Source organism: Triticum urartu, chromosome 7A (genome assembly GCF_056163025.1).
Source record: "Triticum urartu cultivar PI428250 chromosome 7A, HENAU_Tu73, whole genome shotgun sequence".
Taxonomy (NCBI): Eukaryota; Viridiplantae; Streptophyta; class Magnoliopsida; order Poales; family Poaceae; genus Triticum; species Triticum urartu.
The window spans coordinates 629,808,460-629,867,186 of record NC_141879.1 but is presented as its reverse complement, the minus strand read 5'-3'; the positions used below and the strand labels follow the sequence as shown (position 1 = coordinate 629,867,186).

At 43.8% G+C, this 58,727-nt stretch overlaps 1 protein-coding gene, 2 long non-coding RNA genes and 1 pseudogene across 4 annotated transcripts; 1 reads left to right on the top strand and 3 right to left on the bottom strand.

Moving 5' to 3' along the window:
* Positions 1-215: 215 nt before the first annotated feature.
* LOC125549158 (uncharacterized) lies at positions 216-56,034 on the bottom strand. 2 transcript variants are annotated; one of them, XR_015610034.1, is made up of 2 exons: positions 55,897-56,034; positions 216-745 (listed from the first exon to the last, which is right to left on the bottom strand). It is a non-coding gene; the product is annotated as an uncharacterized LOC125549158 (long non-coding RNA). The 2 variants fall into 2 exon arrangements; XR_015610035.1 differs by having other exon boundaries at positions 216-740.
* Positions 14,061-18,886, top strand: LOC125518111 (putative cysteine-rich receptor-like protein kinase 20). The gene is made up of 8 exons (XM_048683048.2): positions 14,061-14,748; positions 15,096-15,151; positions 15,876-15,961; positions 16,964-17,145; positions 17,258-17,459; positions 17,657-17,894; positions 18,012-18,165; positions 18,307-18,886. Exons 1-8 carry the CDS (start codon positions 14,302-14,304, stop codon positions 18,643-18,645), a joined length of 1,704 nt encoding a protein of 567 aa, XP_048539005.1. The 5' UTR covers positions 14,061-14,301; the 3' UTR covers positions 18,646-18,886.
* On the bottom strand, positions 19,618-22,106 carry LOC147960798 (putative disease resistance protein RGA1; annotated as a pseudogene).
* Positions 56,035-57,643: 1,609 nt separating the features above from the next.
* On the bottom strand, positions 57,644-58,442 carry LOC147960797 (uncharacterized). The gene is made up of 2 exons (XR_015611510.1): positions 58,071-58,442; positions 57,644-58,003 (listed from the first exon to the last, which is right to left on the bottom strand). It is a non-coding gene; the product is annotated as an uncharacterized LOC147960797 (long non-coding RNA).
* Between the last annotated feature and the right edge of the window lie 285 nt (positions 58,443-58,727).

Here is a 58,727-nt window from a genome sequence, read left to right as displayed (position 1 = left end):
CTGATCCATGGATGTGTTGAGAGAGACACGACATCGACATACGTGGGCCAATCAAGCAGGACAATATACATAACCATGACGAGTTCAGCTCCAATGTCGACCAGAGTTCGAATCATTCTAGACCCAGAGGTTTGATATAATGGAGAACATTCAGTAGTAGCATATATAGAATGAAAATGTAAGCAAGGATTATGGGCTTTTTACGACACAGGTAGTGCACATATTCGAGATATTAAGACCAGTTTTGAATAGTGAAGTAAATAAACATGTTTCTGTGGTACCAACTACCAGACTGATTTTCCATCAGCTACATATTGTAATTCAAACGTGCGATGTTTCGTGTCTTGTTGTTCCTATTTTCTGCAGCATCCAGAGATAGGGATCTCGGAATCTTTGCAAGCTTGATCTTCAGGTCTCTGAGATCATACATGGCAAACCAAAGGTGATACTTAGCCGCCATGTTCAACTTCAACTTGACAAGCAGCAACTTCAACTCATTTTTTTATTATTTTTGCGCATAATCAGACTAGACTTCAACTTGACAAGCTCAGAGTTAAGATCTGTAGCTGCACACACTACAAACAAACACATCAGGATCTCGAAATAAACGCTGTTCTGGATTGAAAAAAGGCCTTGATGCACCTGAAGATCTCCATGCTCAGGTGGTGTACAATATAACAACTCTGAACTGAAGGTGGTCCTCTTTGTGTGTGCGTGTGTGTGCCACAGAACTCTGAACTCTGAACTGAAGCAGAGAGACGTAAGCAACGACACATAGATTTCTACTAGTACAAATGCCCGTGCGTTGCAACGGGCAAGAAAATCGGAAAACTTGCTCCGTGTGCATTACAATCCAATTCTGATAAGCATCGGTGATAAAGCTACACTGTTTTCGCTTGGAAGAGTAGTGGTGCATGGACATGGAATAGCGTGTCAATCGGTTTTATTTTTTACTTTTCGAAAAACATGAATATTTCTTCAATGTTTTTAATAAAATTGAACATTTTTTATTTTTTATTAGAATTAGAACATGTTTAAAAGACGAACATTTTTGAACACATGTTTTAAAAAATATGACTTTTTTTATTTCGTGAACAATTTTCAATGTATTGTTTTTAATGGAACTTCTTTTGTGAAAGTTTGAGCATTTTTTAAAAGCGTGAACATATTTAAAAATATAAATAATTTCTTAAAGCAAGAACAATTTGAAACACTCTTTATCTTAAAGTGTGAACCCCACGTCCCAATATGGGGAGTCCTCGGCGTAGTCTGGGTGGCCGCGCAGTTCGGGATCTAGGGCAGCTCTACTGAGGAGGATCTGCTCCATACACACGCGGGCTGACCGTGGCACCAACGACACTGGCACCCTTTTTAGGGTTGAGGTGTCGGCCATGCGGCATGTTGACATTCAGTTACGACGCCGAGATGCAGTTCTAACAGTGGTAGACAAACTGGTGGACCGGGAGGTAGTGTCGTAGGTGCGGGCACTTAGGTTGGCGTGCCCCAGCATCGACAACGCAATGGTGAAGTTCGCCGGACGCCGCCTCGCAGTCATGCTTGCCATGGCCGGGCTTTCCGCTACATCTAAAAATACCAATGGGTGGCCAGGGATTGCTGGCTGTCGGGCGAGTGGGGCACGTAAAGACGAAAGCATGGGGGAGAAGAAGTGAAATGCATCCCCCCTCCCCCCCCCCCCCCCCGCCGCTGCAATCGGATAAAATAGGACCTCACGCAGACGCTGACGTGCGGGCCCAGGCGCACGCGTGTCCATTTAATATGGTAGGCAACAGTAGGTGGACGTCAAGAGCGAACCGGCGCCAAACAGCTAGCGGCCGCTTGGGCGTCCGCCTTGTGTTTGCGTGGACGCACATCTATTATAAATTTAGGTCAGAAATACCTCCAGACGGTTGACAAGCACACCCAATTTGCGAATACGTCGGCCCAAATTTAGGCCAGAAATGCGTATAGACAGATGACATGCGTACGCTTTTGTTCCTTTTCAAACGGACATGCGTAAACCAAATACGTCGGCACGTTGGAGTTGGCCTTAGCCTGCATAAACTGCGCTGCATAAACTGCGGACGCCAGTGGGCAAATGAAATATATTTATTTGCCTAGAAAAGTACGAAATATATTTATGGGACTTCAGCCCACATATCCCACGAGCAGCCCGCATATTAACAGAGGCAGGAGTGTGAATCTTTCCAAAAAAAGGCCGGTTTCGCCAGACACGGCGATTTGGTGCCCGAGCCCAGCTGATCCCGAAATCATTGGCGTCCGTTGCTGGCTCGAGATCCGCGATTTTCGGTCTGACACGTCTGACGCCGAGCGGCGAAAAAGGAGCATGCGATGGAATACGGTAGGAAACAGTATCTCTGGCGTGGGCCCTGAACGTAGGGAGGAGACTGCGTTCGCGCACGAGAACTCTGGTCCGTGGACCAGATCGTTAGAAGCGCACCTGAGTCAGGGATCAGATCGTCGGAACCCTCGTCGTCCCTTCCACCCAAAAACACGTTGTCCCTATTCTGAGCAGGTCCTTGCGGCGGCACTCGTTCTGCACCCGCGGTGACTGCAAAAATGGGGGATTCCGGGCTAGAGTTGCTCCACGCCGTTGACCGGTTAGTTCCCGGCCATTGTTGTCTTCTTTCAGGTTCCATTACGAGAGGAGTTTGCTGAGAAACTTGAGCAACCATATCCGGTTTCTCTAGTCTTGTTGCCCAACAACGGAGTTACGGAGCTGGCCTTGCCGTTCCGAAGACTCGAATGTTGGGTCTGGGTGCGCTCAGCAGCTCGACGGCGATGGGAAGGAAAGAGCAGGAGCTGGCGGCCGCCGTTGTCCGGATGCATCTTCGACGAGGTCAGCGCCGTCGACTGACATAGTCAACCCAGAGGCACCAGGCTGGACTAAAGGATGTGATCCGTATCCTACCGATGTTGGTCTGTATATTCAGCTTTGACTGCATGTTCGTCTGCGCATCCACACATGTTCTGTCAGAAAAATGTTTTACTTCACAAAAATCGTTAGCATAAAAGGTTTAACAGTCAGAAGCACTTTCAACATACTGTTAATATTATTGAAGTAGAACCAATGAACAGCAAAATTATTCTTGTATTTGATCTCGTAGAGTGAATAATGAACATCTGCAAAAAAAACAGGTTATGGCTGGATAGTGCGCCACCAAACAGGACACCATGTCCCTCTCGGATGAGCGCTATGGAGCAATCAATTTGCAACGCAGAGGAACCTACAAAGAATTTAGTACGCCCTGCCCTTGGCCCAAGTTTTGATTCACTAGTTGAGGCATACGTCTCCAACAATCTATATTCTTGGGATGTCTTTGGTATCAGATATGATAAAAGCAGACTAAATGCCGTGAGGATGAAATGCATGCAGGAGATCATATGTGGTTGCTCGGTGAGTAACGAGCGAGTTTGCTCAAATATTGTACATTTCAGAGTAAATGTTTTTTGCCGTGTCGTCGATGTGCTCTCCAAACGCGGTAGTGTCTGATGTTATGTTTTGTTGGCCAACATACAGGGCAAACCGGAGGTAGAGAATAGTAGGTCATGCATATGCGAGTGAACAGTGCTGATTAGACTGTTGCACGCGGCGGACAACAGCTGGTACATCACAGAGCACCGTGAGAGCCGCAACCATTCAATGTCCTTAAGAATGGGTGAGAAGGCGCACTGGTGGTCGCACAAGCACATCGACCCATACACAAGATTTGATAAAGCAACTTAGGGAAAACAATGTGAACCTTGAGAAGGTGTACCTTCTTTGGTTCGGTCAAGAAGGTGCGAGGACCCTAAGAAACATTTGCGTGAAGATAAGCCGTGAATCACATGTTGAAGACATGCATACATGCCGCCTTCAAGCCCAATGAATATATTTGTCAGGCAGTACATGAGTTTACAGTTTGACCACGAGCGTGAGGAAAGCTACGAGGAGAAGAGGACGGTGACTATAAGCATTTTGTGTGTGTATAATTTGATTATTTGACAGAAATGCATGTACACTTCATACATGTCAGGCATTTGTTTACATGAATCACTAACAGACAGAAAAGCCGAACTATATTATGACAGGGTGGAGCTGTTAGGAGGACCAATTTGGCGATAGAGCGGCATGCAAGTAAAATTTACACCAGGGCTATGTTTGAGGAGTTTTGTTGCCTCCTAATCGAAGGGACGTTGTACAAACTGCCGAAAAATGAGTTCTGAAGTTTTAATCTGTAATCTGTATTGTAGTACTCCCTCCATTCCAAATTAGTTGACTTGAATTTGTCTAAATATGAATGTATCTATACTTGTTTAGTGTCTAGATACATCCGTATCTAGATAAATATGAGTCAAGTAATTTGGAACGGAGGGAGTACCTTTCAGGATTTTCTAGTGTTTTTCAGTGAGCATTGCTCCACGCTTGTTCCTCAATTACCAGAGGCATCTTACATATTGTACCAGTATACCAAGTTTGATAATGTTCATCTGTACTAAATTTGGTTTACTGATTGCAGGAAATATTGCTTCCTACTGTTGGGGTATCTCTGGCATCTGCCTAGTTCATATGTGTGGTCGTGTACACTAGCTAGCGTTCACGTCTCAGGTTTAGAGCATGGGCTTGTATGCTGAATGTGTTTGCTGCTGACACTTGGCCGGCATGCAGGATACAAAAGTGTGTTTTCCCAGTTCATGAGTGAGTTGTGCGCAGGTAGATTCAAAAAAGTTTGAACTTCCAGAAAGATTATATGCAAGTACTGCATGACAGGTGGCAGGATGGCATCCCTGAAAGCAGTATAAGAGTATACCGTACGGCAATGTTCGTCAGTTCTGGGGTCATGAATTCTGTCTGTAGAAGTTGGCTGACTGAGGTTTCACAGCTGGGGGTAGAGTATTTGTTTTGTTTTGAAACAAGGCTGCGGGTAGAGTTGGGAGCTGCCTGGTATGGAATGTGTGTCAGTTATTTGTTGTTATGACCGTAGTACTCCAGTATGAGTTTGAATGTGATAATTTCCTTGTCTGTTCTTGATGTGGGTCGCATCCATGATTTATCTGCGTGTGCGTTCCTCGTAGCTGGAAACACTGCAATTTCTAAGAATGGGGTCTGGTGAAATAAGCTCCTGCGGCTGGCTGCTGCTTTGGCCTTTGGATGGCGGCTGGTGGATTGGTAGGGGAACGGCGAGGGATATTTATTCCAGCTTGGGACCCGTCGCCCGTAGTGGAAAAGGTCGGCCCAGAACAGTTTCCGGTCCGTCGGGCTAACTTCTGTACCGGGATGTCCGTCCGTTTGGACCGAGAGTTAATGCGCCAGCTGTCCTTCTATATACGTCGCATATATGCAAGCGAGGTACGACGGGAAATACTAGCCGCAGATATCCCGATGCGAACGGATGCGTCAGATTTCGGGTCCAGCTGTGCTCGGGATCAAAAACGATTTTTCGCGGTTTCGCCCCCAACCTCCTTCCTCGTGCTCTCCGCATGTCTCTCTCCAAGCTTCCTCTTTTCTTCCTTGGTTTGCCCCTATCCCTTCTCTCCCTCCAGCCTTTCCCTAGTAATTAGCAGGAGGCGCTTGCCGGGGTGGAGGCGTCTGCAGCCCGGCTTCTCTGCTCGCTGCTTCATGGGTATCTTGATTCGTTGTCCTCTTTGGAGCTGGTGGATTTGTTTCTTTTTTTTGCCCAATAATAAATCCCCTTTTTTTTCTCTGCTTGATCTACTCACCGGTATTCATCTTCTTCTCTGGCGGTTTCTCTGCTATATGCATTAGATCTAGTTCCTCCAAATCATTTTGTCTGGGTGCATGAGCAGATCAATTTGGATCTGACGCATGTTTTAAGGTCCACCTCTTAGCATCAGGCCTTTCTCTCCCAGATGACGAACAATATCGGAGATCGCCTCCTCGGGAGCTTGCCCCCTCATGGTTTTCTGTTGCCGGAGCACCACCGTATATATAGCTTAGCAATGGTCGTTGCAGCACTGCCGTATATATCACTGCTAGGTTTAGGGGCGAGCGCCGCTGTATAGCTTCACAATGATCGCGTCGCAGCGCTGCCGGAGCAGCCTCCTGGAATCTGTACCCCTCTCTCTTTCTCTCTCTCTCTCTCATGTCCTCCATCTCTGTTTTCTTCACCGGCAAAAGGCAATCGCTCTCTCATGTCCTTCATCTTCTCTTCTCTGTTCATCCGAGTAAATTCCCCCCTTCCATCCTCCATCAAACGCAGCAAGGATGGCCTCTTTTACCCGAGCACGCGCCCATGGCGTCTGCCTTCTACTCCGCTGCGGCTGTAGCCGTCCGACGACAAGGGCGGCGTCCCTCACCTGCTCGTGCTCCGCCGTCGCTGAAAAAGGGAAGTTTGGATAAGATGTGTCAGAGGATTGCGGACAGAATTCCTTACAAGCATAGGATCTTTTTGTAAAAACAAAGCGTTTTCAGAGGCACTTAAATAGGGACCGCGGGTTCAATTTCGGAAAAGCACAAGGACTTTTTTGCAAAAATGACGACGGCGTACGACCCGAAGCAGCATCTGCTTTATTATTAGGGGAAGAATAAACTGTTTCTAATACTCGGAATTCATTAGTGCTAGTATAGTTGGAAATAGAGAAAGATTCATCTTATACTCGGATTCAAAAAAGGTGCGCGTTTTAGCTATGCATGGGCCCACTCAGATTAGCGCGCGTTTTAGATATGAACTCGGATCGCCCCGCATCTCTTCTTTCTTGATCGCCCCGTCTCCCAAATTCCCGATCTATCTCACCTTGCCCTTCACCGCATCCTCTTCCTCCCTCCCGTCTTGCCGCAGGATCCGTGCTCTCGCGATCGTCGTTTGATCGTTCCTCTCGCGACTCCACGGCCGCGACCATGGCCGGCACCACGGTGCTCCCGCCGTCTCTGCTCCCGCGCCGTAGCGCCGCCGCCGCGAGTAAATTGCAAAAAACCACCACATTAGGGGACGCTAAAACAGAAAACCACCACCTTTCATTTTTTTTCAAAAAACCACCACGTTTGAGCTGACAATTTTCAAAAAACACTGATCGCACGATTTGGCGCGTCTGAGTGAAAAACTGACCTGTTGGGCCCAATCTCAGGCGCCATGTGGACAGGGGGAGACAGCGCCCGTGACGCGCGCCGTTAGACGGCGTCGCACTGACCTAACGAGCCGGCCCGACCCAGCCATTTCCCCAGGTCGCATCTAGTCGTCCTAGGTCACTTCCCGCATGGCGACCGGCGGTGGCGGCGGCGGCGTTGACGACGGAGGCGCATGCGGTGACGGTAGGGACGACCGCGACCTCGCCATCGCCGATGCTGGTGGCCGCCCCGTCCTTCCTCGCTCTCCGACGGCGCTCCCTGGTACGTTTGGCGCCTCTCGATCCACCGGCGTCGGCGGAGATGAGCGCGGCGAGGATTGCAACATCTTCAAGTCTGACGACATTGAGGCACGTGCGGCCGCCAAACTGGCCCAAGTCTGGAAGGCCAATCCAGGGCGGAGCCACCACTTCACATCCGGCCTCGGCGGTGTGGAATGAGTGTTTCCAAAATTCTCTTTTTGATTATGCCAGTGTAGTTGAACAATTTGAGTGATTATGCTACTGTAGTTGAACACTTTGAGTGATTTTGCTAGTTTAGCTAGACTCTTTCCTCCGTATGAATCTCAATTTAGGAATTAGGGTTTGAATCTAATTTTCAATAGTTGAACAGAATAATTGTGATGAAGTGAATGTACTGTTAAGTGAATAACTGAATTTAGTTTTAACTTAGCTCAGTTGTGTTTACATAGCTCAGTTTTAACTTAATTGTGGATAACTGAATTTAGTTTAGTTTTAACTTAACTTAGCTCAACTAGTTTTAACTGAGCTTAATTGTGGATAACTGAATTTAGTTTTAACTTAGCTCAGTTTTAACTTAAAGCAGATTTTTACTGAATTTACTGAATTGTGGATAACTGAATTTACTGAATTTCACTGTTAACTTAGTTTTAATTTAGTTTTAACTTAGCTCAGTTTTAACTTAAAGCACAATTTTACTGTTAACTGAATGTGAGCTTAATTGTGGTTAACTGAATTGACTATTAACTAAATTTACTGTTATCTGAATTGACTGTTAACTGAATTTAGTGTTATCTGAATTTACTGCTAAGTGAATTTACTGTTAATTGATTGACTGTTAACTGAATTTTCTGTTCACTTTGTTGTTTCTCTGAATGTAATATTGACTGTTATCTGACTCTGTTGTTTACTGAATGGTGTTAATTGAATGTAATGCTAACTGAACTTGCAGTTTGGATGATGATGAACCATGGGATATGAGGTTTCATTTCCAAGGCTGTGACAATCTGGAAAGGACCTTATGTGAATCAGATATCACATATATCAACATGTTAGCTATTATTGGGATACAGGGCTATGATCAAAAGGATTCAATGTACTATGTGAAGCAAGAAGGTGTAGGAATGGCAGGCATGCAGCTAATCCAATCTGAGGAAGATGTAGAAGAAATGTTGATATTGTATGAGGAGAAGAGGTGTGTTACTATCACAGTAATGAAAGGAAGAGACTCAGAGATGGAAAAGTGCCAGATCAACATTGGAGATGGATGTGAAAAGAAGATTCCAATTTCTGAGATTGGTTGTCCAAAGGTGTATGATAACCCACAAGTATAGGGGATCGCAACTGTTTTCGAGGGTAAAGTATTCAACCCAAATTTATTGATTCGACACAAGGGGAGCCAAAGAATACTCTCAAGTATTAGCAGCTGAGTTGTCAATTCAACCACACCTGGAAACTTAGTATCTGCAGCAAAGTATTAGCAGCTGAGTTGTCAATTCAACCACACCTGGAAACTTGGTATCTGCAGCAAAGTATTTAGTAGTAAAGTAATATGATAGTAGTGGTAACGGTAACAAAAGGTAACGGTAGTAAAAGCAATGTTTTTGGTATTTTGTAGTGATGGTAGCAATAGCAACGGGAAAGTAAATAAGCGAAGAACAATATAGGAAAAGCTCATAGGCAATGGATCGGTGATAGAGAATTATGCCGGATGCGGTTCATCATGTAACAGTCATAACCTAGGTTGACACCGAACTAGCTCCAGTTCATCAATGTAATATAGGCATGTATTCCGAACATAGTCATACGTGCTTATGCAGCCGTACTAATCGTCTCTCGTTCCAATATGAGGGAGAGCGCATATCTTTGCTCCCTTTGACACCCGAAGAAATATTGATGGATGATCTGAAAAGGAAAGAGAGAGTGAGTGAGAAACACTTGAGTGACATCCACCAACATAGTGAGTGAGAGAATCCAAAGCCAAATAAAACCCCACAACTTGAATTGACCAAGACATGGGAAAAACAGGGATTAGTTATGATGGCTAGGAAAAGGGATATGAGAGAGTTGAGAGAGCCCAATTCCGTGTTCTTTGTACTTTTGTACAAGGACAATTTCCTTTCTACTAACGAAATATCCTCTACCACTCCTAGTGTTGTTGCTGAAATTTTGCAGGGGTATAAATATGTGCTCCCCGAAGAGATACCACTGGTGCTGCCACCACAAAGAGGCATTGAGCACCAAATTGATTTGGTCCCAGGAGCTCCATTGCTGAACCGACCACCATACCGCACAAACCTGGAGGAAACCAAGGAGATTCAGCGACAAGTTGCAGGGCTACTAAACAAAGATTATGTAAGGGAAAGTGTCTCACCTTGTGCTGTGCCCTTTCTTTTAGTACCCAAGAAAGATGGAATTTCTCGAATGTGTTGTGATTGTAGGCCTATTAACAACATCACCGTGAGGTATAGGCACCCCATACCTAGGCTTGATGATATGCTTGATGAACTTAGTGGCGCCACCATCTTTTCTAAAATTGACTTGGGAAGTGGCTACCATCAAATTAGAATGAGAGAGGGTGATGAATGGAAAACTGCTTTCAAAACAAAATCTGATTTGTATGAGTGGTTAGTTATGCCATTTGGATTGACAAATGCACCTAGTACTTTCATGAGATTAATGAATCATGTGCTTAGAATGTTCATTGGCAAGTCGGTTGTTTACTTTGATGACATCTTGATTTATAGCAAAACTTTGGATGAACATGTTGAACACATCCGGTGTGTGCTTGTTGTCCTAAGAGAGGAGAGATTATATGCTAACAAGGAAAAGTGCATATTTTGCACAGACAAAGTTGTGTTTCTTGGCTTTGTTGTTTCAGGTAAAGGTGTGGAGGTAGATGAGGAGAAGGTCAAAGCCATCCGTGAGTGGATGCCTCCACAAAATGTAAGCCAACTACGAAGCTTTCTTGGCCTTGCTGGTTTCTACCGCTGGTTTGTGAAGGATTTCAGCACCATTGCTGCCCCAATGAATGAGCTAACCAAGAAAGATATTCCCTTCAAGTGGGCAAATGCACAAGAGAAGGCCTTCCAAGAGCTGAAAGAAAAATTGACATCTACACCATTGCTTGCACTGCCCAACTTTGGTAAGACTTTTGAAATTGAATGTGATGCAAGTGGTGTGGGTATTGGAGGTGTACTAATGCAAGAAGGTAGGCCTATTGCATATTTTAGTGAGAAACTAAGTGTCCAACTCTAAATTATTCAGTTTATGACAGAATTATATGCACTTGTGAGATCTTTGAAAACATGGCAACATTATTTGTGGCCTAAAGAATTTGTGATACATTCCGACCATGAATCTTTAAAGCACCTTAGAGGTCAACAAAAACTGAACCGTAGACATGCAAAATGGAGTGAATTCATAGAATCTTTTCCCTATATTGTCAAGTACAAGAAAGGAAAACATAATGTTGTTGCCGATGCTTTGTCTAGACGCCATATTTTACTCTCACAACTTGATACTAAAATTCTTGGGTTGCAAAGCATTAAAGAATTGTATGTCCATGACCCATGTTTTGCTGAACCACACTCAAAATGTAGTGAGGGGAAAGGTTGGGAAAAGTTTCACTTGCATGATGGATTCTTGTTTCGAGCTAACAAATTGTGCATCCCAGATTGCTCTGTTCACTTGTTGCTTTTGCAGGAGGCTCATGCTGGTGGTCTCATGAGACATTTTGGAGCAAAAAAACTGAGAGTGTGCTGATCGGCCATTTGTTTTGGCCAAGGATGAGGCGTGATGTTGAGCGCTATGTGCTATGTTGTGAGATCTGCGGCAAAGCTAAGTCACGTTTAAACCCTCATGGACTTTATACGCCTTTATCAATTCCTAGCACACCTTGGGAAGATATTTCTATGGATTTTGTTCTTGGATTACCACATACTAAGAGAGAGAGTGATTCCGTTTTTGTGGTGGTTGATAGGTTTAGCAAGATGACTCATTTTATCCCGTGTCATAAGAGCGATGATGCTTCACACATTGCTGATTTGTTTTTCAGGGAAGTCGTGCAGCTACATGGAGTACCATGCACTATTGTTTCAGATCGTGACACCAAGTTTCTGAGCTATTTTTGGAAAATGTTGTGGGCAAAGCTAGGAACAAAGCTTCTCTTTTCCACTACATGCCACCCACAAACAGATGGACAAACCGAAGTTGTCAACCGCACACTATTCAGGATGCTGAGAGCAGTTTTAAAGAAAAATTTGAAGATGTGGGAAGAGTGTCTCCCCGACGTGGAGTTTGCATACAACAGGGCGGTACATTCGACCACTAAATTTTGTCCTTTTGAAATTGTTTATGGTTTCAATCCTGCTGCTCCCATAGATCTTTTGCCTTTACCATTGCAGGAGCGAACAAATCTTGATGCAAGTAAGCGTGCTGACTTCGTGAAGAAAATTCATGAGAAGACCAAAGAAAATATTGAGAAGATGACTCAACAATATGCAAAACGAGCAAACAAGGGAAGAAAGAAGCTGTTGTTTGAAGAAGGTGATCTTGTGTGGGTGCACCTGCGGAAGGATCGTTTCCCGGATCAACGCAAATGCAAGTTGCAGCCATGTGGAGATGGTCCATTCAAAGTGCTTGCGAAGATAAGTGATAATGCCTACAAGATTGACCTTTCGATGGATTATGGTGTTAGTTCAACTTTCAATGTGTACGACCTCTCTTCATACTTTGGACCATCAGAGTCGAGGATGACTCCTTTTGAGGAGGGGGAGGATGATGAGGACACCACAACCATCGATAAGTCTCCAACAATTATAGGTCCAATCACAAGAAGTCATGCCAAACTAATAAGTGACCAGGTGAAAGCTAACTTAAGTTTACCTTATAACCTTGATGACACAACTATGATTTCATCCCCATTGTTGTTGGTTGAACTTAGGTATCACATGGAAGAAACCCAACAACCTATGAGCTCTTGAAGCAACCAGTTTGGAGGAACAAGTTTGGAGGAAACAAGTTTCAAGTGAAGCTGATGTTGTCATTTTTTACCTCTAATGTTTTGGTGTGCCACACCCATGTGGTGGAGAGACGGGGCTATAGGAGTACATCAACAGAAGCTACATCAAATTATCTTTCCAATGCAAAAAACCTCACATCATTTGGAGTTGTGAGTCAAAAGTTGTAGTCATTCTCGTGGAAGGTGTCCAGGCTGTCAAGGCTTCGCGAATTTTTGAGGAGCTCTCCAACAACTCCCAAAGTTGACTGCTTATTCCCCCAAGAAATCCATGCAAACCTGTTTATTTTTTAAACCATTTTCACACCTACCCAAGGAGGGTTGTCCCTGCTATAAAACCCCATCTCCCCCATCCTCTTGAAAAACCTTTTGTCAAATCATTGAGCTACAAGCTTATGCAGCAAGACTGCTAGAGAGACCCGAAAGATCTTGCTACCTTTGCTCTTGTGAGTTCATTCGGATTCGCGAGAAGGAGCCTCTGGTTCCCCCTAGTTCGTGCTCTACGGTTCCGGCCGTTTTGTGTGGATTAGTCCCGGTTTGTGATTCTGCGATTGTTCGGACATCGGGTTGGAGTTCTTGTAACTTCGGTCAGCCATCCCCAATGTACGGGTTGCATCCAACCTTGGCAGGTATAAAGCTAGTTATCCCGGCTGCTTGCAGCTAGTTATCCCTCCCGATTCGATCCTACAACGTGAAGATCGGGCCACCCTCGGGCGTGAACTCGTTCATAGGGTTCCCACCTATCACGTCGCCTCTGAGCTTTGAACCATGGTGGAGGAGAGCATATCCCTGGCAATATGGTGCGCCATCGGACCGGATTAGGAGCAGGGGGTGATGGGAGGTATTGCAACGGTGTTGTATATATGGGCGTGCTCGCATTTTCCTAACTATTTCAGACCATTAGGGTTCAAGTCCCAACTTACACTAGTGCTCACATCTATCTGGATTTATTTCAAGTCTTCTAGTGATGCACGTTCGGTGAAAGGAGACGTTACTGTTGACTACGAAAGCGTTTGTGGCGGCTTCGGCAATCACAATATGATGTGCCGGTTCAGCGCTCGGAGGTGCTTATAGAGGTCGTATTCAAGAAGAAAAAAGGGGGAGATGCGTTGCAGCAACCGAGCTTCACTGCTCTTTATATTTGAACACTTTGAAATTCGGGTTTTTGAAGTTTTAAAAAATATGAAATTTTCCCGAGGATACATATACACATTCCGATTGCACGTGTCAAGTTTCGGTAAAAATCTCACTTTGTTTTGGGCTATAGGAAAATAAATAAATTTCTGACAGTATATAGGATAAAAGGGTGCCATTTCTGTCAGAAATTTCTCTTTTTTGTATTTCCTAAAATACAAATCATTTCTTTTCCAGATTTTTATCAGGCCTTAGGAATATGTGTATGTATCCACGTATTTGTTTTGAGATTATTTTCAATACCAAAAGTGTGTTTTTTAAAATTTTCAAATACTAAGAGCAGTGGAGCTCGGTAGCTGCAATCACTTTTTAGGAAAAAAAATGCTTATAGGCAATGGCGGAGCTATGTTGTAAGCTACAGGGGCCATGCCCCCCCCCCCCCCTAGCTTTTGTAAAATATGTGAAGGAAAAAAATTTTGGAGAGAAAGATGAGAAAAAGTAGAGTTTTTTGCCCCTCCCCCCTCCCCCAAAATGTCTATATTTATGTTTGGCCCCCTCAAAAGAAGTTGCCTAGCTCCGTCAGTACTTATAGGGCTATGGTCTATGGGTGTGTTCATACGAGTGAGTGAGTTTATGTATGCCTATGGGTTAAATAAAAAACGTGTGCGAGGGCTTGCCGGCCTGGGGAGTCAGAAGTGTGACACCACATCGGTAAATCCCAGTCAGTCAAAGTCTGCGTCCACATACAAGCTCACCAAATATAACCATGCTGTCAATGGCGGCAACGACCACGAGGCTGCAGCGCACGGGAGGGGAAAGCAGCAGCGATGGCGAGCCCATGGGGCAGCCCCTCGAGCAGCCTGTGGGTCACGCTGGGTCAGGCCTCCAACGTGGCGCAGCTAGTCGGCGTGGACGCGCTCGGGCTAATCTCCATGGTCGTGCAGGCCGCCCTGGCTGCGCGCCGCCACCGGGACGCCTGCATGCAGCTCGCGCAGCACGTCGAGCTCGTCGGCGGCTTGCTGAAGGAGCCGGAGCTCGCCGATCTGATGCGGCGGGAGGCCACCAGGCGGCCGCTGGAGCAGCTCCGCAGCGCGCTGCGGCGGTGCTACGCGCTCGTGACCGCGTGCCAGGACTGCAGCTACCTCCGCCGCCTGCTCCTCGGCGCACGGATGGGCAACGAGCTCCGCGCCGCGCAGCACGAGATCGACATGTTCATCCGCCTCATCCCGCTCATCGCCCTCGTCGACAATTCTACAAACACTCATCGTGTCCAGGTACCCATGTTTCTGGGATTATGGGGGAAACACCGATTTAGAGGGACACACTTGATTATAATTCGACTGAACTGATCCGCGACTGTTCCAGACTTCCAGTGATCATGAGCATAGTTGCCTCTGAATTGGAGTCCAATCGCAATTTTCTACTGCACAAATAAAGAACTTGATATGAACTCTATCTGAATTTAGTGGGCAGGAGTACTTATACTTGTGCGTGGTTAATACAGTACCTTTTTTTAAGGAAAATGAGTGCATTATTCATTATCACAAGATGTAAAATGGCGACCTCTCATTCATAAAAGTCCGATGGTTTACTATTTGCCGTTTTCGCTATCCTTGTCCAGGAAGCTGCGGAGCAGGTCGACGGTATATTCATAGAAGGTTCAAACCACCGTGTCAGGTTAGATAATGTTCAACATGTAGTAGATTACTTGGTAAATGATCCTTCGTATATTCGATCCATAATTATCATGTTTGTTCACACAGTGGCTTTGTAGAAGGTGAACCACGTTGGAATTGGATGCTGACAGATGAAAACTATTTTCTCCATCCAGAAATACATGCACATTTTATAACATATTTTTAGCAGTTACAAAATCAGGAAGATAAAAAAGTGCTTAGTTTTGGTCAAAACTCGAATTTGGATAGTCAAAATATGCTTTATATATCTGAAAATGAAGGGAGAAGTTGATTGTTGACCGTATTCGGTTCGTCCATTTGGGCTTTAGATATATAACTGGGTGAAAGCTTGTTTCAAGATAGTGACTACTCCCTCCATTCTAAAATAGATGACCCAACTTTATACTAACTTTAGTACAAAGTTGAGTCATCTATTTTGGAACGGAGGGAGTACATGTTTGCAGGTACATGTTACAACGTCTGAAAGGTAGGATGCATATCAGATCAATCAACTTGAAATCAAAATGTGGGCTTTATTTTTTTACGAGAAAATATAATAATTTATTTAACTATGGTTGATGTTTCAACAAATTTCTACCTTATATTAGCATGATTATTTTCTTTCTTAAATATTTTGATAATCATGCATGAGTTCTTTAGCTATACACTCTAAACCAGCAACTTCCCTATTTTCAAGACTAATGATGAGATTTACCTGTTTTCAGGTTTGCAGCAAGAGTTTTAGATATTACTGAGATACGTGTCCAAGGAGCTCGCAAACTCTGCAATGTTCGGGAACATCCGTCACTAGGTAAGAAGTAATTGTTTCTTTGAGTTTCCTAATGGTAGTAGTCGTTAACTTAAGTACTTCCTTCGTTCCTTTTTACTCCACATATAAGATTTGTGTCGAGTCAAACTTCACCAACTTTGACCAAATTTGTATAAAAGAATATCAACATCTACAATATCAAATATACATAATATAAACTACATTTCATAATGAATCTAAAGATATCCCTTTGGCCTTGTAAATGTTGATACTTTTTTCTATAACTTTGGTCAAAGTGAAGATATTTTGACTTCAGACGAAAGTTATATGCAGACTAAAAAGAAACGGAAGGAGTATCAGACTAAGAGGCTAAAGTTTTACGATGGTGTTATGTGCTTCACGGATTACGAAATTGCTTTGCTTTGCTATGCCCATGAGGCATCGTAATATCTGTGTTCATATTTTTGGATATTATGCAACAAGAATTAAAAAATGTCTGTATGATTGTTCTGATGAACCATGAGTGAACTCTGGATCACCACATGATTCGTTGTGGTCAACTGAAATTAATAAACACATTCCATGGAAGTCTAACTAACTAACTACAATTTTTTTTGAAATTTTGAAAATACAGATCTACGCTTCAAAAGTTCTTAGATACATACATAACTCATTTAGTAGTACCCCCTCTGTCCCATAATATAAGAGTGTTTTTCACACTACACTAGTGTCAAAAACGCTCTTATATTATGGGACCGAGGGAGTAGATGACATTATAAAGGAAGGACTTTAATGATAGACCCAACACAATATTATCCATGAAATCTTCTATTAAATTTCAGTTTATTTTCAAGTTTCACAAGCTAGAGCTGCTACAAATGATAATTCGATGATCTGCGTGACAAAGGAACTGGAGTATTTTCACATCATATTTGTATTCTGTTTCTTAACAGCATATTTGTATTATGTATTTATGTTAGTCATATCAGTATTGACTAAGTTTGTAACTCCATTAGTGACAAGGATGGATTTTTCATGACACAGGAATTGTAGGCACGCAAGAACAGAAAACCCTCGACAACAAAGAACTAGTGAAGCTTTGTATGCTCACGTTAGAAAATTACCCAGGATTCACAGAGTTCAGCTACTTTCAAATCATGGATGCTACAGATAAATTCTCAGAGAAGAGATATCTTGGGTCTGGTGGATTTGCAACAGCATACAAGGTATTTGTAAACCAATAGAAAGAAACTAACTAATTATGTAAATGCCTATGAATCTATGATCTGCATCTTTCCAATGAGAATGTTGTCTAAACTCTATTTGTAACCATTGCAGGGTCAGTTGCCCCAAGGATTTGTGGTTGGCATCAAAAGATTCGATCACCGTGCAACATTATCTGATTTCAGCAATGAATTGCAGCTTGCTAGGCTTCAGTATACCAATATAATAAGGTTACTGGGGTGGTGCATCCATGGAAAAGAAAGGATTCTGATCTACAAGTTCATGCAGAATGGTTCCTTGGACTGTCACATATTTGGTATATTTTCCCTATCATCTGATTTATTTCATAGGACGTGCTTCTGACTAAATATGTGAACAAACTTATGTACAGTTAATGATGTGCTACGTTCTTGTTTTCTGTTGTAATTGCTTTAAACTGTGATGATTTGATTTAGAGCAGAATATATATAAAAATTATGTTATCTAAAGGCTTGCTGTTTCAATATTCCACAGACAGGATAAAAGGACCGTTGCTAGATTGGTCTAAGAGACTCAAAATAATCAAGGGGTTGGTAGAGGGGCTTGTTTACCTGCACAAACACTCAATGTTACATATTGTCCATAGGGACTTGAAACCAAATAACATTCTCTTGGAATATGACATGACCCCAAAGATTTCTGATTTTGGATCAGCTAAAACACTGTGTTCAGACATAACAGAAGAGCACACAAGCAGGGTGGTGGCCACTAGGTATATGAAGCTGCCTGCTTCCTGGTTTTTTCAATCATTACAGGTTCCATTATTTTGTGTTCAAACGTGCTAATTTTGCAGTTTTGGTCTCTGCTTCCCCCCCCCCCTATTTTTCAGTGGTTACATTGCTCCAGAGTATGCATCTCGAGGAGTTTACTCACTGAAGACAGATGTCTTCAGCTTTGGCATCTTGGTTCTGGAGACCATTAGCGGACGAAAGAACACTGTACTCGACAAGCGAGGGGATACTGTTGGCGATCTTGTACGAGATGTAAGTGAAGATAAATGGATTTCAAGCAGCATCTCTCACAATTCTATGCGCATGATTGTTTGTGCTAATACTTAATCTATGAGTATGGATTCACATTGCAATTCTGTAAACATCGAATTAATCTACCGGAAAACATTTCAGGCCTGGCATATGTGGAAGGACCAAAGGTTGCGTGAGCTTGTGGATCCGTCTCTAGGGAACGGATACGACATCGCCGAGATAACGCGATGTGCTCAGGTGGCACTGCTCTGTTCTCAGGAAGATCCAGCAGATCGGCCCACCATGACTGACATAGCTGCAATGCTGAGCTCTGAAAGCATGAGGCTACCAGTGGAGCCTAAGCGGCCTTACGTGCTGAGTGAAGGGGGTGCTGGTGAAGTTACATACATAAACCAATCAAGCCGGACAATAGACATAACCATAACGAGTTCAGCCACAGTGCTGACTAGAGTTCGAATCATCGTAGACCCGGAGGTTTGATGTGACGAAAAATGTCCAATGCCATATATAGCTGGAAGATGTCGAAGGATCATGGAGCTTTCCTCGTCCAGAATTCAGAGTGTGTACAGACAACAGATACCCATATCAGTTCTGTAAGTAGAAGTAAATATGTTTTTTTCCTTACCAAAGGCTTCTAAAATCATTTGATGTACTTCTCTAAATCTTGTCCAATCGCTCCTGGTCGACTGTGTTACACCAAGCAGCACAATCCATCGATGATCATCTCGCTTACTGTCAGCTGCCTGAACTCTGAACAAACCGACGCCTCACTAGAGTAGTGATGCCAAATAGTTGTAACAGCAAAAGACAGCTTCGTCCAGACTTAACTTTAATCCTGAATGATCATCATTAATGTAACTGCGCCAATGAATCAAACTTGTGCCAAAGCTCATGCAACTTACTAACCATATTTCACAAGGCATAATAGAAAGGAAATGGAAGCGCACCCTCAAGAACATATTGTGTTTATATTTCAAGCACAGGTGTCTGGACTATTCATTTTCTCAACCACACATCTAAAGCTGTGTCGTTGTGTATTAGAAGAAGAATGTCAAAGAAGGCGCAAAGTACAAACTAAACCAGAACAGAGCATATAGACCACAAAACAAATAAAAACACCGTTTGTCTAGCTTATTCTTAGTCAATACAAATAGCAGTGTTACAGATGTTGCAAATACATGTCGAAGAAATAACCTAATCGACACTGTAAGGAATCCGCTGACAGGGTGTGCCTCAGCTGAGAGCTCATTCCGAATATGAACTTCTTCACACGTTTCTTCCATCAGGATTTATGATATATGTGCTTGTTAGAGCCTCGTGTCTCCTGTACATGCGTGAAGCATAGTGAGGTAAAGCATATGAATATGATATGATGGATATGCTCAAATATTTTTTTCCCCGAAGGAACAGAAGAGTAACTAGCTGAGAAACTCAAATCTGCAGTTAATAAGCTTACCCTTCGCAAGTGTCTCCATCGATGTGTATGACAGGGATATCGCGGATGAGATGATAATCCTCCCCGGATTCAGCCGTGCATCTCCTGCTCAACTTAGGGCAGTCCTGAATTACAATTTTCTTAAGACAGGTGAAATCTCGAATGAAGCTCGGCAGCTTCTCAACCCCTTTGCAATCGCGAATCAGGACATGCTGAAGAGATGACACACAAGATTTGAAGCTCTCTGGAAAGCCCATGAGATTTGGAAGCTCAACGAGAGTAAGCACATGTAGGCTTCCCAGCCCACTCAAGGCTTCTACTGGTTCCATCAGATCAAGCTCTTGGCAGTTACTAATCACCAACTTCTCAAGCACACAGAGCTGCTTCATGGAAGAGGGGAGAGAAGCGAGCTTTGGGCAGTTGAAGATGAGCAACTCTCGGAGAGCAGTGAGGCTACCAAATCCTTCTGTGAGTGATATTAACTCAGTGCAGCCGCTCAGATATAGGAATGCCATGGAAGACCAACCACAAAACCCACTTTTTATTAAATTCTTTTGTTTTGACGTGAGGACCAAGAACGTAAGGTTGACAAGTTCATCCATACGTCCTGGTAGCTCCTCAAATTGGCTGCACCGGCCGGCCAAGATGAACTGTTTGTAGATTCACCAATCTGCATAAGGAATTCGGTAGGATTCTGATTTTCTTGTTCCATTGTAGATCTAGGCACCTCAGATGCCTCAAATTTGCAACTGAACTCGGTAGCTCTTCAAATTCAACAGAAGAGAAAATCAAGACACGCAGGAGTGTGAAAGTAGAGAATAGGTCCTCGAGGAAGGCTTTGCTCACGGTGCCATAATTGTATCTGCTTGCACAAGTTCTCACCTTACGTGCCCTTTTCAGCTGCTTAGGAAATTTCAGATCCACCTGAAAAGTCCTTGCGGTCCCACACTAGATGCCGAACTGTTTCAGACACTGCAACCTTTTCACAACTAACAATAGCACACTCATTTCTGGACACCGATATTGCTAGATCATGAACGAGATCATGCATTTTACATTTCTGAATGCTGCCATCGTAAAGAATATATTGGTCTTGTAAAAGGGATCTGTCAAGAAGTTCATGGAAGTATTTTGCTCCATTAGTTAACGCCTCGTGGCTTTCACTGCCCCCGTGCAACAACCCCAATGCCATCCAGAACATAACAAGGTGATTTGTAAACATATGGTAGTCCTTCGGAAAAGTTGATAGGCAAGAGAAAGACGCTCGCAGATGAGGTGGAAGTTCATCATAACTCAATTTTAATGCTGTCAAAATACCATTTATGCTTCCCTCAATGTTCCACAGTTTGTCTTCGTTGATGCGCCGCCATTCTTCAACATTTCGACTATTACACAACAGGGAACCCAGTGTCTTTGCTGCCAAAGGAACACCACAACATTTTTTAACAATGGAGTTCCCCAGTTTTAGCAAATCGGGGTCTTTTTCACTGCCATCTCTGAATGCGCACTGAACAAATACTTCCATACACTCATCATGTGGTAATTTTGCAACGTCATATTGTTCCAGGGTCTTCACCAGGGATGCAACATTTGAACTGCGCGTAGTGACTACAATCACACTTCCACTACCACCACTGGAAAGCAGGCTTCTCAACTCTTCCCAGTCAGAAACTTTATCATTCCACATGTCATCAAGTACAAGGAAAAATCTCTTCTCCTGTAAAATCCCACGCAACTTGCGATGTAACATTTCCAGGTTTAGTTCTTTGTTGCTTTCACCGCTACCAGATTGTATTATGTCATCTAAGATCTTGTGAAGATCAAATACATCAGAGACACATGCCCATAACTTCCTTTCAAACTTCTTGCTAGTCCGTGCATCATTGTATACCAACTTGGCCAATGCAGTTTTTCCTATGCCTCCCAAACCAACTATAGGAAGCACAGACAAAGAATTTGAGTTTGCAGCAGTCAATATAACTCTGACAATATTGTCTTTAGCGTCATCTCTTCCAATAATATATTTTTCATTAATAAAGGAATGTGTTTCCCTGTTACTGCACCTGGATACATGGCTATCAATTAGATGGCCTGTTAATCCAAATTTTGATCTGTTGGATGCTATGTCATCAAGTTTTTCACGGACATCTCTTATCATGTGGCTCAATTTGAATGGAAAAGCAAGCATGTGGGTCATTCGAGCGAAGAATCCTGTATGAACCTTTTGCTCTAGAGCTCGGGTGGCCACGCCATCCAGAACATCATCTATGTCGTAGACTGCATCCTTCAAATTGTCTAACCACTCTTTAAGAGCATAAGAAGTTGACTGTTTGCCCTCGGCATCTTCAAGAACACCACAGATGGAACTCAGTGACCTTTCCAACTTTCCAAGCTCTTTCTTGATATTCCAGGACGACTTGAACTCATTAACGGCCCATTCACTGCCAGAAGATGTGGCCTTTCGGAGAACTGAGATTGCAAGGCTTGATATAATCACCTCTGCCATATTGGATATCTGGGCAATAAAGCACAAAGGAGCTGCACATAGAATATCATCAGATTTGCTTTACTATTTTTCTCTGTATACTGCATTTAATATTCACAGTAAAAAAAAACTGTCATTTCATACATAGTTAGCTAGAACATAACATATATCTCTCCTTGATGCCTCTGCAAAACAAAATGATACTTGCACACTTTTGGGAGGCACATGCCACAAAAGGAAAAAGTGCACAAATTTTTTGCAAATGCAGACAGAGGTGAAACACATTTTTTATATATAAAAAAGGACATCATCCCTGATTTCACTAAAGAAACCATTGAGCATGACAATAGTTCAGGGCCTCAGGCCACAAAAGATGGTAAAATGCAACTGAACTGAAGAACATAACCATCCTCCATACAGCACTACGACTTGGAATAAAACAACGACACTAGAAGGCCAGGACTACACACAAACACAAGCATACATCAACCACCACTGGCGACCATGGAAACCATCGTCCTTGGAAATATGTCCTGTTCCCTCGCTTGTCTGTATCCCTGTAGGACACCTCCTAAGCCACTGGTTTCTGTAATGGCCTAAAAGACACTAGTAGGATCATCAGGTATGGTTTGTGTTGACATACGAATAGTATCTTTGTCTTTCACAGCCCAAGAGAGTTGCTGCAGACCTGCACCTCCCAAATAGCTCAAAAAATTGTTTTGAGGGTGGAGAATGACATTTCCAGCCTTCGCTAGGATGATCAGGATATGTAGGAGTTAAAGCAAAGCCAAAAGGCGCACCAAGAAGCACGCCATCACCATTTATATCATGCTAATAGGCATCGACAAAGGAGTTGATCATATAATTCGTTGCTTGGACAAAAGCAACACTTGATGTCTCTCTCCTGGTTTCTAACCCAATATAGTACGTTACCCTTTTTAAATAAAGAGTAGGTTACCCTTGGCTGAACTTGTAATACTTAGGCTGGTCACAATGGACGAGAACATAAGCTAGTAACTTACACACTTCCCTAGACTATGTTACTACCTCTATAGTGGGTAGGAATATCTATGTAGTGTCATGCAACGATGTATTTATTAGGTTATAGACTCATTGTTTCTTGGAGTGTGTGATGTACCGGTAACTTAGCTAGTTACCACAAGCACCTCTCTCTTCATTAAATATGTGCCACATAAGCAAAGTTGTATTGGAGTGTGTGATGTTACTCCTAAGTTCCTCCCCATTGTGACCAGCCTTATGTGTAGAGAAAGCCATACAAAGACCTAAATGCAAAAGTAACTGAAACTCTGGTTGTCTGAAGAAATGAAGATGGGTGCAGAAAACTTTTAGCATATAAAGATCTACAACCCACTTTTCAAACCAACTTGCCTCAGTCATCAGTCAGAAGATAAGCACTCCCAATTCATCCACATCATAGTTTCAAAAAAAAATCATCCACATCATTATGTCTGCATACCAAACGACTAATAAGTTACTACCCCGTCTCATAATGTATGGGACGGAGGGAGTAATTTCCAGTGGTCTTTGATCTTTTTGCCAAAGAAGTTTGTCCCGATGAATATTTATTTCATTTCTACCTAGTTACCTACATTTGGCAAACTAAGAATCGCCCTCCTGAAAGTGGAGAGTTATACTTACTAGTTGTCAAACCCGTTTCGTCGACCACCGGCGATGCCTCGGACGCGGCGACTCCTACGCGCCAATGTCACGCCATGGATGGAAGTTCATGGAAGTATAGATGCCGTTAGGGCCACCGCCGGCCGGCTAGCTATGCCGCAAGAGCCGGCACCGCATCCGGCTGAGTGCCCCCACCAGGCCTCCACGGCTCCACCCATGGGCCGCAGCGCGCGCAGAGCCGAGTCTCCGCCCGCCGGACAGGTTCGGTGTTCGGGAGGTCCTCCATCCGCCAGATCCGAATCAGATGGAGGGAGCCGCTCCGACGACGCCGGCGGCGAGGGAAGGGGAGGGTGGAGGGTAGCAAGGTTTTGGTTAGGGCATCTCCAGCCGTTGGTCCTCCTAGGACGCATAAAAATCGCCTCCTGGGGGCGAGCCGGCGATACACTCGGCGCTGGGGCGGTTTTGCGCCCAGTCGTCGCCCCCAGCTCGCCCCCAGGCGCTGAAATTGGCCCAATTTCGGCGAATAAAGGACCCATATGGGCGAGAATAGGCCCATATTTGGCGTGGTTTCGCCGTGTCTCGGCGTTCAATTATCAACACAATTATTTCTTATCACATATTTCATCACAGAAAAATCAAATACTTCAACAAAATAGTACAACAACAAATAGTTCAATACAAATTATATAGTTCAACAAATAAAAACTCGTATTTCATCACACAGCGTCCCCCTTGAGCCTCCATAGGTGCTCAATCAGATCTTTCTGCAGTTGATGATGCACCTGTGGGTCTCGAATCTCCTGACGCATACTGAGATAGACAGTCCAAGTTGCCGGTAGCTGGTGATCAACTTCGGCTAGAGGACCCTGCCTATAGTATGGTTCAGTGTCAAACACTGGGTCTTCTTGCTCGCTCTCGATGATCATGTTGTGCAAGATGACACAGCAAGTCATAATCTCCCACATTTGATCTTTGGGCCAGGTCTGAGCGGGGTACCGAACAACAGCAAATCGAGATTGGAGCACACCAAATGCCCGCTCGACATCCTTCCTGCAAGCCTCCTGAAACTTCGCAAACCAGGCGTTCTTGCCTCCTGCCACAGGGTTTGAGATCGTCTTCACAAATGTCGACCATCTCGGATAGATGCCGTCAGCTAGATAGTACCCCTTGTTGTATTGGTGCCCATTGATCTCGAAGTTCACCAGAGGAGAATGGTCCTCAACGAGCTTGGCAAAAATAGGAGAGCACTGCAGCACGTTGATGTCATTGTGAGTTCCTGGCATATCAAAGAAGGAGTGCCAAATCCAGAGGTCCTGTGTGGCTACCGCATCAAGCACCACACTGCAACCGCCTTTGGCGCCTTTGTACATCCCCTGCCAACCAAATGGGCAGTTCTTCCATTTCCAATGCATGCAGTCGATGCTTCCAAGCATCCCAGAAAATCCTCTTGCTGCATTCTGGGCTAGGATCCGAGCAGTGTCTTCTGCATTGGGTGTTCTCAAGTATTGTGGCCCAAACACTGCCACCACTGCCCGACAGAACTTGTAGAAACACTCTATGCTGGTGGACTTGGCCATGCGCCCATAGTCGTCGATTGAATCACTGGGAGCTCCATATGCAAGCATCCTCATCGCTGTCGTGCACTTCTGGATGGAGGTGAATCCAAGAGCGCCAGTGCAATCCATCTTGCACTTGAAGTAGTTGTCGAACTCCCGGATGGAATTCACAATCCTGAGGAAGAGCTTTCGGCTCATCCGATAATGGCGCCGAAATGTTCTCTCGCCATGAAGTGGAGCATTGGCGAAGTAGTCGGAGTAGAGCATGCAGTAGTCTTGGAGACGATGCCGGTTCTTTGCTTTCACTCGCCCCGACGCCGAGCCACCTCGCTGCGGATTTTCATTGCTCGCCAGCAGCTGGGCGAGGGCGGCGAGCACCATGAGATGCTCTTCTTCCTGGACGTCGGCCGCGGCTTCCTCCTCCAGCAGCGCGGCGAGCTCTTCCTCCTCATCCGAGTCCATCGCCGAGACAGGCAAAACGCCGAACACCTTGCGCTCGGTGGGCGTGTACCCGCCGTTAAACCGCGCCTCCGCGGCCGGAAACGGCGGCCGGAAACGCCCAGCTGCTGTGGGAGGGGCTGCCGCGGCGAAGCGCTGCTATTTTCCGACGGGGAATGGCTATCTACCGGAGTAGGGCGACGGCCGTCGCCGGGATATAGCTAGTGGTGGCCGAGGGCGCGGGGGGTGCGAGGCGAGTCGGGGAAAGAAAACCTTGACTTTTCCCCTATCGGTGTGGGCCAAGCGTGCTTTTCCCTAGCGCCGGAGCCCCCAACAGCTCCCCAGCGCGCCGGGTTCGGCCTGTGACCGCCGGGCGGAAAAAAGGTCCGAACCAGCGATTTTTGGCGTCCTGGGGGCGCGACTGGGCCGTTTTTTCGGCGCCGGCGCCAAAAAGTGGCCTGGGGGACCTGCTGGGGGCCCGGCTGGAGATGCCCTTACAGTCGAAATTTCAAGATTCCCCGTGGTTACCGCGATTTTCGTTCCCTTCGTTAAATCCCCATACCAAGCAAAAAATATTAAATTGAATTTAAACGCTCAATTTATAATAAAGTATGTAGGATTTAATTAATGACATGAGAGTTGATGCTGACATGTTGATAGCAACCTAGTTCCTGTTTTGAAAGGTCTCTGATTCGAATGTTCGTTCATTCGCTTATTTAAATTCAAAATTCAATTATAAAATTCGTTTAAAATATTCTCGGTATTTCTCGATAACCATGATAACCACATTTATCAGTCTCTCTCGGTAAAATTCACTCATTCAATAACCAAAACCTTGGAAGGTAGTCCTATGACTTGGCTCTAGGCGATTGTGCACTTCCGTTCTCACAGTGAAGGAGAGCCTCTTGCCGCTCTACTCCCTTCATCCAAAAATACTTTATCGTAAAAATTGATAAAAATAAATGTATTTAAAACTAAAATACGTTTAGATACAACATTTTTCTTTTTTTTAGAGTGATACATCCATTTTGTTCAAAAAACAAGTATTATTTGTTATAAAAATGATAAAACAGATGTATTTAAACTAAAATACATCTAAACACATTAACTTTTTTGATAAGTATTTTCGGACGGAGGATGGGTTCTCTGCAATTTTCCTTTTCTTACCTGGCATTCATCAAAACTTTAGTTGTCTTACTTTTGTTTTCGAATCTTCCTCTTCATTGTGTTAAACATTATTGAATATTTTGCTAACATGCAAAGCTTTGTAACGGAAAAGGATCCGTTCGGACAAAAAGACAAAATAAATGTCCCAAAGTGCTTTAAAAAATTGCCTTCTTGCATTCTTCTTGTTTTATTTTCGGACCTACACGAACGTTTTTTCACCATCCAATTTTGGATGTTGGTAAAACATTCAACAATGTTTGTCTAAAAAAACTAGATTTTCTTTAAAATATACTTTTTCTAATTTTGCTTGTTGGTAAAACATTCAACAATGGTAGATATTCATCCCGTCTCGTTCAGTAAACGTCCCCCGGCTTTGAATAGGCGCGCACATTGGGGACACGGAGTGGCGGCGCCCTAGGCCGGCAAGTCACTTCAATGCCGGTGTCAGTGATATGTCACGTCCGCTCTAGAAAGGCGTCAATGCGAAGCGGCCGCTCTAGGGCGGCATGAATGCGGGCAGCTGACTTCGGGCAGGAAAGCGAGCGGGCGAGGGGGAGGGTTTTGGCTGGGCCATGTTTGTCGGACGCTTGCGTGGCAGCGGTCCGGACGCACACAGAGCTCCTTGCTTCTAGTTTTCGGAAAAAATGATACCCGGGCAGCCGAGCGGATCGATATAGGACCGCGTTGGATAACAAAACATGTCCGGACCGCACGGTTGCGGGCGGTTTGAGGGTCCATGTTGACAATGCACTTAGTTAGTCTAAAATCCGCCAGCCTCAGTTTTTTAAAGATGCTCATACGAATAGGATGTATGTACCTATGTGCGTTCACAAGGATGTGTGCGTATGCTTGTATTTTTTATTTTATTTTATTTTAGGATCAAACCAGCTACAACTTAAGTAACAATGGAAGAGCTATTACAGTCCTCTATGAGGATGCTCCTTAAGGAAGGAGGGACATCGTCAAAAATAAAGAGGTCTCCCTGTCTTCTTGCTAGAGCAGCAAGCTCATGTGCCAGTTTATTGCTGGATCTTCTCACACTACTGAAGGTCACTTCTTTGAAAACATTCATGAAGTGCCTCACTTCCATGACTAGGGGAAAAGAGCCGACAGATAACTTGCTCTGTTATTCAGCATTGAGATGACTGAAGCACAGTCTGATTCCACACAAACTGGCCCCCTATAGTATTTGCTTAATACTGAGAGTCCGTGTGCAACAGCAGCCATTTCAGCTTCTTCTGGGTCCTTGCATGCCTGCAGTCGCTGCCCACATGCTAATGCAACCACACCCTGGTGTGTTCTGACGATGGTTCCAGCCACAGTGTCGCCAGTATTGGTTAGGAACGCTGCATTAGAGTTTAATTTCCATATGCCTTCCGGTGGCGGTTCCCATTTGCTCCTCTCTGTATATGGGCTTCGTTGCCGTCCTTGCTGATAGGTCTGCTTCCAATTCCTCACGGGTACTATTATTTTGGTCGTTCCACAAGCACTGCTCCTGGGGCTTCTTGCCATTTCTAATCTCCGCGCGGCGCGCCTCAACAGAGCCAGGTTTCTGAAGGCCGACCAGGTGACCGTCCACCTCGTCTACAGTGGGTTCAGTTCCTATCAGATTCAATTCCTCATCTACAGTGTATGCTTGTATTTAAGCGTCTGGTCTATATAGATGCTTGCATTGCAAAGGCCGCAAGTGTATCTGGATCAATGACATCCCGAAAATAAAAGTGAGAATTTGGCTTTGTAACACTTGTGGGAATGCTCTCTCTCGGTGGTTACAAATAAATTCCTGTATTGGAGGGGGGAAATTCATCCAATCAAACATATTGGTAAAATTATTTGTGTTTTCTATGCTATCAAACTTTTTTTTCATTGAAATTCCTGTAGTTTTAATCGCACGGGATTCAAGAGGACATGGCAGTCTAATAATGTATTTTGCTTATTCATGTGTTTTCAGAATCTTGCAAACGAAAGAGGCCCTAAAAAGGAGGTCCAAATGGATTGTAAAATTTGGGACGCCCAAACGAGTGAACTATACTTTTCCTAGCAAGCAAGCTGTCAATGAAAGCAAAAACGTCTCAAAATGTTTTTTCTAGGGTTTCTTGAGAGATGCAATCAGGAGGCGACTTGCATCCCCTTGAGCAGCCGCGCTGTCAAGAGTTCCCCTAGCCTCAGTTGGCCGCTATGGTAGCAGGGATGAGGGAACCCATGAAGAAAATATGCCCTAGAGGCAATAATAAAGTTGTTATTTATATTCCCTTATATCATGACAAATGTTTATTATTCATGCTAGAATTGTATTAACCGGAAACTTAGTACAAGTGTGAATACATAGACAAACAAAGTGTCACTAGCTTGCATCTACTTGACTAGCTCGTTGAATCAATGATGGTTACGTTTCCTAACCATAGACATAAGTTGTCATTTGATTAACGAGATCACATCATTAGAGAATGATGTGATTGACTTGATCCATCCGTTAGCTTAGCACGATGATTGTTTAGTTTGTTGCTATTGCTTTCTCCATAACTATACATGTTCCTATGACTATGAGATCATGCAACTCCCGAATACCGGAGGAACACTTTGTGTGCTACCAAACGTCACAACGTAACTGGGTGATTATAGAGGTGCTCTACAGGTGTCTCCAATGTTGTTTGTTGAGTTGGCATGGATCAAGATTTGGATTTGTCACTCCGATTATCTAAGAGGTATCTCTGGGGCCCTCTCGGTAATGTACATCACAATAAGCCTTGCAAGCAATGTAGCTAATGAGTTAGTTACGGGATGTAAAATTACGGAACGAGTAAAGAGACTTGCCGGTAACGAGATTGAACTAGGTATTGGGATACCGACGATCGAATCTTAGGCAAGTAACATGCCGATGACAAAGGGAACATCGTATGTTGTTATGCGGTTTGACCGATAAAGATCTTCGTAGAATATGTAGGAACCAATATGAGCATCCAGGTTCCACTATTGGTTATTGACCGGAGATGAGTCTCGGTCATGTCTACATAGTTCTCGAACCTGTAGGGTCCGCACGCTTAACGTTCGGTGACGATCGATATTATGAGTTTATGTGTTTTGATGTACTGAAGGTAATTTGGAGTCCCGGATTTGATCACGGACATGACGAGGAGTCTCGAAATGGTTGAGACATAAAGATCAATATATTGAACGGCTATATTGTTGGGGAACGTAGTAATTTCAAAAATTTCCCTACGCACACGCAAGATCATGGTGATGCATGTTGGGGAACGTAGCAATAATTCAAAAAAAATTCCTACGTGTCACCAAGATCAATATATGGAGTCATCTAGCAACGAGGGAGGAGTGGATCTACATACCCTTATAGATCGCGCGCGGAAGCGTTCAAGAGAACGGGGTTGATGGAGTCGTACTCGTCGTGATCCAAATCACCGATGATCCTAGCGCCGAACGGACGGCACCTCCGCGTTCAACACACGTACGGAGCAGCGACGTCTCCTCCTTCTTGATCCAGCAAGGGGGGAGGAGAGGTTGATGGAGATCCAGCAGCACGACGGCGTGGTGGTGGAAGTAGCGGGATTCCAACAGGGCTTCGCCAAGCGCTGCGGGAGGAGGGAGATGTGTCATGGGAGGGAGAGGGAGGCGCGAGGGCTCAGGTATGGCTGCCCTCCCTTTCCCCACTATATATAGGGCCAAGGGAGAGGGGGGCGCAGCCTTTGGCCCTTCCTCCAAGGAAGGGTGCGGCCAGGGAGGAGTCCCTCCTCCCCAAGGCACCTCGGAGGTGCCTTCCCCTTTTAGGACTCTTCCTTTCCCTCTTCTCTTGGCGCATGGGCCTCTTGGGGCTGGTGCCCTTGGCCCATATAGGCCAAGGTGCACCCCCTACAGCCCATGTGGCCCCCCGGGGCAGGTGGCCCCACCCGGTGGACCCCCGGGACCCTTCCGGTGGTCCCGGTACAATACCGGTGACCCCGAAACTTGTCCCGATGGCCGAAATAGCACTTCCTATATATAATTCTTTACCTCCGGACCATTCCGGAACTCCTCGTGATGTCTGGGATCTCATCCGGGACTCCGAACAACTTTCGGGTTACCGCATACTAATATCTCTATAACCCTAGCGTCACCGAACCTTAAGTGTGTAGACCCTACGGGTTCGGGAGACATGCAGACATGACCGAGATGACTCTCCGGTCAATAACCAACAGCGGGATCTAGATACCCATGTTGGCTCCCACATGTTCCACGATGATCTCATCGGATGAACCACGATGTCAAGGACTTAATCAATCCCGTATACAATTCCCTTTGTCTATCGGTACGACACTTGCCCGAGATTCGATCGTCGGTATCCCGATACCTTGTTCAATCTCGTTACCGGCAAGTCTCTTTACTCGTTCCGTAACACATCATCCCGTGATCAACTCCTTGATCACATTGTGCACATTATGATGATGTCCTACCGAGTGGGCCCAGAGATACCTCTCCGTTTACACGGAGTGACAAATCCCAGTCTCGATTCGTGCCAACCCAACAGACACTTTCGGAGATACCTGTAGTGTACCTTTATAGCCACCCAGTTACGTTGTGACGTTTGGCACACCCAAAGCACTCCTACGGTATCCGGGAGTTGCACAATCTCATGGTCTAAGGAAATTATACTTGACATTAGAAAAGCTTTAGCATACGAACTACATGATCTTGTGCTAGGCTTAGGATTGGGTCTTGTCCATCACATCATTCTCCTAATGATGTGATCCCATTATCAATGACATCCAATGTCCATGGTCAGGAAACCGTAACCATCTATTGATCAACGAGCTAGTCAACTAGAGGCTTACTAGGGACATGGTGTTGTCTATGTATCCACACATGTATCTGAGTTTCCTATCAATACAATTCTAGCATGGATAATAAACGATTATCATGAACAAGGAAATATAATAATAACTAATTTATTATTGCCTCTAGGACATATTTCCAACAGTCTCCCACTTGCACTAGAGTCAATAATCCAGTTCACATCGATATGTGATTAACACTCAAGGTCACATCCCCATGTGACTAACACCCAAAGAGTTTACTAGAGTCAATAATCTAGTTCACATTACCATGTGATTAACACTCGATGAGTTCTGGGTTTGAACATGTTATGCTTGTGAGAGATGTTATAGTCAACGGGTCTGAATCTTTCAGATCCGTATGTACTTCGCAAATCTCTATGTCATCTTGTAGATGCAGCTACTACGCTATATTTGGAGCCATTTCAAATAACTGTTCTACTATACGAATCCAGTTTACTACTCAGAATAATCTGGATTAGTGTCAAAGTTTGCATCGGCATAACCCTTTACGACGAACTCTTTTACCACCTCCATAATCGAGAAAATTCCTTAGTCCACTAGTTACTAAGGATAACTTCGACCGCTGTCCTGTGATCCATTCTTAGATCACTCTTATACCCCTTGACTAACTCATGGCAAGGCACACTTCAGGTGCGGTACACAGCATAGCATACTGTAGAGAGCCTATGATAAAAGCATAGGGGACGACCTTCGTCCTTCCTCTTTCTTCTGCCGTGGTCGAGCTTTAAGTCTTAACTTCATACCTTACAACTCAGGCAAGAACTCATTCTTTGACTGATCCATCTTGAACACCTTTAAGATCATGTCAAGGTATGTGCTCATTTGAAAGTACCATTAAGCGTTTTGATCTATCCTTATAGATCTTGATGCTCAATGTTCAAGTAGCTTAATCCAGGCTTTCCATTGAAAAACACTTTTCAAATAACCCTATATGCTTTCCAGAAATTCTACATCATTTCTGATCCATAATATGTCAACAACATATACTCATCAGAAATTCTATAGTGCTCCCACTCACTTCTTTGGAAATACAAGTTTCTCATAAACTTTGTATACACCCAAAACTTTGATCATCTTATCAAAGCATACATTCCAACTCCGAGATGCTTACTCCAGTCCCTAGAAGGATTGCTGGAGCTTTGCATACTTATTAGCATCTTTCAGGATTGACAAAACCTTCCGGTTTGTATCACATACAACCTTTCCTCAAAAAAAACGTTGAGGAAACAATGTTTTGACATCCTATCTGCAAGATTTCATAAATAATGCAGTAATCGCTAATATAATTCCAACAGACTCTTAGCATCGCTACGAGTGAGAAAGTCTCATCGTAGTCAACTCCTTGAACTTGTCGGAAAACATCTTAACGACAAGTCGAGCTTTCTTAATGGTGGAATTTACCATCATTGTCCGTCTTCCTTTTAAAATCCATCTGTACTCAACAGCCTCACGACCATCGAGTTGTTCTGTCAAAGTCTACACTTTGTTTCCATACATGGATCCTCTCTCAGATTTTATGGCCTCAAGCCATTTATCGGAATCCGGGCCCACCATCGCTTCTCCATAGCTCGTAGGTTCATTGTTGTCTAGCAACATGACTTCCAAGACAGGATTACGTACCACTCTGAAGTAGTATGCATCCTTGTCATCCCACGAGGTTTGGTAGTGACTTGATCTGAAGTTTCATGATCACTATCATAAGCTTCCACTTCAATTGGTGTAGGTGCCACAGGAACAACTCCTTGTGCTCTGCCACACACTAGTTGAAGAGACGGTTCAATAACCTCATCAAGTCTCCACCATCCTCCCACTCAATTCTTTCGAGAGAAACTTTTCCTCGAGAAAGGACCCGATTCTAGAAACAATCCCTTATTGCTTTCGGATCTGAGACAGGAGGTATACCCAACTGTTTTGGGTGTCCTATGAAGATGCATTTATCCTCTTTGGGTTCGAGCTTATCAGCCTGAAACTTTTTCACATAAGCATCGCAGCCCCAAACTTCTAAGAAATGACAGCTTAGGTTTCTCTAAACCATAGTTCATATGGTGTCATCTCATCAGAATTACGTGGTGCCCTATTTAAAGTGAATGTAGTTGTCTTTAATGCCTAACCCATAAAATATCGTGGTAATTCGATAAGAGACATCATGGTATGCATCATATCCAATAGGGTGCAGTTATGATGTTCGGACACACCATCACACTATGGTGTTCCAGGCTGTATTAGTTGTGAAACAATTTCCACAATGTCTTAATTCTGTGCCAAACTCGTAATTCAGATATTCATCTCTATGATCATATCATAGATATTTTATCCTCTTGTCACGACGATCTTTCAACTTCACCCTGAAATTACTTGAACCTTTCAATAATTCAGACTCGTGATTCATCAAGTAAATGTACTCAACATCTACTCAAATCACCTATGAAGTAAGAACATAACGATATCCACTACACGCCTCAGCACTCATTGGACTGCACACATCAAAATGTATTACTTCCAATAAGTTGCTTTCTAGTTCCATTTTACTGAAAACGAGGCTTTCAGTCATCTTGCCCATGTGGTATGATTTGCATGTCTCAAGTGATTCAAAATCAAGTGAGTCCAAACGGTCCATTTGCATGGAGTTTCTTCATGCATATACACCAATAGACATGGCTCGCATGTCTCAAACTTTTCAAAAACGAGTGAGCCCAAAGATCCATCAACATGGAGCTTCTTCATGCGTTTTACACCGATATGACTTACGTGGCAGTGCCACAAGTAGGTGGTACTATCATTACTATCCTATATCTTTTGGCATGAACATGTGTATCACTACGATCGAGATTCAATAAACCATTCATTTCAGGTGTAAGGCCATTGAAGGTATTATTCAAATAAACAGAGTAACCATTATTCTCTTTAAATGAATTACCGTATTGAGATAGACATAATCCAATCATGTCTATGCTCAACGCAAACACCAATCTCGATGGTAGAGGGAGCGTGCGATGCTTGATCATATCAACATTGGAAACACTTCCAACACATATCGTCAGCTCACCTTTAGCTAGTCTCCGTTTATTCCGTAGCTTTTATTTCGAGTTACTAACACTTAGCAACCGAACCGGTATCTAATACCCTGGTGCTACTAGGAGTACTAGTAAAGTACACATTAACACAATGTATATCCAAAATACTTCTATCAACCTTGCCAGCCTTCTCATCTACCAAGTATCTAGGGTAATTCTGCTCCAGTGGTTGTTCCCCTTATTACAGAAGCACTTAGTCTCGGGTTTGGGTTCAACCTTGGGTTTCTTCACTAGAGCAGCAGCTGATTTGCCCTTTCATGAAGTATCCCTTCTTGCCCTTGCCCTTCTTGAAACTAGTGGTTTCACCAACCACCAACAATTGATGCTCCTTCTTGATTTCTACTTTTGTGGTGTCAAACATCGCGAATATCTCAAGGATCATCATATATGTCCCTGATATATTATAGTTCATCACGAAGCTCTAGCAGCTTGGTGGTAATGACTTCGGAGAAACATCACTATCTCATCTGGAAGATCAACTCCCACTCGATTCAAATGATTGTTGTACTCAGACAATCTGAGCACAAGTTCAACAATCGAGCTTTTCTCCCTTAGTTTGCAGGCTAAGAAAATCGTCGGAGGTCTTATACCTCTTGACGTGGGCACGAGCCTGAAATCCCAATTTCAGCCCTCGAAACATCTCATATGTTTCGCGACGTTTTAACACGTCTTCGGTGCCTCAATTCTAAACCGTTTAACTGAACTATCACGTAGTTATCAAAATGTGTATGTCAGATGTTCGCAACATCCATAGACAACGTTCGAGGTTCAGCACACTGAGCGGTGCATTAAGGACATAAGCCTTCTATGAAGCAATGAGGACAAACCTCAGTTTACGGACCTAGTCCGCATAATTACTACTATCAACTTTCAACTAAAATTTTCTCTAGGAACATATCTAAACAGTAGAACTGAAGCGCGAGCTACGAAATAATTTGCGAAGACCTTTTGACTATGTTCAGGATAATTAAGTTCATCTTATGAACTCCCACTCAGATAGACATCCCTCTAGTCATCTAAGTGATTACATGATCTGAGTCAACTAGGCCGTGTCCGATCATCACGTGAGACGGACTAGTCATCATCGGTGAACATCTTCATGTTGATCGTATCTACCATACGACTCATGCTCGACCTTTCGGTCTCTTGTGTTCCGAGGCCATGTCTGTACATGCTAGGCTCGTCAAGTCAACCTAAGTGTTTCGCGTGTGTAAATCTGGCTTACACCCATTGTATGTGAACGTAAGAATCTATCACACCCGATCATCACGTGGTGCTTCGAAACGACGAACTTTCGCAACGGTGCACAGTTAGGGGGGACACCTTCTTGAAATTTTAGTGAGGGATCATCTTATTTACTACCGTCGTTCTAAGTAAACAAGATGTATAAACATGATAAACATCACATGCAATCAAATAATAGTGACATGATATGGCCAATATCATATAGCTCCTTTGATCTCCATCTTGGGGCTCCATGATCATCTTGTCACCGGCATGACACCATGATCTCCATCATCATGATCTCTATCATCGTGTCTTCATGAAGTTGTCTCGTCAACTATTACTTCTACTACTATAGCTAACGGTTAGCTGTAAAGTAAAGTAATTACATGACGTTTATGTTGACACGCAGGTCATAAATAAATTAAGACAACTCCTATGGCTCCTGCCGGTTGTCATACTCATCGACATGCAAGTCGTGATTCCTATTACAAGAACATGATCAATCTCATACATCACATATATCATTCATCACATCCTTTTGGCCATATCACATCACATAGCATACCCTGCAAAAACAAGTTAGACGTCCTCTAATTGTTGTTTGCATGTTTTACGTGGCTGCTATGGGTTTCTAGCAAGAACGTTTCTTACCTACGCAAAAACCACAACGTGATATGCCAATTGCTATTTACCCTTCATAAGGACCCTTTTCATCGAATCCGATCCGACTAAAGTGGGAGAGACAGACACCCGCCAGCCACCTTATGCAACTAATGCATGTCAGTCGGTGGAACCGGTCTCACGTAAGCGTATGTGTAAGGTTGGTCTGGGCCGCTTCATCCCATGATGCCGCCGAATCAAGATAAGACTAGTAACGGCAAGTAAATTGACAAAATCAATGCCCACAACTACTTTGTGTTCTACTCGTGCATAGAAACTACGCATAGACCTAGCTCATGATGCCACTGTTGGGGAACGTAGCAATTAAAAAATTCCTACGTGTCACCAAGATCAATATATGGAGTCATCTAGCAACGAGGGAGGAGTGGATCTACATACCCTTGTAGATCGCGTGCGGAAGCGTTCAAGAGAACGGGGTTGATGGAGTCGTACTCGTCGTGATCCAAATCACCGATGATCCTAGCGCTGAACGGACGGCACCTCCGCGTTCAACACACGTACGGAGCAGCGACGTCTCCTCCTTCTTGATCCATCAAGGGGGGAGGAGAGGTTGATGGAGATCCAGCAGCACGACGGCGTGGTGGTGGAAGTAGCGGGATTCCAACAGGGCTTCGCCAAGCGCTGCGGGAGGAGGGAGATGTGTCATGGGAGGGAGAGGGAGGCGCCAGGGCTCAGGTATGGCTGCCCTCCCTTTCCCCACTATATATAGGGCCAAGGGAGAGGGGGGCGCAGCCTTTGGCCCTTCCTCCAAGGAAGGGTGCGGCCAGGGAGGAGTCCCTCCTCCCCAAGGCACCTCGGAGGTGCCTTCCCCTTTTAGGACTCTTCCTTTCCCTCTTCTCTTGGCGCATGGGCCTCTTGGGGCTGGTGCCCTTGGCCCATATAGGCCAAGGCGCACCCCCTACAGCCCATGTGGCCCCCCGGGGCAGGTGGCCCCACCCGGTGGACCCCCGGGACCCTTCCGGTGGTCCCGGTACAATACCGGTGACCCCGAAACTTGTCCCGATGGCCGAAATAGCACTTCCTATATATAATTCTTTACCTCCGGACCATTCCGGAACTCCTCGTGATGTCTGGGATCTCATCCGGGACTCCGAACAACTTTCGGGTTACCGCATACTAATATCTCTATAACCCTAGCGTCACCGAACCTTAAGTGTGTAGACCCTACGGGTTCGGGAGACATGCAGACATGACCGAGATGACTCTCCGGTCAATAACCAACAGCGGGATCTGGATACCCATGTTGGCTCCCACATGTTCCACGATGATCTCATCGGATGAACCACGATGTCAAGGACTTAATCAATCCCGTATACAATTCCCTTTGTCTATCGGTACGACACTTGCCCGAGATTCGATCGTCGGTATCCCGATACCTTGTTCAATCTCGTTACCGGCAAGTCTCTTTACTCGTTCCGTAACACATCATCCCGTGATCAACTCCTTGATCACATTGTGCACATTATGATGATGTCCTACCGAGTGGGCCCAGAGATACCTCTCCGTTTACACGGAGTGACAAATCCCAGTCTTGATTCGTGCCAACCCAACAGACACTTTCGGAGATACCTGTAGTGTACCTTTATAGCCGCCCAGTTACGTTGTGACGTTTGGCACACCCAAAGCACTCCTATGGTATCCGGGAGTTGCACAATCTCATGGTCTAAGGAAATGATACTTGACATTAGAAAAGCTTTAGCATACGAACTACATGATCTTGTGCTAGGCTTAGGATTGGGTCTTGTCCATCACATAATTCTCCTAATGATGTGATCCCGTTATCAATGACATCCAATGTCCATGGTCAGGAAACCATAACCATCTATTGATCAACGATCTAGTCAACTAGAGGCTTACTAGGGACATGGTGTTGTCTATGTATCCACACATGTATCTGAGTTTCCTATCAATACAATTCTAGCATGGATAATAAACGATTATCATGAACAAGGAAATATAATAATAACTAATTTATTATTGCCTCTAGGGCATATTTCCAACAATGCATAGCAGCGAGAGGGGAGAGTGTTGTCCACGTACACTCGTAGACCGAAAGCGGAAGCATTAGCACAACGCGGTTGATGTAGTCGTACGTCTTCACGATCCGACCGATCAAGTACCGAACGCGCGGCACCTCCGAGTTCTGCACACGTTCAACTCGATGACGTCCCTCGAACTCCGATCCAGCCGAGCTTTGAGGGAGAGTTCCATCAGTACGACGGCGTGTTGACGATGATGATGTTCTACCGACGCAGGGCTTCGCCTAAGCACCGCTACGATATGACCGAGGTGGATTATGGTGGAGAGGGGCACCGCACACGGTTAAGAGATCCAAAGGATCAATTGTTGTGTCTTTGGGGTGCCCCCTGCCCCGTATATAAAGGAGTGGAGGAGGGGGAGGCCGGCCTTCTCTATGGCGCGCCCTAGGGGAGTCCTACTCCCGGTGGGAGTAGGATTCCCCCTTTCCTAGTAGAACTAGGAGCCCTTCCAAGTACTAGGAGTAGGAGGGAAGGAAAGGGAAGGGAAAAGGAGAAGGAAGGAAGGGGGCGCCCCCCCCCTCCCTAGTCCAATTCGGACCAGCCCATGGGGAGGGGTGCGGCCAGCCTTTGAGGCCTTTCTCTCCTTTCCCGTATGGCCCATTAAGGCCCAATACAAATTCCCGTAACTCCCCGGAACTACCGAAAATACCCGAAACACTCGAAACCTTTTCGATGTCCGAATATAGTCGTCCAATATATCGATCTTTACGTCTCGACTATTTCGAGACTCCTCGTCATGTCCCTGATCTCATCCGGGACTCCGAACTCCTTCGGTACATCAAAACACATAAACTCATAATATAACCGTCATCGAACTTTAAGCGTGCGGACCCTACGGGTTCGAGAACTATGTAGACATGACCGAGACACGTCTCCGGTCAATAACCAATAGCGGAACCTGGATGCTCATATTGGCTCCTACATATTCTACGAAGATCTTTATCGGTCAAACCGCATAACAACATACGTTGTTCCCTTTGTCATCGGTATGTTACTTGCCCGAGATTCGATCGTTGTTATCTCAATACCTAGTTCAATCTTGTTACCGGCAAGTCTCTTTACTCGTTCCGTAACACATCATCCCGCAACTAACTCATTAGTTGCAATGCTTGCAAGGCTTATAGTGATGTGCATTACCGAGTGGACCCAGAGATACCTCTCCGACAATCGGAGTGACAAATCCTAATCTCGAAATACGCCAACCCAACAAGTACCTTCGGAGACACCTGTAGAGCACCTTTATAATCACCCAGTTACGTTGTGACGTTTGGTGGCACACAAAGTGTTCCTCCAGTAAACGGGAGTTGCATAATCTCATAGTCATAGGAACATGTATAAGTCATGAAGAAAGCGATAGCAACAAACTAAACAATCAAGTGCTAAGCTAACGGAATGGGTCAAGTCAATCACATCATTCTCCTAATGATGTGATCCCGTTAATCAAATGACAACTCATGTCTATGGTTAGGAAACATAACCATCTTTGATCAACGAGCTAGTCAAGTAGAGGCATACTAGTGACACTCTGTTTGTCTATGTATTCACACATGTATTATGTTTCCGGTTAATACAATTCTAACATGAATAATAAACATTTATCATGATATAAGGAAATAAATAATAACTTTATTATTGCCTCTAGGGCATATTTCCTTCAGTCTCCCACTTGCACTAGAGTCAATAATCTAGTTCACATTGCCATGTGATTTAACATCAATAGTTCACATCACCATGTGATTAACACCCATAGTTCACATTGTCATGTGACCAACACCCAAAGGGTTTACTAGAGTCAATAATCTAGTTCACATCGCTATGTGATTAATACCCAAAGAGTACTAAGGTGTGATCATGTTTTTCTTGTGAGGGAAGTTTAGTCAACGGGTCTGCCACATTCAGATCCGTATGTATTTTGCAAATTTCTATGTCAATAATGCTCTGCACGGAGCTACTCTAGCTAATTTCTCCCACTTTCAATATGTATCCAGATTGAGACTTAGAGTCATCTGGATCAATGTCAAAACTTGCATCGATGTAACCCTTTGCGATGAACCTTTTGTCACCTCCATAATCGAGAAACATATCCTTATTCCACTAAGGATAATTTGGACCAATGTCCAGTGATCTACTCCTAGATCACTATTGTACTCCCTTGCCAAACTCAGGGCAGGGTATACAATAGGTCTGGTACACAGTATGGCATACTTTATAGAACCTATGGCTGAGGCATAGGGAATGACTTTCATTCTCTCTCTATCTTCTGCCGTGGTTGGGTTTTGAGTCTTACTCAACTTCACACCTTGTAACACAGGCAAGAACTCTTTTTTTGACTGTTCCATTTTGAACTACTTCAAAATCTTGTCAAGGTATGTACTCATTGAAAAACTTATCAAGCATCTTGATCTATCTCTATAGATCTTGATGCTCAATATGTAAGCAGCTTCATCGAGGTCTTTCTTTGAAAAACTCCTTTCAAACATTCCTTTATGCTTTGCAGAATAATTCTACATTATCTCCGATCAACAATATGTCATTCACATATACTTATCAGAAATGTTGTAGTGCTCCCACTCACTTTCTTGTAAATACAGGCTTCACCACAAGTCTGTATAAAACTATATGCTTTGATCAACTTATCAAAGCGTATATTCCAACTCCGAGATGCTTGCACCAGTCCATAGATGGATCACTGGAGCTTGCATATTTTGTTAGCACCTTTAGGATTGACAAAACTTTCTTGTTGCATCATATACAACTCTTCTTTAATAAATCTATTAAGGAATGTAGTTTTGTTTATCCATTTGCCAGATTTTATAAAATGTGGCAATTGCTAACATGATTCAGATAGACTTAAGCATAGATACGAGTGAGAAACTCTCATCGTAGTCAACACCTTGAACTTGTCGAAAACCTTTTGCGACAATTCTAGCTTTGTAGATAGTAACACTACTATCAGCGTCCGTCTTCCTCTTGAAGATCCATTTAATCTCAATTGCTTGCCGATCAACGGGCAAGTCAACCAAAGTCCACACTTTGTTCTCATATATGGATCCCATCTCAGATTTCATGGCCTCAAGCCATTTCACGGAATCTGGGCTCATCATCGCTTCCTCATAGTTCGTAGGTTCGTCATGGTCAACTAACATGACCTCCAGAATAGAATTACCGTACCACTCTGGTGCGGATCTCACTCTGTTTTACCTACGAGATTCGGTAGTAACTTGATCTGAAGTTACATGATCATCATCATTAGCTTCCTCACTAATTGGTGTAGTAGTCACAGGAACAGATTTTTGTGATGAACTACTTTCCAATAAGGGAGTAGGTACAGTTACCTCATCAAGTTTTACTTTCCTCCCACTCACTTCTTTTGAGAGAAACTCCTTCTCTAGAAAGGATCCATTCTCAGCAACGAATATCTTGCCTTCGGATCTGTGATAGAATGTGTACCCAACATTTTCTTTTGGGTATCCTATGAAGACGCACTTCTCCGATTTGGGTTTGAGCTTATCAGGTTGAAACTTTTTCACATAAGCATTGCAACCTCAAACTTTAAGAAACGACAGCTTAGGTTTCTTGCCAAACCATAGTTATACGGTGTCGTTTCAACGGATTTAGTTGGTGCCCTATTTAACGTGAATGTAGCTGTCTCTAATGCATAACCCCAAAATGATAGTGGTAAATTGGTAAGAGACATCATAGATCGCACCATATCTAATAAAGTACGGTTATGATGTTTGGACACACCATTACACTGTGGTGTTCCAGGTGGCGTGAGTAGTGAAACTATTTCACATTGTTTTAACTGAAGGCCAAACTCGTAACTCAAATATTTTACTTCTGCGATCATATCGTAGAAACTTTTATTTTTGTTACGATGATTCTCCACTTCACTCTGAAATTCTTTGAACTTTTCAACTGTTTCAGACTTGTGTTTCATTAAGTAGATATATCCATATCTGCTCAAATCATCTGTGAAGGTCAGAAGATAACGATACTTGCCGTGAGCCTTAACACTCATCGGACCGCATACATCAGTATGTATTATTTGCAATAAGTCAGTTGCTCGCTCCATTGTTCCGGAGAACGAAGTCTTAGTCATCTTGCCCATGAGGCATGGTTCACAAGCATCAAGTGATTCATAATCAAGTGATTCCAAAAGTCCATCAGCATGGAGTTTCTTCATGCGCTTTACACCAATATGACCTAAACGGCAGTGCCACAAATAAGTTGCACTATCATTATTAATTTTGCATCTTTTGGTTTCAATATTATGAATATGTGTATCACTATGATCGAGATCCAACGAACCATTTTCATTGGGTGTGTAACCATATAAGGTTTTATTCATGTAAACAGAACAACAATTTATTCTCTTACTTAAATGAATAACCGTATTGCAATAAACATGATCAAATCATATTCATGCTCAACGCAAACACCAAATAACACTTATTTAGGTTCAACACTAATCCCGAAAGTATAGGGAGTGTGCGATGATGATCATATCAATCTTGGAACCACTTCCAACACACATCGTCACTTCATCCTTAACTAGTCTCTGTTCATTCTGCAACTCCCGTTTCGAGTTACTACTCTTAGCAACTGAACCAGTATCAAATACCGAGGGGTTGCTACGAACACTAGTAAAATACACATCAATAATCTGTATATCAAATATACCTTTGTTCACTTTGCCATCCTTCTTATCCCCCAAATACTTGGGGCAGTTCCGCTTCCAGTGACCAGTCCCTTTGCAGTAGAAGCACTTAGTATCAGGCTTAGGACCAGACTTGGGCTTCTTCACTTGAGCATCAACTTGCTTGCCGTTCTTCTTGAGGTTCCCCTTCTTCCCTTTGCCCTTTTCTTGAAACTAGTGGTCTTGTCTACCATCAACACTTGATATTTTTCTTGATTTCTACCTTTGTTGATTTCAGCATTACGAAGATCTTGGGAATCGTTTCCGTTATCCCTTGCATATCATAGTTCATCACGAAGTTCTACTAACTTGGTGATGGTGACTAGAGAATTCTGTCAATCAATATCTTATCTGGAAGATTAATTCCCACTTGATTCAAGCGATTGTAGTACCCAGACAATCTGAGTACATGCTCACTGCTTGAGCTATTCTCCTCCATCTTTTTAGCTATAGAACTTGTTGGAGACTTCATATCTCTCAACTCGGGTATTTGCTTGAAATATTAACTTCAACTCGTGGAACATCTCATATGGACCATGACATTCAAAACGTCTTTGAAGTCCCGATTCTAAGCCGTTAAGCATGGTGCACTAAATTATCAAGTAGTCATCATATTGAGCTAGCCAAACATTTATAACGTCTGCATCTACTCCCGCAATAGGTCTGTCACCTAGCGGTGCGTCAAAGACATAATTCTTCTGTGCAGCAATGAGGATAATCCTCAGATCACGGATCCAATCGGCATCATTGCTACGAACATTTTTCAACATAATTTTTCTCTAGGAACACAATAAACTGGGAGCAACATCGCGAGCTATTGATCTGCAGCATAGATATGCTAATACTACCAGGACTAAGTTCATGATAAATTAAAGTTCAATTAATCATATTACTTAAGAACTCCCACTTAGACAGACATCCCTCTAATATTCTAAGTGATCACGTGATCCATATCAACTAAACCATGTCCGATCATCACGTGAGATGGAGTAGTTTCAATGGTGAACATCACTATGTTGATCATATCTACTATATGATTCATGCTCGACCTTTCGGTCTCCGTGTTCCGAAGTCATATCTGTTATATGCTAGGATCGTCAAGTTTAACCTGAGTATTCCGCGTGTGCAACTGTTTTGCACCCATTGTATTTGAACATAGAGCCTATCACACCCGATCATCACGTGGTGTCTCAGCATGAAGAACTTTCGCAACGGTGCATACTCAGAGAGAACACTTATACTTTGATAATTTAGTGAGGGATCATCTTATAATGCTACCGTCAATCAAAGCAAGATAAGATGCATAAAAGATAAACATCACTTGCAATCAATATAAGTGATATGATATGGCCATCATCATCTTGTGCTTGTGATCTCCATCTCCGAAGCACCTCCATGATCACCATCGTCACCGGCGCGACACCTTGATCTCCATCGTAGCATCGTTGTCGTTTCGCCAATCTTATGCTTCTACGACTATCGCTACCGCTTAGTGATAAAGTAAAGCATTACAGGGCAATTGCATTGCATACAATAAAGCGACAACCATATGGCTCCTGCCAGTTGCCGATAACTCGGTTACAAAACATGATCATCTCATACAATAAAATTTAGCATCATGTCTTGACCATATCACATCACAACATGCCCTGCAAAAACAAGTTAGACGTCCTCTACTTTGTTGTTGCAAGTTTTACGTGGCTGCTACGGGCTTAGCATGAACCGTTCTTACCTACGCATCAAAACCACAACGATAGTTTGTCAAGTTGGTGCTGTTTTAACCTTCGCAAGGACCGGGCGTAGCCACACTTGGTTCAACTAAAGTTGGAGAAACTGACACCCACCAGCCACCTATGTGCAAAGCACGTCGGTAGAACCAGTCTCGCGTAAGCGTACGCGTAATGTCGGTCCGGGCCGCTTCATCCAACAATACCGCCAAACTAAAGTATGACATGTTGGTAAGTAGTATGACTTGTATCACCCACAACTCACTTGTGTTCTACTCGTGCATATGACATCTACGCATAAAACCTGGCTCGGATGCCACTGTTGGGGAACGTAGTAATTTCAAAAATTTCCCTACGCACACGCAAGATCATGGTGATGCATAGCAACGAGAGGGGAGAGTGTTGTCCATGTACCCTCGTAGACCGAAAGCGGAAGCGTTAGCACAACACGGTTGATGTAGTCGTACGTCTTCACGATCCGACCGATCAAGTACCGCACGCACGGCACCTCCGAGTTCTGCACACGTTCAACTCGATGACGTCCCTCGAACTCCGATCCAGCCGAGCTTTGAGGGAGAGTTCCATCAGTACGACGGCGTGTTGACGATGATGATGTTCTACCGACGCAGGGCTTCGCCTAAGCACCGCTACGATATGACCGAGGTGGATTATGGTGGAGAGGGGCACCGCACACGGTTAAGAGATCCAAAGGATCAATTGTTGTGTCTTTGGGGTGCCCCCTGCCCCGTATATAAAGGAGTGGAGGAGGGGGGGGCCGGCCTTCTCTATGGCGCGCCCTAGGGGAGTCCTACTCCCGGTGGGAGTAGGATTCCCCCTTTCCTAGTAGAACTAGGAGCCCTTCCAAGTACTAGGAGTAGGAGGGAAGGAAAGGGAAGGGAAAAGGAGAAGGAAGGAAGGGGGCGCCCCCCTCCCTAGTCCAATTCGGACCAGCCCATGGGGAGGGGTGTGCCAGCCTTTGAGGCCTTTCTCTCCTTTCCCGTATGGCCCATTAAGGCCCAATACGAATTCCCGTAACTCCCCGGTACTCCCGAAAATACCCGAATCACTCGGAACCTTTCCGATGTCTGAATATAGTCATCCAATATATCGATCTTTACGTCTTGACCATTTCGAGACTCCTCGTCATGTCCTTGATCTCATCCGGGACTCCGAGCTCCTTCGGTACATCAAAACACATTAACTCATAATATAACCGTCATCGAACTTTAAGCGTGCGGACCCTACGGGTTCGAGAACTATGTAGACATGACCGAGACACGTCTCTGGTCAATAACCAATAGCGGAACCTGGATGCTCATATTGGCTCCTACATATTCTACGAAGATCTTTATCGGTCAAACCGCATAACAACATACGTTGTTCCCTTTGTCATCGGTATGTTACTTGCCCGAGATTCGATCGTTGGTATCTCAATACCTAGTTCAATCTCGTTACCGGCAAGTCTCTTTACTCGTTCCGTAACACATCATCCCGCAACTAACTCATTAGTTGCAATGCTTGCAAGGCTTATAGTGATGTGCATTACCGAGTGGGCCCAGAGATACCTCTCCGACAATCGGAGTGACAAATCCTAATCTCGAAATACGACAACCCAACAAGTACCTTCGGAGACACCTGTAGAGCACCTCTATAATCACCCAGTTACGTTGTGACGTTTGGTGGCACACAAAGTGTTCCTCCGGTAAATGGGAGTTGCATAATCTCATAGTCATAGGAACATGTATAAGTCATGAAAAAAGCAATAGCAACAAACTAAACGATCAAGTGCTAAGCTAACGGAATGGGTCAAGTCAATCACATCATTCTCCTAATGATGTGATCTCGTTAATAAAATGACAACTCATGTCTATGGTTAGGAAACATAACCATCTTTGATCAACGAGCTAGTCAAGTAGAGGCATACTAGTGACACTCTGTTTGTCTATGTATTCACACATGTATTATGTTCCCGGTTAATACAATTCTAGCATGAATAATAAACATTTATCATGATATAAGGAAATAAATAATAACTTTATTATTGCCTCTAGGGCATATTTCCTTCATATATTCGGACACCGGAAGTGTTTTGGGTGATTTCGAAGAAAACCGGAGTGCCGGAGGGGTTACCGGAACCCCTCGGGGAAGTATTGGGCCTTAGTGGGCCTTAGGGGAGAGAGAGGGCAGCAGCCCAGGAGGTGGCGCCCCCGCCCCCAAGGTGAGTCTGAGTAGGACTAGGGGAGGGGGGGCGGCCCTTCTTTCCCTCCCCCTCTTCCTCTCTTTCCTTCCCCCTTCCTCCTTCCTAGTAGGACTAGGAAAGGATGAATCTTACTCCTACTAGGAGGAGGATTCCTCCTCTCCTTGGGCGCCGCTAGGGCCGGCCGGCCTCCCCCTTGCTCCTTTATATACGGGGGCAGGGGGGCCCTAGAACACACAAGTTGATTGTTCCAAGCCGGACGCGGTGCCCCCTTCACCATAATCCACCTCGGTCATATCGTAACGATGCTTAGGCGAAGCCCTGTTTCAGTAGCAACATCATTACCGTCATCACGCCGTCATGCTGAAGAAGCTCTCCCTCGAAGCTCTACTGGATCGTGAGTTCGTGGGACGTCACCGAGCCGAACGTGTGCAGATCGCGGAGGTGACGTACCTTCGGTGCTGGGATCGAATGATCATGAAGACGTACGACTACATCAACCGCATTGTCATAACGATGATACTCTCCCCTCTCGTTGCTATGCATGACCATGATCTTGCGTGTGCGTAGAATTTTTTGAAATTACTGCGTTACCCAACAGTGGCATCAGAGCTAGGTTTATGCGTAGATGTTATATGCATGAGTAGAACCAAAGGAGTTATGGGCGTGGGTATATACATATTGCTTGCCGTCACTAGTTGATTCTTGATTCGGCGGCATTGTTGGATGAAGTGGCCCAGACCGACATTACGTGTACGCTTACGCGAGACTAGTTCTACCGACGTGCTTCGCACACAGGTGGCTGATGGGTGTCAGTTTCTCCAACTTTAGTTGAATCGGATTCAATGAATAGAGTTCTTTCTGAAGATCAAAAAGCAATCACTATACCACGTTGTGGTTTTTGATGCGTAGGTAAGAACGGTTCCTGCTCAGCCTGTAGCAGCCACGTAAAACTTACAACAACAAAATAGAGGACGTCTAACTTATTTTTGCAGGGCATGTTGTGATGTGATATGGTCAAGACATGATGCTAAATTTTATTCTATGAGATGATCATGTTTTGTAACACAGTTATCGGCAACTGGCAGGAGCCATATGGTTGTCGCTTTATTGTATGAAATGCAATCGCCATGTAATTGCTTTACTTTATCACTAAGCGGTAGCAATAGTCGTAGAAGCAATAGTTGGCGAGACGACAACGATGCTTCGATGGAGATCAAGGTGTCAAGCCGGTGACGATGGTGATCATGACGGTGCTTTGGAGATGGAGATCAAAGGCACAAGATGATGATGGCCATTCATATCACTTATATTGATTGCGTGTGATGTTTATCCTTTATGCATCTTATTTTGCTTAGTTCGGCGGTAGTATTATAAGATGATCTCTCACTAAATTTCAAGGTACGAGTGGTCTATTCTTACTAAATCTTGATAGTAGTGATACACATGTTCATAGTATTGAAGTCAAAAGATGCAGAGTTGATAATGATAGTGCACCTTATTTGTGGCACTGCCGTTTAGGTCATATTGGTGTAAAGCGCATGAAGAAACTCTATTCTGATGGACTTCTGAAATCACTTGATTATGAATCACTTGGTACATGCGAACCATGCCTCATGGGCAAGATGACTAAAACTCCTTTCTCCGGAACAATGGAGCGAGCAACAGAGTTATTGGAAATCATACATACTGATGTATGTGGTCCAATGAACATTGAAGCTCGCGGCGGATATCATTATTTTCTCACCTTCACGGATGATTTGAGCAGATATGGGTATATCTACTTGATGAAACATAAGTCTGAAACATTTGAAAAGTTCACTGTGAAGTGGAAAATTATCGTAACAAGAAAATCAAGTTTCTATGATCTGATCGTGGAGGTGAATATTTGAGTTATGAGTTTGGACTTCATTTGAAACAATGTGGAATACTTTCACAACTCACGCCACATGGAACACCACAGCGTAATGGTGTGTCCGAACGTCGTAATCATACTTTACTAGATATGGTGTGATCTATGATGTCTCTCACTGATTTACCGCTATCGTTTTAGGGTTACGCTTTAGAGACAGCTGCATTCATATTAAATAGGGCATCATCTAAATCCGTCGAGACGACACCTTATGAACTGTGGTTTGGCAAGAAACTCAAGTTGTCGTTTCTTAAAGTTTGAGGTTGCGATGCTTATGTGAAAAAGTTTCAACCTGATAAGCTCGAACCCAAATCGGAGAAATGTGTCTTCATAGGATACCCAAAGGAGACTGTTGGGTACACCTTCTATCACAGATCCGAAGGCAAGATATTTGTTGCTAAGAATGGATCCTTTCTAGAGAAGGAGTTTTTCTCGAAAGAAGTAAGTGGGAGGAAAGTAGAACTTGACGAGGTAATTGTACCTTCTCCCTTATCGGAAAGTAGTTCATCACTGAAATCAGTTCTAGTGATTCCTACACCAGTAAGTGAGGAAGCTAATGATAATGATCATGAAACTTCGGATCAAGTTACTACCGAACCTCGTAGGTCAACCAGAGTAAGATCCGCACCATAGTGGTACGGTAATCCTGTTCTGGAAGTCATGTTACTTGACCATGACGAACCTATGAACTATGAGGAAGCGATGATGAGCCCAGATTCCGCAAAATGGATTGAGGCCATGAAATCTGAGATGGGATCCATGTATGAGAACAAAGTATGGACTTTGGTTGACTTGCCCGTTGATCGGCAGGCCATAGAAAATAAATGGATCTTCAAGAAGAAGACTGACGCGACGATAATGTTGCTGTCTACAAAGCTCGACTTGTTGCAAAAGGTTTTCGACAAGTTCAAGGAGTTGACGAAGATGAGACCTTCTCACCTATAGCGATGCTTAAGTCTGTCCGAATCAAGTTAGCAATTGCCGCATTTTATGGTTATGAAATTTGGCAAATGGATGTCAAAACTGCATTCCTTGATGGATACCTTAAAGAAGAGTTGTATATGACGCAACCAGAAGGTTTTATTGATCCAAAAGGTGCTAACAAAGTGTGCAAGCTCCAGCAATCCATTTATGGACTGGTGCAAGCCTCTCGGAGTTGGAATATACGCTTTGATAGTGTGATCAAAGCATATGGTTTTGTACAGACTTTTGGAGAAGCCTGTATGTACAAGAAAGTGAGTGGGAGCTCCGTAGCATTTCTGATATTATATGTAGATGACATATTGTTGATCGGAAATGATACTGAATTTATGAATAGCATAAAAGGAATAAAGGATACTTGAATAAGAATGTTTCAATGAAAGACCTTGATGAAGCTGCTTATATATTGGGCATCAAGATCTATAGAGATAGATCAAGACGCTTGATTAGACTTTCACAAAGCACATACCTTGATAAAGTTTTGAAGACGTTCAAAATGGATCAGGCAAAGAAAGGGTTCTTGCCTGTATTACAAGGTGTGAAGTTGAGTCAGACTCAATGCCCGACCACTGCAGAAGATAGAGAGAAAATGAAAGGTGTTCCCTATGCTTCAGCCATAGGCTCTATCATGTATGCAATGTTGTGTATCAGACCTGATGTGTGCCTTGCTATAAGTTTAGCAGGGAGGTACCAAAGTAATTCAGGAGTGGACCATTGGACAACGGTCAAGAACATCCTGAAATACCTGAAAAGGACTAAGGATATGTTTCTCATATATGGAGGTGACAAAGAGCTCGTCGTAAACGGTTACGTCGATGCAAACTTTGACACTGGTCCAGATGACTCTAAGTCACAAACCGGATATGTATTTTTATTAAATGGTGGAGCTGTCAGTTGATGCATTTCCAAGCAGAGCGTCGTGGTGGGATCTACATGTGAAGCGGAATACATAGCTGCTTCGGAAGCAGCAAATGAAGGAGTCTGGATGGAGGAGTTCATATCCGATCTAGGTGTCATACCTAGTGCATCGGGTCCAATGAAAATCTTTTGTGACAATACTGGTGCAATTGACTTGGCAAAGGAATCCAGATTTCACAAGAGAACCAAGCACATCAAGAGATGCTTCAATTTCATCCGCGATCAAGTCAATAAGGGAGACATAGAGATTTACAAGATACATACGGATATGAATGTTGCAGACCCGTTGACTAAGCCTCTCTCACGAGCAAAACATGATCAGCACCAAGACTCCATGGGTGTTAGAATCATTACAATGTAATCTAGATTATTGACTCTAGTGCAAGTGGGAGACTGAAGGAAATATGCCCTAGAGGCAATAATAAAATTTTTATTTATATTTTCTTATATCATGATAAATGTTTATTATTCATGCTAGAATTGTATTAACCGGAAACTTAGTAAATGTGTGAATACATAGACAAATAGAGTGTCACTAGCTTGCCTCTACTTGACTAGCTCGTTGAATCAACTAGATGATACCATGCGCATTGCTGCGGGAACCCATGATCACAAAAAGTTTAAACAAATGTGAGAGAAATAAAAGTGTTACTGTTTTCTTAACACAAAGTGTTATGTATTATTGTAAAAAGTGCGAGAACAGGAAATATATATAACAGATATGTGATTCCTGCAAAAAAAACTTGGATAGAATGACATAAGAGCTTCTAATACTAATTAAAATATGCTGGTTTTTCGTATGCTATTTTATTTCAATATAAATCAAATGGATATCACCTTCGTTATCATCAATACTCTGCAACTGAAAAAACTTGAAGGTCCATTCATCGCATATCATCAATATTGATTTGGAAAAAAGTCTCCTGAGTTATCGGGTCTAAGCATACTGTGAAATAGGCTTTTGGTACCTTACACCACCAATTTGTTTGAAATCAAGCTATAATCCTTAACATAAGCTATGCACACGGTAAAAAAGAAATACATTACCTTTTGATGACTGATGCACACCCGGAAGGCATTAATGATTACTCTAACATAGGTGTGTTGACAGTGAATTGCGTCTTGGATGGAGCTGCGCGCAAAGAGGATGGCATTAACATAAGCAGTAATATATGTTTGCAATAGAGTGGACTCTATTCCTCGATCGACATCCATGCAGGAAAAAATGTGAACAACAACCAAATGTTCATACCAAATATATATGCTTGGTTGACCAATTATAGGAGAAGCTGGAGCAAAATTGGCCACCACCTGTCAGAATAGAATACATCCATCAATGTTCACACCGCTATTGTAAAATAGGCTGATTCAAGTGACACGTTAGAAATTGTGTTAGCAGTTAGTATAACAACGATCCAAATATTGACCCCTGCTAGCTGCATCGTCTGAAAGGAAGTAGAAAAAACATGTTTGCAACTTGCATACGACTGGAATGGCATTACTGTTAAAACTAAAATACCTGCTATTCATCAACGGAACTTGAGAATATAAATATTTTTTTTGACATCCGGTAGCCCCAAGACTCTGATTGCAAACAAAATAACATAGGCAAAAATGCACGACGAAATGTTAGTGATCAACTGGATCAGATGAAGAAACAGAAGCTATATAAACAGGACAACCACCCACCACAAAATCATGGCATATCGCTCAGATATACCATCTTGACTTAATCCGTTGAAAAATTTCACATGACAGAGAGAAAGCCGCTAATATGAGAGATGCTAGACATCACAGTGGGTGCTGTTGCAGGTCTTTAGGTCATGGCGGGGCGTCTAGGAGGCGAGGAGTATGGAGGAGTCGTAATCCAGGACCACGAGCGGAAGGTGGCTGGAAGATGAACATGAAAACAAAGTGCATAATATGGTAACAAATATGTGGCCTCCCGTCGGTTTGTAGAAGAGGAAAGGAAAATGGGAGTAAATGAGATAGAAGCCAAAGAGCTTCACATGATGCCACTGAAAAATGAGAACGGGGCAGACGAACCGTGGAGAAGAGATGGACGCGAGCTGCAGCTGAATGGGCCAAAGGACGGGCTTGCTTCCACGGACGTTAGTTCCTTTAAGGCTGGAAAGTTACAAACGTTTAGCTCTGTTCAGGCTGAAAATCTACGGTTGATTGTAGAAGTAAAAGAAAAAAATGACGTGGCATAACTGCAAGTTAGTGGGGAGAAGGGGTGGGCCTGCTGATGTGGCATAGCTGCATGTTGAGAGAAATCATGTAGTGGGGGTCTCCTATTTAGATATAGAAGATGATGGTTATGTTTCCTAACCATAGACATGAGCTGTCATTTGATTAACGGGATCACATCATTAGAGAATGATGTGATTGACTTGACCCATCCGTTAGCTTAGCACGATGATCATTTAGTTTGTTGCTATTGCTTTCTCCATAACTATACATGTTACTATGACTATGAGATCATGCAACTCCCGAATACCGGAGGAACACTTTGTGTGCTACCAAACATCACAACGTAACTGAGTGATTATAAAGGTGCTCTACATGTGTCTCCAATGTTGTTTGTTGAGTTGTCATGGATCAAGATTGGGATTTGTCACTCCGATTGTCGGAGAGGTATCTCTAGGCCCTCTCGGTAATGTACATCACAATAAGCCTTGCAAGCAATGTAGCTAATGAGTTAGTTACGGGATGTAACGTTACAGAACGAGTAAAGAGACTTGCCGGTAACGAGATTGAACTAGGTATTGAGATACCGACGATCGAATCTCGGGCAAGTAACATACCGATGACAAAGGGAACAACGTATGTTGTTATGCGGTTTGACCGATAAAGATCTTCGTAGAATATGTAGGAACCAATATGAGCATCCAGGTTCCGCCATTGGTTATTGACCGGAGATGAGTCTCGGTCATGTCTACATAGTTCTCAAACCTGTAGGGTCCGCATGCTTAACGTTCGGTGACGATCGGTATTATGAGTTTATGTGTTTTGATGTACCGAAGGTAGTTCATAGTCCCGGATTTGATCACGGACATTACGAGGAGTCTCGAAATGGTCGATACATAAAGATTGATATATTGGACGGCTATATTCGGACACCGAAAGTGTTCCGGATGATTTTAGAGAAAACCGGAGTGCCGGAGGGGTTACCGGAACCCCCAGGGAAGTATTGGGTCTTAGTGGGCCTTAGGGGAGAGAGAGGGCAACAGCCCAGGAGGTTAGGGAAGGGGGAAGGGGGAAGGAAAGAGAGGCAGAACCCCCCCTGACGGTAGCAACATCATCACCATCATCACGCCGTCGTGCTGACGAAGCTCTACTGGATCGTGAGTTCGCGGGACGTCACCGAGCCGAATGTGTGTAGATCGCAGAGGTGCCGTACCTTCGGTGCTGGGATCGGTCGATCGTGAAGACGTATGACTACATCATAACGCTTCCGCTTACGGTCTACGAGGGTACGTAGATGATACTCTCCCCTCTCGTTGCTATGCATCACCATGATCTTGTGTGTGTAGGTAATTTTTTGAAATTACTGCGTTACCCAACAACCCCGGATCTAAGTGTCTCGGTCCATGTCTCGTAGGGTCTTCAAGTTCTCCAGCGTCAGTGCATTGGGGGTAGTGGTGGCGATGTGAATAATTCCTCCTCGGCTTTCCCCTTGTTGATGTCCTTACTCAAATTGGTGTTGACGAGTAGGAGGAGGATGCTATCGATCATCGGACACTTGGTCGGGCGTGATGAACGTTTGTTCACGGCGAGTGGAGGGGATGGCATTGCAGTGTGTTTTTGTTACCAAGTTCCATTTTCATTCGATGTAGATCGGCTAGATACGACTCCGCCCAAAACTTGTGATGTTTGTGTCCCCCTATCTGTTTGTTCGGAGTTGGCATTATCTTCTGGCCCTTCTTTGTGGCTGCTTCCTTGGGATGACGATCTATTTAGTTTGCTATCACCGGCGTTTCCTGGTCTACAGCAACGGCTTTTAGTCCGGTACTTCTACAAGCTTTTGGGTTTCAACAAGATTACTTCAGTGAGACAGAGGCCCGAAGGCAGCAATGAGTTCATGCAGAAGAAAGGAAGGACACTTACCTGTTTATATTTTTAGTACAGTTTTGCTAAAGCACATCTAGATGCGTAGTCATAAGTATTGCATATCTAAATCATGTGTCATTGATTTTATGCATGCGGAGATTCGTGCAAACATTTTCTTTTATCTTTTTTCTTTCCTTTCCTAGTTTGATTGAGTCATTTAATTGTGCAATAACTTTTTTGTAATGGGTGATTTTATTTGGTACTCCCTGCGTTCACATGTACTATAAGTTATTCTAGCTTTTTTTTTCCTAAATCAGATGTATATAGACGCATTTTAGTATGTTTGTTCACGTATTTTAATATGTACGTAGTTTATATTAAAATAATTAGAACAACTTATATTTGTGTAGGGGTGTATTGGCATGCATGCTGACGATTACTTACTCCCTCCGTTCTAAAATAAATGACACAACTTTGTAATAACTTTAAAGCGAAGATCACAAGATAATACGATGAAATTATTATAGCGCGTAACAGTGAACAGGCAGTACTCTGAAACTACCAAGTTTCACGCTCATACACAAAGCCATGCTATGGATCGTCGACTAGGAAGAAAATGTTCTTTTCTGGATAAACAGTTTGAATGAATGCACATACCTTATGTCTCTCCTTGGCAACAGCTGCGAGGACGGCAACCTCCCGAGACCCCTGAGCCGGTTTGCTTCTCCACCATAGCTGCTTCTAGTCTAGAGACGAGAGAGACAGGGAGAAAGGGAGGCGACTAGGATAAGCATATGCCGGCCCGGCCTTGCGACGACTTCAAGTCGCGTTTGTATTTTGCCCTGGCTAATAGCGATCAGCAGGCCGGTCGCCGGTTGTTGGGATACATCATTCACACGAGTTAAAAATACAGAAATAGTTGTTGGGTAATTTCGCACGCCAGTGAAAATTGTATACTATCTTCAGTGTTTCATAAGCCTCGCAGCTAAGAAATTGAACGGCAAGAGTCCATGATGGATGCTAATAGCAACAGCTTCTACAAACCTGGTCAATGCTGTGGTATTTGGCTAGGTCGCACGCGTCAGTGACGAATCGACTGTTTGCTTACAGGAACTAGACTAGAAAAAGTTTCTTTTAGTCCTTATGTAACCAGACAGGAAAGATTTTTTTTAAGAGGCTAGAAGAAGACTCTACTTAAAGGTTTTTTTTCTTTAGTCTCTCGGACTAAAAAAAAGTCTAGTCCCTAGCAACCAAACACCCCTTAAACTTAACCATACACAGGAGTACTTTAGTTGGGGAGTTGGGGCGTCCTGCACCCGGCCTGGCGGCGACCCTGGTTCGCCACCGGTGGCATGCCAGCCCCAACTCGGAGTTAAGATCACCAGTAGTACGCTTTTACAGACACACCTATAGAATTCAAAAAATAGGCACCGTACGTGCGTCCTGAATTTTTCCTGGTGCACCGCGCATGCATGCCCATGAACATGTGTTAACAAAAACATAACCAACTATTACAGTGGATAAGGTTCCAGTTAAGCTGATGCGGCAGGATATATGATCAGCTGCTCAAGTGCCGGGTCGCCCGTAGGCTCAGCCACGTCAGGAACTTCACCCTGAAGCTGGCCTCGATGTAGCCCTCCCAGTCACCTGATCACCTTGACGCAGAACACATAGGCTTCAGCATCAGTGCACTCAGCGTCCTCAGGTTTTCCTGGTTCTGTTGCGGGTTTCAGAGGCCAAGGTTGAGGGACACGGCCATCTTTGTTTGGTTTCCTCCCATTCCCCAGCATTCCAGTATGCTTGTGGCACTGCGCCAGGTAACCCAGGTTCGAGGGCTTCGGAAGAAAAGGCACTTGAGCAGATGTGTCAGGTTATGAAGGTCCATTATCATGAGATGTTTACTTTTGTTGCCAGATTATTTTCCTTCTTTCGTGCTGCAGTTCTCTCATGTCAACCTTGTTGAAAAACTCTTTCGGGCGTGGCATATGTGGAAGGACCAAAGGTTGCATGAGCTTGTGGATCCGTTGTTAGGGGACGGATATGAAGTCGCTGAGATAATAAAATGTGCTCAGGTGGCGCTGCTTTGTGCTCAGGAAGATCCCGCAGACCGGCCCGCCATGACAGATGTTGCTGCAATGCTGAACTCTGAAAGCATAAGCTCACCGATGGAGCCTAAGCAGTCCGCCGCGCTGATCCATGGGTGTGCTGAGAGAGACACGACATCGACATACGTGGGCCAATCAAGCAGGACAATATACATAACCATGACGAGTTCAGCTCCAATGTCGACCAGAGTTCGAATCATTCTAGACCCAGAGGTTTGATATAATGGAGAACATTCAGTAGTAGCATATATAGAATGAAAATGTAAGCAAGGATTATGGGCTTTTTACGACACAGGTAGTGCACATATTCGAGATATTAAGACCAGTTTTGAATAGTGAAGTAAATAAACATGTTTCTGTGGTACCAACTACCAGACTGATTTTCCATCAGCTACATATTGTAATTCAAACGTGCGATGTTTCGTGTCTTGTTGTTCCTATTTTCTGCAGCATCCAGAGATAGGGATCTCGGAATCTTTGCAAGCTTGATCTTCAGGTCTCTGAGATCATACATGGCAAACCAAAGGTGATACTTAGCCGCCATGTTCAACTTCAACTTGACAAGCAGCAACTTCAACTCATTTTTTTATTATTTTTGCGCATAATCAGACTAGACTTCAACTTGACAAGCTCAGAGTTAAGATCTGTAGCTGCACACACTACAAACAAACACATCAGGATCTCGAAATAAACGCTGTTCTGGATTGAAAAAAGGCCTTGATGCACCTGAAGATCTCCATGCTCAGGTGGTGTACAATATAACAACTCTGAACTGAAGGTGGTCCTCTTTGTGTGTGCGTGTGTGTGCCACAGAACTCTGAACTCTGAACTGAAGCAGAGAGACGTAAGCAACGACACATAGATTTCTACTAGTACAAATGCCCGTGCGTTGCAACGGGCAAGAAAATCGGAAAACTTGCTCCGTGTGCATTACAATCCAATTCTGATAAGCATCGGTGATAAAGCTACACTGTTTTCGCTTGGAAGAGTAGTGGTGCATGGACATGGAATAGCGTGTCAATCGGTTTTATTTTTTACTTTTCGAAAAACATGAATATTTCTTCAATGTTTTTAATAAAATTGAACATTTTTTATTTTTTATTAGAATTAGAACATGTTTAAAAGACGAACATTTTTGAACACATGTTTTAAAAAATATGACTTTTTTTATTTCGTGAACAATTTTCAATGTATTGTTTTTAATGGAACTTCTTTTGTGAAAGTTTGAGCATTTTTTAAAAGCGTGAACATATTTAAAAATATAAATAATTTCTTAAAGCAAGAACAATTTGAAACACTCTTTATCTTAAAGTGTGAACCCCACGTCCCAATATGGGGAGTCCTCGGCGTAGTCTGGGTGGCCGCGCAGTTCGGGATCTAGGG

Bases quoted from the DNA above. Each gene is read 5' to 3' on its own strand.
- LOC125518111 (XM_048683048.2), top strand. From the start codon at position 14,302: ATGGCGAGCCCATGGGGCAGCCCCTCGAGCAGCCTGTGGGTCACGCTG. The intron at 14,749-15,095 runs GTACCCATGTTT...ATCCTTGTCCAG, and splicing joins CAAACACTCATCGTGTCCAG to GAAGCTGCGGAGCAGGTCGA. The intron at 15,152-15,875 runs GTTAGATAATGT...ACCTGTTTTCAG, and splicing joins GGTTCAAACCACCGTGTCAG to GTTTGCAGCAAGAGTTTTAG.